Source organism: Populus trichocarpa, chromosome 4, assembly GCF_000002775.5.
Source record: "Populus trichocarpa isolate Nisqually-1 chromosome 4, P.trichocarpa_v4.1, whole genome shotgun sequence".
NCBI lineage: Eukaryota > Viridiplantae > Streptophyta > Magnoliopsida > Malpighiales > Salicaceae > Populus > Populus trichocarpa.
In genome coordinates this window covers 10,992,828-11,064,916 of record NC_037288.2, presented here as the reverse complement: position 1 = coordinate 11,064,916, position 72,089 = coordinate 10,992,828, and the positions used below count along the sequence as shown (strand labels likewise).

General features: G+C 32.6%; 4 protein-coding genes across 11 annotated transcripts; 1 reads left to right on the top strand and 3 right to left on the bottom strand.

The window, feature by feature from the left end:
• Nucleotides 1-16,418: 16,418 nt before the first annotated feature.
• Nucleotides 16,419-29,174, bottom strand: LOC7463068 (PI-PLC X domain-containing protein At5g67130). 8 transcript variants are annotated; one of them, XR_002981322.2, is made up of 11 exons: nucleotides 29,001-29,173; nucleotides 28,791-28,913; nucleotides 26,888-27,025; nucleotides 26,697-26,795; nucleotides 26,296-26,599; nucleotides 25,972-26,195; nucleotides 25,649-25,735; nucleotides 22,349-22,408; nucleotides 21,984-22,163; nucleotides 17,559-17,617; nucleotides 16,419-16,708 (listed from the first exon to the last, which is right to left on the bottom strand). XR_002981322.2 is itself a non-coding variant. In XM_024599223.2 (10 exons), the coding sequence occupies exons 1-10, from the start codon at nucleotides 29,115-29,117 to the stop codon at nucleotides 16,690-16,692; spliced, it is 1,230 nt and encodes a 409-aa protein (XP_024454991.2). In that variant the 5' UTR covers nucleotides 29,118-29,172; the 3' UTR covers nucleotides 16,419-16,689. The 8 variants fall into 8 exon arrangements, 3 of the variants coding, with proteins under 3 accessions (XP_024454991.2, XP_002305392.3, XP_052308307.1); XR_002981320.2 differs by having other exon boundaries at nucleotides 21,984-22,159; XR_002981321.2 differs by lacking the exon at nucleotides 17,559-17,617.
• Nucleotides 29,175-48,003: 18,829 nt separating this feature from the next.
• LOC7463067 (uncharacterized) lies at nucleotides 48,004-48,843 on the bottom strand. Its single transcript, XM_002305355.4, has 3 exons — nucleotides 48,706-48,843; nucleotides 48,448-48,536; nucleotides 48,004-48,366 (listed from the first exon to the last, which is right to left on the bottom strand). The coding sequence occupies exons 1-3, from the start codon at nucleotides 48,727-48,729 to the stop codon at nucleotides 48,219-48,221; spliced, it is 261 nt and encodes an 86-aa protein (XP_002305391.1). The 5' UTR covers nucleotides 48,730-48,843; the 3' UTR covers nucleotides 48,004-48,218.
• A 7,599-nt stretch (nucleotides 48,844-56,442) lies between these two features.
• Nucleotides 56,443-58,595, top strand: LOC7480591 (COBRA-like protein 4). Its single transcript, XM_002306022.4, has 6 exons — nucleotides 56,443-56,621; nucleotides 56,707-56,786; nucleotides 56,893-57,349; nucleotides 57,436-57,583; nucleotides 57,681-57,958; nucleotides 58,048-58,595. Exons 1-6 carry the CDS (start codon nucleotides 56,564-56,566, stop codon nucleotides 58,326-58,328), a joined length of 1,302 nt encoding a protein of 433 aa, XP_002306058.1. The 5' UTR covers nucleotides 56,443-56,563; the 3' UTR covers nucleotides 58,329-58,595.
• On the bottom strand, nucleotides 58,507-62,291 carry LOC7480590 (COBRA-like protein 2). Its single transcript, XM_002305354.4, has 6 exons — nucleotides 61,934-62,291; nucleotides 61,100-61,179; nucleotides 60,036-60,492; nucleotides 59,656-59,815; nucleotides 59,248-59,525; nucleotides 58,507-59,138 (listed from the first exon to the last, which is right to left on the bottom strand). The coding sequence occupies exons 1-6, from the start codon at nucleotides 62,025-62,027 to the stop codon at nucleotides 58,846-58,848; spliced, it is 1,362 nt and encodes a 453-aa protein (XP_002305390.1). The 5' UTR covers nucleotides 62,028-62,291; the 3' UTR covers nucleotides 58,507-58,845.
• Between the last annotated feature and the right edge of the window lie 9,798 nt (nucleotides 62,292-72,089).

The following is a 72,089-nucleotide window of genomic DNA, read 5'->3' as shown; positions in this document are numbered from 1 at the left end:
GCAAAAAACATTTTACTTTAAGGGAATAGGTTGAAAGAGAACTTTTATGTTGTTAAATCCATGATGAAACCCCTCGACCTATGATGCTAGAAAATTAACATGTGTCCAAACTTCTGCATGTTGTACTACCTTGAAAATGCATAGTTAACCGAGTGTAGAACATGTGAGTATGCTTGTTAAAAACCTAAAACTAGCAAGGGAAGGACTCTTGTCGTACATAGAAAACTTAGATACTTTCCAATTACACGTAGACTGCAAATGTTATTTATGTCACCAAAGACTACTAAGTATATGACATGACATGATATCATTCACATGATGCAGTGGATGGAGTGATGATGCACCCTTCTAATGGTAAAACCTCGAAACATTTTAATAGGGTATATCCTCAATTTTCATTGGAATCAAGAAACGTGTGTTTTGGGTTATGTACAGACATATTCAATCCATTCGGGTCATTTACTACTCCTTATTCTAGTTGGCCGGAGATACTCACGATGTACAACTTGCCACTAAAGATGTGTATGAGATTAGAGTTCATGTTTTTATCTATGGTCATACTCAGTCCTAATAGTTCGAGTTGGAATATAAATGATTGTCTTCATCCATTGATTGATGAGTTGAAGCAGTTGTAGTCATCCCTAGGGCTTTGACATATGATGTATCAAGGAAACATAATTTTCAGATGAAGGTAGCTTTGATGGATAATCAATGATTTTATTGCGTATGAAATGGTTTCTGGCTGGAACACGTATGGAAAATTAGCATGTCCATGCTAACAAAGCCTTCACGTTAACAAATGACGGTAAACAATCTTTTTTAGATTTCCACAAAGGGTTCTTACTAACAGATCATAAGTACAAAAAGAACAAAAATGATTTCTTTGTTGACAGAGTTGAAAGAGATGTTGCGCTGCCACTACCATCGGATGAAGAATTGTATGATGTGGTGTCAGAGTACGACGACATTGTGTTTGGTTTTCAATTTGGAAAGTAGAAGTTTCTTGGTTTTGGTTGGACCTATAATTGGGTGAACGAAGTATTTTCTAGGAGCTTCCTTATTGGAAGACCAATATCCCCCCGCCATAACCTTGATGTCATGAATATAGAAAAAAACATGTTTGAAAATATTTTCAATGCGGTTATAGACATGAAAGGGAAGACAAATAAAAACATTAAGGCTAGACTAAATATATTTTTGTTTTGTCACTATAAAAAAATAAAGTTGGTTTATGATAGGTCATGGGTCGCAAAGCTCAAAGCTAGCTTTAACTTAGACAAGAATGCACAACTACGTGTCTACCAATGGCTTAAGAGTCCGTGTTTTCCTAATGGACATGCTTTGAACATATCAAGGTTGGTGAATTTGGAGGATTGTAGATTGTATGGAATAAAAAGTCATGACTGCCATGTGTTAATTTATACAAACACTCATTCCACTAACTTACCGAGATTTAATGTCAAAGGAGATATGAGATGCACTCATGGAGATCAGTCACTTCTTTAGAGATATATGCTCTAACAAGTTGCAAACACAACACATGGAGCATCTACCCATACATCTACTGTTTGAGGCAAAATTTTAAGGCCCGGTCCAATATAGATGGATGTATCCATTCGAGATGTTAAGGATTATTACACATGCATTATAATTAAAACTCTATTGTCTTTTTTTTTTAAATTCAAAGCATTTATTTAATTTCATGCAGGTACTTGTTCAACCTTAAGAGAAAAGTAAAAAAACAAGGCGCATGTTGAGGCTTTGATATACGAGGCCTATATTGTTGAAGAGATCTCAACATTTATCTCGCACTATTTCAAGCCTCACTTGAGAACAAGAATCAAACGCGTTATTCTAAGGCATGATGATGGTAGGGAAGTGCCTTCGAGTGAGAACTTATCAATATTCTTCCATCCTGGACGACTTATACAAAAAAAATACTGTGAGGAGAAGATATTTGATAAAAATAGAATTCAGATAAACACATAGTTATGTGTTATTTAATTGCGATGAACTGAGATCTTTTATTTAATAAGTATAATACTCCACATGTTGTTATTTTTTAACAATTTATCTCTTATACTATTATAAACTGATAGATTGATGAATTCCTCGTAGGCAACATCGTCAATTTTTATTATTAAAAAACTCACTGCCGATTGAATCTCAAATCTTTTGATTACAAGATAAACAATTTTTCACATGGTTCATAATACATGTAAGGACTATTTAATTATTCTTATATCCCAAGATACTTAAGTTCATTACACATTTCTTGTTAACTATGATTGAGATGTAATTCATGTACAAGTTATAAATTGGAAGGGAATGCTATTGTTACTTTGAATTTACTAAGTCTGGGTCCTAAAAGATAGAAAGTGCTATAACAAGTATTTCATCAATGAACATGTGTTTCATACTAAAGAGTATGATGATGGTAGAAAGACATATAACAATGAGGTTTGTGTTAAGAGATCAACTTCTAATTAATTTGAAGCTAACTACTTTAGAAAGTTAGAAGAGATTATTGAATTGCAATATTATAATAAAAAAAATATAGTTTTTTTTTATTCAAATATTGATATTAGTATGATATCACTAATAAAAGAATCAGAATAGATTCTCATCATGTATGATGTTGTGTAAAGTAGCAAAGTAAGAATGTGTTTTTGGAAAATAACATAGTTGAAAACTTATATTAAAAAATAGCACATTTTAAATAGTTGTAGTTGACACCTACAACAATAATAAAGAAAACTTAATTCAACCCTTTTATTTTATATCTTTTAAGTAAAAAAATATCAATAAATGTAAAATAAAAAAAGAGAGAGTAAAGTTGATTACCTTATCACACAACATTTTTTTTACTGTGATATTAAGATATTATGACTCTTGAAAATGTACAATTTTCTCTAATAAATTTTGGATTGTGATATTTTTAAAAAATAAAATAAAATTGGTATTATACTATTTTGGAAACAAACTCTCAAATGAGTTGAAGGCTGGTTCTTCAGATATTATATATATATATATATATATATATATATATATATATATATATATATATATATATATATATATCTTTCATTGAACATCTTGCCAATTAAGTGTTTTTAAATAAACCAATTATGCTCGCTTGTTTTTCAAAATGATATCATGAAGGAAAAATAATAATAAAATAAAAATCATCCCATCTTAGTCAGCAGTAGTGGGTAAGAGTTACTGCTTCTGGTTGACGAAGGCAGTACTGGAGGCAAAGTCGAGTTCACGCGTGCTTGACTGGTTGCCGGTATATATATATATATATATGTATGTTTCATGTGCAGTGTAGACTAGAAAAGCTATATTATTTTACCTTGTTCATTCGTATAAAGTGCATCAGCATCAGCTCATTTATTGGAAGCTTTTACCAGATTTTGCTAGAAATATTCAACTAATTGTCAAACTTGAATCCCTGTATTCAATCAAAGACAAACTGGGCAATGGGTTCTTTTCTTGTTGAATTTATGTATGCCTTGATCAAACATCTAGCTAAAGTTGCTTGTCCCTAACCTTTTATTTTACGGGGGAGTGTTTACAATTATAGTAGCGGTAGCTTTTTAAAAAAAAATTTATTTAGAAATGCATCAAATAATATATATTTTTTATTTAAAGAAATCATTTTTTATATAATATAAGTGTTCAATCCTCTATGCATGATATTCATCTGCACAGGAAAAAAAAAGACCATCAAGATGGAGCGCCTCCTAATTGTGGGGTTTCAAGTTCAAAATCTTACTTCATGTCGACAAGGCATGCAGATTGTTTGCAACTAACATAAAAACCAGTAAGGTTTGACTTAGCTAACTAAAAATAATAATGGGTCGAGTATCTCTCGTGTAATGGATAATACCAGTATATATACATATTCATTTAAAAACTCATAGAAAATTAATACCTTGCCGGTCCATACCTAAACTCAAATTAAATGAAGATAGACAAAAGTCAAAACACAAAAAAGTCGAAGCCCACTGCCTCTATAATTCCCCACAAACCAATATAAAGCTTATAGCGTAACAAATCTCACAAACCTCTAAACTAGAGCACGTCAGAAAAGCCAGATCTGGAAGAAAACAGCCTCAGCAGCTTCCACGAATTAACCAAAAAGAATGCTTCTTAGCCTGAATTAATCAAAGCTTCGAGCTACAACTATTGCATGCAACACTCGAAAACAAACCTAAGAGGGAGTTAACTAGATTAAGTCCAATAGATGTAGGACTCAATGGGAAGATGTTATTGTTAATTAGGAGACCCAATTGATTAGAATTATTAGGTTATAGTTTGAGTACAAATCCATCCATTTATTCTTCCTAATTGTGTCTTCCTCTTATCCATGTGTGCTTGAATGGACAAGACTGTATGTGTGTGATGTGGTCTTGTGTAGTAAATATTGTTGAAATACTTTAGATCCATTTCAAAATCGACCCTCCGTTTCCTGTAAGAAGTCATACATTTAGGCAGTCTTGAACACATCAAGTTAGCTGGTAATCTATAAAAAATGTTGTATCAATTAGCTTGACGTCTTCAAAAACAATTTATCAAAGAACTATCTCAACCAAATAACTTAAACTATTAGGTGAGATTTCAAGATATGATTTATATTATTCTCCAACACATTCCTTCAAGTAAAAGCCCTTTGGACTTGAAACTTGCACAGACTTATATTACCTTGTGCTTAATTTTTATCAAATAAATAAGGATAGTGAGATTCGAACTTGTGACCGCTTGATTATCAAAATTCTGATACCATATCAAAGAACCATCTCAACCCAATAGCTTAAGTTATTAGATGAGATTCCAAGATATAATTTATATTATTCTCCAACACAATCAAATCCAACATTCATTGAGATCTCTTCCAATTTGAGGTTACAATCGTGCAATTTATGGAATATTGTGTAATCTTTAGTTGTAACTAATGACTCAAATGATCCCATTTATGAAAGAAATGAACAATTTCTTTTAATAACCATTATAAACTTGGCTCATGTTTTCAAAGATATGCATAGTGTGTGTTTGAAATTTGACCGAAATATTAAATTATAACCATTATATAATCATTTTTGATTTATTATAGATATATTTTTAACACATTCACGTTAAAATCATTAATTTATTATTTTATTTTTATTTTTATTAAAACTTGCTTTTAAGATTACGAAAAGTTTTTATTTAAAAAATAAAAATTCTAATAAAAAATATCAGAAAGAAAAACGCATTAACAAGGGAAAGAGGTTTGGATCGAAGAGATAACATTTTTATTTTCATATAATTAAATATAGGAAAATTTTAAGAGCACTCCACTACTTCATGACATCAAATATCTTTATTTTGGCAATTGCAGAGCTGGCTGTCACTGATCACATTGCATTGCATGAATTTCCAGCATGGTGTTTATTATTTATTAGTTTAATTATTTGAATATAAGATAGACATTAGACATTAATTATATAACGAGGAAGTGAAAAGAAGAAAGATTGACATTATTATTTTATTTTTTTTCAAGTTAAAGATTATGATCAACTTGAACACAAGACTTTGCCCCAGGTGAGTGCTTCCAGCAAACATTTTGCAAAAGATTCACCTTTGAGCTGGCTCCACTTTCACAAACTCAAAGCCGCCCCCCATGTGTTAAGGTCCCCATGACATTTTGTTTTGATGATCAAGTGCTTGTCTTTGCTGTTGTTTCTTTCGTTCTTTGTTTGCAAGATTTATATAAAAATTCTCCCTCCCTCGCTCTTCTTCCACTTAGCCCACATTAGGTGACCTAATGTTACGAAAAGGGGTGTACCCATGTGATCTGGTGCCATCTTGGCCACCTGAAAGATCAAATTTTAGCTCTTGTGGGACATCAATGGGGCTGCCCTACTGCAAGAAACAACAACGGAAATTTGAGGAATGATGCCCCGATTGCACGTTGCCCCCTCGTGGGCATATCGTAATCTTCCTTCGTACGATTTGGGCTCGAATTGACAAGCACCAGACAGTTAGTGAGCCACAAACTCCATGAATTTTTGTGGGTATCAGAAGAGGGAAAAAACACACGCCCTTTGTTTACTTTGAGCTTCTTCTGGTTGCTTTGTCGAGTCGAAAAATTGGCGCACACAAGTATACATGAATGCAATTTCCTTCAGCACTGTTAGATTTGGTTCTCTACTTTCCCATTTTGGGGTGAAGTAGAGTGATCCAATTTGTTGGTTCCTTCCTCTAGTAACTTAGATATGAAATGCGAAGGTCTGCAGTACTCACTTCAACAAGTTGAGGAGATAAAGTAGTCTTAATTTCGAATCCTGCTCGTACGTATGACTTTGATTATCAAAAAAAAGTAAGCAAATATGCAATTAATATCGAATCCCTTATGTTTATTTTTTTTTATTGTGGCTGTTGCTATTCTCTATCCAATATTTGCACACCTTTAGTTAAGTCAAAAGCATGCTGTTATCCACAAATTAGCAAGCATTTTGAGATATGAACCCTAATGGTTAAAAAAGAAATATACCCTAAAACCATCTGGGTCAACATTATCAGCTTTGTAATTCCTTATCTAAATGCTTAAAGCTTTATGATTGTCTTCTGGCTAAAACCTTAGATAATCTCCACCGGCTTTTCTCTTCATCAACATGGTTTACTTGGATGAAACATGAGAAAACTCTTACTGTATTCTTCTGTCTAAAAAATCGAGAAACACCCTAGATCTAGCTAGTAAAGAAGCTTCTTTTTCAAAGACAATTTAAAATATATGCTAGCTAACAATTTTCCCATCTAAGCTGTAGTTCAGCATGCTTTCACTCAAATGCTAGTAAATTATACATCTAGTTGCCTACAAACATTCTTCATCTGGTCAATGCCAGACTGCACACAGAGTATGTCGGTCAACTTAAATTAAAAAAATACGAGGAAGATAATTTATAAATGAACAATAATTAAACAGAGTTAAGGTTGTTTTCTTTCCCCCCCCCCCCCCCCCCCATATTTTTATAATGCATTATATATAGGCCGTAACATGAACCCCATTAATGAAATGATCGCACGAATTAAGCAACAACGAAGTATATTCCGAGTAATGTTGTACTATTATTGAGTTTAATTATCATGCAGATCTGATATCGCAGAATACCATGCTTAATAATAATACTAATTAAATATCAATATCAGTATGTCTTACCTACAGCTGCATGTGTTAGATGCATCCTAGCTTACCTACTGCTACTCACATGCTTCACAACAAGAGAATCAGGGCTAATAATAAGCTACCAAAAACACTCCAAATTTTGATTAAGTAATTTCAAACCCAGGATTCTATGTTTGACTACTTGCAAATTTCCAGTTCAATTTTCTCTGAAATCGGCAAAGACGGTGATATATTTAAATTGTAGTTTTGTCATAATTTTTGGGGATTGTGTTACCAATTGAGCTATTGTGGTCAAATTGGCATGACCAAGGCATCTCTTTATTTTCTATAGCTAGGGCAGACCATTATTTAGTAGCACCAATGTGGAAAATCTGTCTAGTGAAAGTGATACCCACTTACATCGCTTGATCATATTGAATCTACACTACTTAGACAAATATGCATATAGAAATTCTGTCTAGAAATTGAAATTTGAAAAAATAAAAACTTTTGCTACATATGTATAGTATTATATATCAAGGTTCAAGATCAAAACAACTCAATTATTGAAATTATGGACAAACCCACTCGGTAGTCTGTACACATGCCCTACGATTTTGGTTTAATGTGTTGGATTATACGCAGGTGGCTGCACGCCCATTGCAAGCCACTGTTCAGTGAAAGGGTAATTTATATATTGTTAATCACTGTATGTCTGTATACTAATCCTCGTTTCATCGCGGACTAGGTTGTTTTTTATAATTTTAAAAAATAATGTAAAAAATCTATTAGCATGCAAGTGAGATAGTAGCTCAATTAATAATAATTAAGTGGTAAGAAGTTAACTAGATGAAACTAATATTATTTATTCGAATCCTACCATTTGCATTTCTCAACTTATAAGTAAGTGTGCGATCAACTGAGAACCTTAAGTTGACGGGTTCTTCCTCATAGTTTAGTTCTTGGGAATGGTCACCTACCTGTGGGTCATGTATAGGAGTATGTCCATGATAAAAAAAAAAACATCACTAGCATGTTTTAAAGAAAATAAAATCTTGCGACTCGAGTTATAGACCCTAGTCAGTCCAATAAGATGGTTTAATTTAATTATATGATAAAAAATAAATTATAGTAAATGTATAGAATATAAAGATGAAGAGTTATAATGATGACCTATAGAAAAAGAATACTTGCAAAGGATGAAATAAAAAACTCCGAGTCAATCCTAGTTAAGATCATAAACTCATGACCTAGGTCATGAGACAAGGCCATTTTCGTAGAAAGCAAATAAAAATTAATAAAAAAACTCAATCTATAATAAACACAATCTTGAAGATTGAACTCGAAAAATAAAATCGGTGTAAAAAAAATAAAAAGAAGATCGATGTCAATTTAGGTTAACATCTCATATTCGTGATGAGACTAGGATCACTACATCGAAAAAACTTATAAAGCTCAATTCTCAACATTCCAATGTTGACGAATGAAATTTAATTAAACAAAAAGAATTTAAAAAAAACAATTAAAAATTTAGGACAAAATTTGACATAAAAATAAAATGAAACAAAATTATATAAAATCCCCGAGTCAATCTGAGTTAGTATGGCAAATCCGTGACACGGGTCGTGAGGTCAGGCCATCCTAATAGAAAGCAAAATAAAAATAAATAAATAAAGAAGCTCTATCTCCAATAAACAAGGTTTTGAAGGATGGAATATTTGAAAAAAAATCAATGTACAAAAAGATTAAAAAGAAAAGATTGATGGCAACCGGGTTAACATTTCTTACTTGTGACTTGGGTTATAAGACCGAGATCACTACATTGAAAAAAATTACAATGCTCAATTCTCAACCAATTTAATATTGAATGTTGAAATTGAAAAATAAAATCAATTTAAAAAGAAATGACCCGTAGAAAAAAAAACAATTAAAAGAATGAGAACCACATTTGACATAAAAATAAAATAATATAAAATAATGTAAAAGCCCTGAGCGAATCCTAGATATGATGGAAAATTTATGAACTGAATCATAATACCAGGTTATCCTCATAGAAAGCTAACTGAGAAAAATAAATAAGTTTAATTTTTAATAAACCAATATAGAAGGATACAATTGAAAAAGGAAATTAGTGTAAAATAATATTTTAAAAACGAAGAAACAATGTCAATCTAGGTTAACATTTCATAACCATAACCTAAGCCATGAGACTAGGCTCACCACATTGAAAACAAATTCTGAAGCACAATTCTCAATCAATCCAATATTGAATGATAAAATAAAATAAAAAGGAAAACCAGTTTACAAAAACGAACCAAAGCAAAAAAAAAAAAAGAATAATTAAAAGAATAAGGACTAAATCTAACTGAAAATAAAAATAAATAAAATGATGAGGGATGAAATTGAAAAAAACTTAATTAAAAAAATAATATAAAAAATATAATCAAAAGAATGAGGATCAAATTTGATATAAAAGTCAAATAGGATGAAATAATAAAGGATAAATTGAAAAACAATTGATTAAAAATAGAATAAAAAACAAATAAAGAGCAATTAAAAGAATGAAGATTACAATTGAAAAAAAAACAAAATGGGAGGATAAGTTTTAATTTTGGCTAGGCCAACGTGATTTTCGAGGAGAAGAGAGAGAAAATATAAGTGAAGAAAATTCAATCGTCGACGATAAGTCGCCACTCAATGCTTCAGATGATATGGTGATTGGTAGTTTTTTTTTTCTCTAAGAGGTACCACACACACCGCCCTAAAAGTGTGGGTGTGTGTCACGCATGTACCGTTAACTTTTTTTAATAATATTTATATTTTTTAAAATATCAAATTACCCCTAAATCTACTTGTTAATTGCTAGAAAAATTAGGATGAAATGACAAAAATCTCTTGGACTAATTTATTTTAAAGGTAATTTAGTCATTTTATTTTTCAAATTTAAATGAAATTCTTAAAAAGTTAAATGAATTTTGCTTTTAAAGACTATTTAGTAACTTTTGCTTTTAAAGGCAAGTTAAATGAAAATGTAAGATGACTAAGATGCATTTGGTCAATTTAGCAATGACTAATTTGTCTCGTGGACTATATTAGCCCTCAAATTAGGTTATTTGTTTTTTTAGAAGGGTAAAATAATTATTTCATTGTATGAATCCATAGTAAAATGTGAATGTATACACCATAACAGATCAAGCTGTTTTAATTTTTTCTTTCTTAATTCTTATGATTTCTTTCCATTTTCTATCTAATCCACTCTCATAATTCAAGCACCTTTTCTTTTATAGCCCATTGAACACACAAAGCAATTAGTAGCCACATTAATATGCCACTTAATATTTTTTTTTTTAAGATATCAATTAGTAGTTGACAATGGTTTCTATAGTTTTTTTAATTATGTACTTACTTTCATGTCTTATTGCAGGGAACCATCATCCCACATGCTCATTCCAATATTAAAAGTGTGCGTAAGAAAATTAACCTAAACTATTAAATATTAAAGCATTTTTTAATAACATAAAAGCCTAGATTTCTTGCTTTTTGATTAATTTCTATTATGTAGCACTAATAAATTGTATGTACTTTGTTTAGACATTAAAAAACAAAAAAGAGATCAGTGTTTCATTGTGTGTAACATCTTTAATTTCAGGACCAACTCATAAATCATAAAAAAAAAACATGGTGAATTGTTTTTGGCCAAATTCATACAAGGTTTACTGAAATTTCTACAAAAGTTTCAGCAAAGTCTCTCATATACTGGAAGGTCTTAAGTTATTGACAAATAACTTGTACACATCTATTATTCATTGCTTAATCACATCCCAATCATTCTAAGTCTCAAACATCATATTATTCAAGAGTACAAACACAATATTCCAAATATTCATATTTTAAAGTCAGACATAAATTAAATCTTAGGTAAACGAAACAAACATACATTACGATTACAAGTACATAATAATACAGTTTCGTTCAGACATTTGATTTAAAGAATGCTATGACACAAAAACTAAATGATCTAAAATATTACTCCTGTAGTGAATATGATGGACCTGCAACAACATAATATTTGGAAATAATTATATTAAAAGCAATAATATCGTAGAGAAGTGAGATCAAATGATATATATTCAATGTTATGCACTATCATAGATCCTTATAATTCCCATTTCAATCTCCTTCTAATATTTCTAAATTTATCCTTCTAGGAATCACGAAACATTTTCATTTCATTAATACTATCAATTATTCTCCACTGAGAATAGCAATTATACCACTTCCCAAAACCTAGGGAGGGTAATGCCGACACTAATGAATCTCATTGGTGTCATTAGTCGCCCTTATCGGGACCGACTAATCAATTTTATGGTAATGCCAACATCAATGCAGCTGAATGATGTCATTAACTATTTCCAACCCAAAATAGTTAATCAATTTTCCATAATACCTTGTAATATTTTTGGGAATGCTGATGTCAAGGATTCTTGATATCATTAGCTTTCACATCAGGAATAGTTAATCAAGTTTTCTGGGTTTGCTGATATCGATGTCATCCGTCGATATCATTAACTATTCTTAGCCCAAATAGTTATTCAGGTTAAGTATTCCACATTCTCTAAAATGGTCATGTCGATGTTAGCAAATCTTACTAACATCATCGGGATCCCATATTTGGGACTGACTAATCAAATCCAAGAAACGGTTATTCATGAAATTTATTACTATAGTTCATCATTCTTAATCGAATCCATAAATCAAATTTGATTTCATTCCTCATTCATTTCATCTTATCTTTTCTCCTTTTGGCTTCATACACAAGTATGAAATCCAAGAACTGAACATATTACTAAAATTACCATTATTTAAGGAAGATATAAGTATAGAATACCTATATGTTGTACAAGCTCGGCTCGTGCTCCGCTCCCTTGCTGCTATTGTGCCCGTCTTGCGGTTTCTCATGAATCCACAAGCATACTACATTATTCCTTATTCAAATCATATTTCACAAACTAACAATAATAATAACAACAATGTTTATTCCCCCCTTTTACAATTGTTTCCTTACATTTGTGTTTCCATTACATCTCTTAAGATTATGGTTCATTATCAAATCATAACTAATATCACAATTCAATTTCGAATATGGTATGGTTTATTCCTTTAAAACATCAAGACATGACGCTACACATTTTTCAAAGGGAATGAAACCTGATTATATCCCTAACATGACTAAATTTTCCTTTTTTTCCAATTTGCTGAATCTGCCAACATAGGTGGCAGCTCGATCTCTCCTTAGATATTTATCTATATATGGAGTTCTAAAGCTCCAATTTAAGTGAGGTAAGACTCGTTGGAAAGCTAACATCCCTGACTATAAAATCTATGAGAAACCTTCCCCGGATTTTATCATTGTTTGGCCAAAAATCCTCTTTCGAACCAAGGTACTGAATCTGCTCAGTTTCATTGATGGTTTTTAGATGAACTTTCAATTATCCTCATTTCCATTTCTTCTCTCAAGACAACTATTTCTACATTCTACAACTCCTCCTAAGATATGTCCTAGGCTATACATAAGGTTAATACCCTCATTTTCTCCTCACGTAACACACATATTTGACTCATGAAGTTCCCTACTATCAAGCTATCGTGCTTTCCCTCATTAGTAAACTTCTTAACACACCTAATTCATGCATCATTAACATATGACATCCCAAAAATCTTCCTCCCTCTTCTCAATTTGGTCTTGGCCGAAACTTGGCCTAAGGGGACCAAGGTTCCCCTTTTTTTTCCCATGCAATTGTTGGTCTCCTTTACTCATTGTTCACATCATAACAACATCTCACAAAGATTTATCAAGCAAAAATTCAGAATTTCTTTTCCTCCCATTCAACCCTCACATGGTCGGCCACTCATGTCCCTTGCTCATTGATTTCTCTTTGGTATTTTTGCATAACTTCATATTCAAGGAAACTTATAATACTTCAATTAACCTAATTTCAACAAATTCTGCAATTCCCTTAAATTTCACTCAAGAACCCTAATTTTGAAATTGGTTCATAATTCCTAATAAAATTTTAAATTTGTTTTCATAATTAGATTTAGGGCCCTTACTTGGAGGAAATTTGGATTTCAACTCAAATTTGGTTGAAGATTTTTGGCTCCTCCCTTCTTGCATGCAGTTGGCCCTCTCCTTCTCTTTCCCTCATAATTTTTTCACTTGTTTCCTTGTTAACTCTTTTATCAAAGGATGTTCTCTCTACTTAGTAATCTAGAGTTTGTATAGCTCTAACAATTTTGGTGTTTCTCCTCCTCCTTCTTGTCTTGGTGCAGCCGGCCACATGGAGGAGAAAATGGGGTATTTATAGTCTCATTCTTTCTTAATTACACTTTGGCCCATTCTTCCCTTTTCCTTATAATTTGAGTTACTTCTTTTCATCTTTTAAAATCCCCCGCTTAGCAATTGAATTTATTTGATTTTCTCCACACTTTAACTCCCACCTTTTATTATTATTATTATTATTATTTTGTAAAAGTTTATTCTTGGGATTTACATTGTAGACATGGACTTAAAATATCATGGGCTGGAACAATTTTTTGACACCTTTCTCCTTCTTAGCAAAATTGATAAAGGTTGCACTTAGAGGTATTTTTGTATTTTCCATGAGATTCACTAGACATTGATGAGTTAATTGGGGGTAGATTGGTCTACATACTTTTTTATAGTATAATGACTTTTGTACCCTTGTAAGAAAAATGATATATGTCTCTCACTTGGGGGTACTTTTTGGCATTTCAAATTTAATCGTAAAAGTGAATTATCGAACATACCCTAGAAGCTAAAAAACGAAATGGGTGTGCAAGGGCATTTGTGTATTTTTCTTTTGGTTTTTCAGTAATAATCAAATTAAGAGAGGGGCTAATGTGTCTTTTACCAGATATATAATATGATTTAAATAATTAATAGGGAGGCGTGTGGGAGCCCAAACAAATTTATGGTAGCGTGTGTGGAGCATTTACATGGCCTAATGATGGCTTCAAAGGCAACAATAGAACCCTTTTGCCAATACCTACATTACTAGATAGCGCAAGTTGCTTCATCGCATCCGGTCCACCGTCAACGCCAAATTTCTTTTTTCTCATTTTCTCTCTTATCCTAGGGAAACGCAATGACCATAAAAAAATCAATGCAATCCTTCAATTAATTTTTTTTTCAAATTTAGTCCCTAGTCTTTTGTTTAGTATTCATTTTATTTGAAATAATTTATAAAATTAGAATTTGTTTTCAATTTCATCCCCCATGAATTTTTTTCATCTATCAAATTTGGGGTCCCCATTCTTTTAATTTCTATTGATTTTATTTAAAATGGTTTATCAAATTATTATTTTTTTCAATTTCATCCTCCTTAAGTTTTTTTTTCCTATCGAATTTGATCCTTAATTTTTTATTGCTATTTTTCACCTTTAAAATGTTTTACATTTGATTTGTATTTTGTGATTTCATCTTTGAATATTAAATTTATTGGGATTTGAGCTTCTTGATTGAGCTCGAGTCTAGTGCTTAAAGGGTTGCGGGTTTAAGAGTTTAAGATATTAAACAAAGATTAGAAGGTTCACTCAGGTTTCCTTGGTGTTTTTCTCTCTTTTTTTAATCATTTTTTTTCATCCTCCAATATCTTTTTCTTTCTTTCAATAGGATGTTTTAGATGTTTTGAAAGTAATATGAGTTTCCTCATGATTATTTTTTTTTACTTTACTAGATCTAACTTTTTTAAAAGGGATTTTTTAAATTATATTAAATTAATTTATTTCATTATTCAACACTAAATTGACCTAGTATTGCCTCATTTATTTTTTTCTTTGTTAGATCCTCCTTTTTAAAAGAAATTTTATTTTAATTAAATTAATTTATCTCATCATTCAACATTAAATTTTTTGAGTATTGAGCTTCTTCGTTGAGCCCGACTATTGAATTTAATGGGTTTTGGGTTTTAGAGATTAACCTGAGTTTAGAAGGTTCATCCGATTTTTTATTTTTTTTTTTGCTTTTTTGAGTTCATTTTTTTTTCGGTTTCATCCTCAAATATTTTCTTTCTTGTTTTCGCTTTTTATGAGACTTTCCATTCATTTTGAAAAAAACATCAGTTACCCAGAGCTTTTTTTTGTCTTTTTTAATTTAAATTTTTTTATAAGGATTTTTTTCATTGGAGTTAAATTAAATTAATGGATTAAATATAAGCATCAGATGCTCGTGTTATTTTTATTTTTTTTATTTGCTTTTCGAGTCGTTTTTCTCACAACATGAACAATCATGATGTCTTTTAATTAACTGAATCATAGATTTTTATTGTTTTATACAACATGAATATATGCTCGTGTAATTATTATTTTTTTATTTGCTTTCCGAGACGTTTTTCTCATAACATGAACAATCATGATGTCTTTTAATTATTTGAATCATAGATTTTTCTTATTTTATACAACATGAATATGTTTTTTTATTGTTGTTAAAAATAACACAGCCTTGCCCAATAGCTAGTATTTTAATTTAGAGGATGTTTGGAAATGTGGTAGCGGTTACTTTTCAAAGTGCATCGAAATAATATTTTTTTTATTTTTAAAAATTATTTTTGATATCAGCATATTAAAATGATCCAAAAACATAAAAAAAATAATTTTTAAAAAATAAAATTTACCCAACCTCTATTTGGAACTCAATACCAAACGGGGGCTTAGTCTTTCTTGCCCACCCAACAATTTGAATCCTTATTGGATTTGAAAAATGAGGCCCATATGCTAATATTATAATGAACTCTCTACTTGCTGGTCCAGATTAGTAGTTGAGTCCGAGGCAGTGAATTTCTTAGACTTGTACTATGATTCTTTGATATGGTTAAGGTAGATGTTCTTAGCCTCCATCATTGTAGCTATTCAATGTTTTAACATTTTCAGAATAATATTTGATTAATTTTATTACAAAAAACAATTCTTCTTAATACTTAACCTATGCTATTCATATTGGAATGTGGATGTCTTGTCATTTCTATTAGGGAGTGCAAGCTCCTAAAGTTGATACAGACTACATGTAACATTCCCATTTTCATGATCAAACAAAACAAATATACTACCAAATTTGTGGGTGATTTTTTTCCATTATTAAAGGTTTACAGAAATTTCGGCAGAGTCTCCCCTATACCAGGAGGTCCCAAGTTATCGACTATCATCCTGTACACATCTTATACTCATATCTAATCATATCGCAACCATAACAAGTCCAACTCAACAATATATTCAAAAACATAGATATGACATATTATCTACCCAATTTCTTTCACGTTTAACATACATAATTTAACAAATAAGAGAAGCATACAAACATTTGAATTCCAAATACAAAATAATACAATCAAGTATTCCAAATACAAAATTACAAGGATGACACAATTATGTTCTGAGTTACATGGTCATTTAAGAACAAAATACATGGGAAATTTTTACATTCCTAATTCATACAAAAGAAAACTAGGGGACCTAAATACTACTCACATGAGTAGGAAGTACCTGCAATTTATAATTTTTAGAATGAATAAAATACGTATACAATAAAATAGAAAAGGGAAATTTACATAATACATGCATATATATTTAATCATATACTAATCCATGCACAATAATGGCTCTTGAATTATTAATTTGCCTTCTATGATTATGTCCCTATTTATTCTTCTGAGGATCACCCATTATTTTTCATTTCATAAACATCCTAAATTTAATCAGGAGCCCATTATTGTGCCACCTTTTTCCCAATCTAGGAAGATGATTGCCGATACTAATGACTTACATTAGTATCTGTAGTCGCCCATTCTAGAATCAACTAATCAAGTTCGTGGGAATGCCGACACCAACATAACCCGTTCATGTCATTAACTATTTTAGAACCGAAATAGTTAATCAGTGTTCCATATTACCTTGGAATATCCTCGGGTATGCTGATGTCAAGAATTCTGGACATCATTAGCTTTCACCTCAAGAAAGCTAATCAAGTTCCATAAGTTTGCCGATATTGACGTCAATCGATGATAACATTAACTATTTTTAACCCGAATAGTTAATCAAGTCCAATGTTTCTCCTCTATATTGGTCATGTCGATGTTAGCCAACTTGGCTAATATCATTAGCCTCCTGTATTTGGGACCAACTAATCAAATCCAAGGGATGATTATCCATGAAAACTCATTATTTTCATCCATTCTCTCCGAAGGAACTCATAAATCAAATCTGGTTTTCTGGTTCTCACTCATGTCATTTCATCTTTTCTCTTTTCGGTCTCATTTAGAGGCACAAGATTTATAATCCAAACAAATAACTATAATCGCATTAACTAAAGAAGATATAGGTGTAGAATACATACATGCTATAGAAGCTCGGCTTGCGTTCTCTTATTGTTGTTGTACTCCTCTTGCGATTCCTCTTGAATCCACAAGTACCCATCATTATTTCATTCTCAATCACATTTCGCAACATAGTAATAGAAATGGTGACAATGTTCATTTCTCTTTTACCATTATTTTTACATTTACCCTCCCATTATTATCCTTAAGGATTTCGGTTCATTAACAATCATAACAAACATCACTAATTCAATTTCAAATATGGTTTATTTCTTTTTTTGGATGTCAGGACATGATGCTACACATTTTACAGGGGGGAACAAATTCTATTCTTAACATAGCTAAATTTCATCATTTTGTTAACTTGGCTGAATCTGCCAATAGGGATGATAGCTCGACCTCCCTTCAGATGTTTACCTATGTCTGGAGCTCTAAAGCTCCAAATTAAACGAGGTTAAACTCGATGGAAATCTAACATCTCAGAATACAACTTCTATAAAGGGCGATACTCTAGATTATGCCTTTATCTATGTCAATTTCTGGGTTCAAGTTAATTAACATAATAGCCCGGATTTTCTCCCGGTTTGGGTGTTCAACACACAAACCATCATTTTTCATGCATTTCTTTTCTGTTCTTCATCCACTATTACCCACAGAATTTCATCTTTTTCTCATGTTAACAATCACACATAAGGACATAGTTAATTTAGGGATTAGGCTTCACAAGAATATGCGGAACAAGGTTGTTCATATGTTTTCAAATATCAGCATATCATAATTTTATGAAATTCAACACTGTCTCTCAACATGCATGCTTATTTAGTATCAACATATTTCTCCTCCCTATTTGTTCATATTTGGCTGAAGGTCTGCAGACCTTCCCCTAGTTTCTTTGTCCTTTAGTTGGGTTAAGAATATCACTTAGCCTTTCTCTACCTCTCTCTCACACTCATCCTCACCTTAACTTACCAGAGATTTTCTCAAGAACTTAACCTAGGATTGTTGTTTTCTTGCATGCAACTTACCCATAATATTTGAAATTACTCTAGAAAGGTCTTAGGTTTATCCTAGTTGTGTTTTCTGCTCCTTGGAACCCCTTCTCCCTCAATGTTTAAGTTCTTCTTCTCTTCCCTTGTTGTTGTCGGCTCCTTCTTGGCTTTCTTCTTCTCTTTCTTTTGCTTTTGATGTCTAAATCTTCCCTTACCCTTCTAGTTTCCTCTCATATGGTGGATTGCATGTGGTTCTCCTTGTTTATTCTTAAGAGAAAATGAAGAGGCAGTAAGTGACTCTTCTTCTCCCTTTTTCTTTTTTTTCTGTCATTAGCTCTCCTCCTTTAAGGGATGACAATTTTCTTCTCACCCTCTTTTTTTTTTGTTTCTATCCCTCATTTATTCATACCTTTTAAGTTTGGTCCTCCCCTCTTTGTTTCTTCCCTTTTAGGTCTCCAAATCTCTTTTTTTCTTTTTGTGTGGGCTATCGACTCTCTTCTTCTTCTTTATTTAATTGCACTATTATTATTATAATACTCACCATAATGATATATATATATATATATATATATATATATATATATATATATGTGTGTGTGTGTGTGTGTGTGTTTCTCTTGGTTTTACATTCTCCTCCCCTAACAAAAATTTCATCCTCGAAATTTAAGGAACGTACTTGTTTTTGGGAATAGATGGGGGTATTTTTCTTTAATCTCTGATTCTCTCTCCCACGTCTCTTCTTTTATTTGGGAGTTCCTCCACAGTACTCTTACTAATGGCTCTTTTTTATTTATTAACACTTTTTTGCTTTGATCCACGATCTTAATTGGTTTCACATGACCTTAGAAGGTCTTCAAGTGTCAGGTTTACCTTAGTCCCTAAAGCTTGTTGCAAGCTTGGCCATAACCTCAAGATGAACCTTGGGTCCCGGTCCGACACGATTGATATAGGCACTCCATGAAGCCTAATCACTTCCTTTACATATAACTTGGCTACTTGTCCACAAGATTTGTCATTTTTTTAGGTAAGAACAAGGTTGAATTTGTTAATCGATCAACAACCACCCATATAGCATCATTACCCTTTTTGCTCCTTGGCAATCCGATTACAAAGTCCATGGTTATGTTCTCCCATTTCCATTCCGAAATTAGCAGCAGTTATAACTCCTATGCGGGCCTCTGATGCTTTATCTTCACTTGCTGGCATATCCCACTTCTTGACACATATTCTGCTATCTCCCTTTTTATGTTCAGCCACCAGTAATATTCCTTTAAATCTCGGTACATCTTGGTGCTTCTAGGGTGAGTTGTAAATCGAGATTCATAAGCTTAATTCATAAGCTTCATTCAAGATTTCTTCCTTCAGTAACTTATTTTTAAACAAGTAGACTCGTTTGCCCATTGCCACCAATCCTTCCGAAAAAATTTGAAAAGGTATCTCTATGCCCCGATTTATCTATTCCTTGATTTTTCCTACTCCCTTATCCGCCAGCTGAGCTTCCAGGACTTTATCCCGAAGCATCGATTAAATTTTTACTTGAGCTAGTATTGACCCTTCTGGACCTACACTTAGCCGCAAACCCATCTTTTTCAACTCTATTAAACTCTTATGTTCTTTATTCCCTGAATCATCAACCACCACTTTCCCCCTCCTGCTCAAAGCATTTGCTACCACATTGGCCTTACCCGAATGATAATCAATCATACAATCGTAATCCTTTATCAATTCCACCCATCTCCTTTTCCGAATATTTAACTCTTTTTATGACATTAAATATTTCAAACTCTTATGATCAGTAAAAATCTGAACTTGCATCCCATATAGGTAATGTCTCTATAGTCGTAGGGCAAATACTACTGCTGCAAGTTTAAAGTCATGGACTGGGTAGTTCACTTCATTTGGCTTCAACTGTCTAGAGGCATAGGCGATCACTTTCCCATGCTACATTAACACACATCCTAGACCCCTCTTCGAAGCATTACTGTATACCACGAACCCCTCTGTTCCCAAAGCAAGGGTCAAGATCGGGGCGGAGGTGAGTCTCTCTTTCAACTCCTGAAAACTCTCCACACATTCTTTTGACCAAATAAACTTTACTTCCTTACAGGTTAACTTGGTCAAAGGTGATGCTATTGTAGAAAAACCTTCGATAAATCTCCTATAATACCCTGCGAGCCCCAAGAAACTCCAAATCTCCATCACATTTATAAATCTCTTCCATTTCAAAACAACCTCTACTTTTCCTGGATCCATAAATATTCCTCCCACAGAGATAACATGCCCCAAAATATTACTTCCTTGAGCCAAAAGTCACATTTATCCCGCTTTGCATATAGTATATTCTCCCTCAATGTTTTCAACACATTCCTCAAGTGTTGCTCGTGTTCTAAATAAGAACTAGAATATACCAATATATCATCAATAAACACCACCACACATTTATCTAGATAAAGCTAAAACACCTGATTCATCAAGTCCATAAATATTGTTGGGGTGTTTGTCAACCCAAAAGGCATCACTAAAAATTCATAATGCCCGTATCGAGTTCTAAAAGTAGTTTTATGTATGTCCTGTTCTTTGATTCTTAACTAATGGTACCCCGGCCTCAAATCTATCTTAGAAAACACCCTCGCACCCTTCAACTGATCAAACAAGTCGTCTATTTATGGTAATGGGTATTTGTTCTTTATCATCACTTTATTCAACTGACGATAGTCTATACACAGCTAAAATGTGCCATAAATAATACCAGAGCTCCCTAAGGCAAGTTGTTTGGCCATATGAATCCTTTGTCCAACAATTCCTAAAGTTGGATCTTCAGTTCAGCTAGTTCTATGGGGGTCATCCTATAAGGAGATTATGCTATAGGGTTGACCCCTAGAAAGGTTTTAATGGAAACTTCAATCTCCCTAATTAGGAGTAGCCCAAGTAACTCCTCTGAAAACACATCTGGAAATTCTCTTACAATGGGAATATCCGCTAATTCTATGCTTCCCTTCTTTAATTCTCTTACATTAGACAACCATGCAAGACACCCTTTCCTAATCAATTTCCCGACCGTCATGACCGAAATTATAGAATTTGGTACTACCCTTCTCTCTCCCCTAAATACTACCTTTTTTTCACCGTCCCCCTGGATAACCATAGTTTTAGTAAAGCAATCTACTTGTGCTTTATGTCTACTCAGTCAATTCATACCTAGAATCAAATCATAGTCATATAATTTTAATGGCACAAGGTCCACCCTCAATTTTGTCCTCTCGATATATAATACCACACCTTTATATACATCGTCAATGTCTATGTTTTCTATTAATGGCGTACTAATTGTCATTACTACACTTAGTCTACTTAGTGGCACATTTAAATTATTCACAATTCAATAAACTAAAAAAAATTGACTAGCTTCAGGATCAATTAAAGTATCAACTTGTATTGAGCCTAGTTGCAATGTACATGCTACAACATTTGGCATCACCCTCATATCTTCGTGAGTCATGTGAAATATCTTGCCTTCGAGTCCTCTCTTCTTAGAACCAGGGTCGGCCCCTATTAGCACTTGCTCTCGACTGAGTAGGTTGTACGGGTCGATTCACTGTCACTGATTGTTGTTGGCTTTGTGTGGTAGCCCCCTGTCTAAAACTCATTATTTTCTTCAAATCTCTCCAAAGGAACTTATAAATCAAATTTGGTTTTCCGGTTCTCATTCATGTCATTTCATCTTTTCTCTTTTCGTTCTCATTCATAGGCATAAGATTTATAATCCAAACAAATAACTAGAATCGTATTAACTAAGAAAGATATAGGTGTAGAATACCTACCTGCTGTAGAAGCTCGACTTGCGTTCCCTTGTTGTTGTTGTACTCCTCCTGCGATTCCTCCTGAATCCACAAGTACCCATCATTATTCCATTCTCAATCACATTTCACAACATAGTAATAGAAATGGTGACAACATTCGTTTCTCTTTTACCATTATTTTTACATTTACCCTCCGATTATTATCCTTTAGGATTTTGGTTCATTAGCAGTCATAACAAACATCACTAATTAAATTTAAAATAAGGTTTATTTTTTAAAAAAAAGTCAGGACATGATGCTGCATATTTTACAAGGGAGGAATAAATTATATTCTTAACGTGACTAAATTTCACCATTTTGTTAAATTGGTCGAATCTGCCAGTAGGGGTGACAACTCAACCTCCCTTCAGATGTTTACCTATATCTAGAGCTCTAGAGCTCTAAATTAAGCTAGGTCGAACTCGTTGGATAGCTAACATCTCAGACTACAACTTCTATGGGGTGATACTTTAAATTATACCTTTATCTATGTCGATTCTTGAGCGCAAGTTAGTTAACATAACAACCAAGATTTTCTCCCGATTTGGGTGTTCAGCATACAAACCATCATTTTTTAGGCATTTCTTTTCCTTCCTTCGTCCACTATTACCTACAGAATTCATCCTTTTCTCATGTTAACAATCACACATAAGGACATAGTTCATTTAGGGATTAGGCTTCACAAGAATATGCGTAACAAGGTTGTTCAGATGTTTTCAAAAATCAGCATATCATAATTTTATGAAATTCAACATTGTCTCTCAACATGCATGCTTAATTAGTATCAACATATTTCTCCTCCCTCTTTGTTCATATTTGGCCGAAGATCTGCAAACCTTCCTCTAGTTTTATTTTCCTCTAGTTGGGTCAAGAATATCACATAGCCTTTGATTACCTCTCCTTAACACTCATCCTTACCTTAACTTACCTGGATATTTTCTCAAAAATTTACCCTAGGGCTGTTGTATTCTTACATGCAACTTAACTACAATGTTTGAAATTGCTCTATGAAGGTCTTAGGTTTGTCCTAGTTGTGTTTTCTGCTCCTTGGAACCCCTTCTCCCTCAAATGTTTCGATTGTTCTTCTTCTCTTTCCTTTCTGTTGTCAACTCCTTCTTGGCTTTCTTCTTCTTTTATCTTGTCTTTTGATGTCTAAATCTTCCCTCACCCTTCTATTTCCTCTCATATGGTTCTCCTTGTTTGTTCTTGAAAGAAAATGAAGAGGCAGTGAGTGACTCTTCTTCTCTATTTTTCTTTCTTTTATATCGTTAGCTCTCCTCCTTAAACGGATAACAGTTTTCTTCTCTCCCCCCCCCCCCTTTTGTTTTGTTTCTATCACTCATTTATTCATACCTTTTAAGTCTGGTCCTCCACTCTTTGTTTCTTCCCTTTTAGGTTTCCAAATCTCTTTTTTCTTTTTGTGTGGGTTGCCGACTCTCTTCTTGTTCTTTATTTAATTGCACTATTATTATAGGAATGATTATTATACTCACCATAATGATATATATATATATATAAGTGTGTTTCTTGGGGTTTTACACTTCCAGTAGAAGAAAATGCATAATATTGTTAGTGAATTTTTCACGAATTAGGATCATACGAGATGACATGCCCGCGCGCTGCCGCGGGCTTATAAAACAAATGTATTTGATAGTGTTATAATTGTGAACCAGCGCTAAATAAGTAATAGAAATTAAAGGTATGATGGAGCAAATATTTCATGACGAAAAAAAATGTTGTGTTGGTGATCCAAAACTTAGAGACTGAACAAAATGATTTGTAGTAATTTACAGTATTTTGTGAGGAAAGATACAGTGCTTTCGCCACATGATTTAGCTTTTCAGTTAATAAAAAGAAAAAAAAATTACAAAGCTAAATTCTCTACCAACTTAATATTAAAAAAAAAACCAACAAAGATAATTTTGGAAGGAAAAAAACCCATGAGAAAAAACATTGTAGCAATTGACAATGTTTTGTGAGGAAAACTATAACGCTTTTCCCAATAAAATAAAATAAAAAACCATTTAGAGAAATATTGTAGCAATCCACAGTGTTTTGTGAGAAAAACTACAACGCTTTTCTCATATGATTTAGTTTTATTGTAATTATAATTCTTAACCAACTCAATATTTAAAAAAAATCGACAAAGATAATTTTGAAAAAAATCATAAAAAAATCACATGGAAAAACACTGCAACAATTCACAGTGTTTTAAAGAAAAAAAATTATAAAGCTAAATTTTTAATCAGCTCAATATTAAAAAAAAATCGACAGAGACAATTTAAGAAAAAAAAATAACAAAACAAACACCAAAAAAAGGAAGAAAATCATGTTGGAAACACTGTAGCAATTCACAGTGTTTTGTGATGCAAGCTACAGTGCTTCCCCACCCCACATGATTTAGCCTTATTTGTAATGACTTATAATTGTAATTCACAAACAACTTAATATTAAAAAAAATAAAATTGAAAAGGATAATTTGAAAAAAATTATAAAAAATACCATGTGGGAAAAAACACTGTAGCAATGAACAGTAATTTTCAAAAAAAGTTACAGTGTTTTCCTCACATATTGTAACTGTAATTTTTAACCAGCTCAATATTAAAAAATAAAATAAAAAAAAGATAATTTTAGAGGAAAAAAAACCATGCTGAGAAACACTGTAGCAATCAACAATGTTTTAAAGAAAAAAAATTACAAAACCAAATTCTCAATCAGCTCAATATTATAAAAAAATCGACAAATATAATTTTGAAAAATAAAGAAATAAAATAGAAAACTAAGTGGAAAAACATCACAGCAATCCACAGTATTTTAAAGAAAAAAATTACAAAGCAAAAATTTTAACCAGGTTCATATTTAAAAGATAAAATCAACAAAAAAAATTTTGAAAAAAAAAATGAAAAAATAAGAAAGTTGAAAAAAAAATTTTGAAAAAAAAAGAAAAAAAAAAAAAGGAAAAGCTAAAAAAAAAAAAGGAGAAGAATCATTGTGGATTACTGTTGTAATCCACAATGTTTTGTGTGTAGAGAAACAATAAATCCCCCTACACGGTTTAGTATATTAGTTAATTATTGTGCAAAAACTCGATATGAGTAGGAGATTTGATGCGCTAATTTGACCATGCCCCATTTTTCATAAGACACGGAACAATAAGAATAAGTTGATGTAATTACAAGAATATAAAATCAACAAAAAAAATTGTATTTGATTAGTAATGGCAAGCATAACATTATTTTGATACGGTGAATGTGAATAAACTTAATCCCAATTATAACTTACCACACATGCATGGATATCATCACACCCACATAATAGCTTCCCATTTAGCAGGTCCACGGCTTGAAATGATCCTCCTCCTTCACTTCTCTGCAGCAAAAAAAAAAAACATGCCACTTTTTTTTTATTACTCTAGATTTCTTCTATTTTATTCCTAATGATCTAATCAACAGAAATATTGAATGAACATAATTGTAGGGGAATTTTTTTTATTATTATTCTTCCTCTTGTTACTAAGAAGAGGTTGGATCTTGAGACTTCTGGGTAAATGAGAGGAAATGTAATTGTAGGAGAATTTGAAGATAATTTGCAAGTGATATATATACCTTGTAATAATCTACAGCAACAAAATTTGCCCATCTATTGGCAGCAGCACCATTACAGGTATGAAGCATATTTATGAGATTCCTTGAGTTATCTTCACAAGAGAGTTTCTTCATAGGAATACATCTAAAGTAATTTACCAACACCAATGATCTACTCTTGTCATTAAGAGGAGGTGACTCCTTTCTATTAGTGCAACTTCCTGCTTTCATGCCAATATTCCCATCTGCCAAAAACAATTGTATGCATATTGTATAACAAATTCTACAAGGTTATAAAAAAGTAAAAAATTGGAAGAATTATTAACATTTTTTTATATTTCTTACATTGATTTTCAACCATGTAATTCCATTGGTAAGCAATGCCTTCACTTGCTTCCTTGGATTGAATTGAAGTGAAAACAAGTAGCCTTTGGTTGTTCTGGACCATGTCATTAACTAATGGCCAATCTTGACCATCTTTAGGCATGTTTGTCACAGGAAACCAATATTTCATCAAGCCAGCATCAGTGAAGACCTTGGTCAATCCATTTGGGGCTCGAACATAATCTTCTAAGATTATCGTAACAATTTCTGCTGGATGTGCAGATAAGAAAGCTTCGATTTCCCTTAGAGTGTCAATAGCTGGACCCTACTAGTGGCAAACACAAACATTTTCACACTATATAGAAAATAAAAGGAAAACAAATCTCACATAACTTAATTAGTAGGGAATAAAATGTCCATACAAATGCAGTATAGTCATGACATTGTCCTTTAAATGAATGGCATAACCATACATCTCCACGAAAATCATAGGTATCAAGCATCAAGGCTCGAGCTCCATTCTGTAGTCAAATAATTAATGGCACTTGTTAATTGACAAAAAAAGATGTTCTAACATGGAAAAAGGACATTTAAACAGGAAAGAAACATTTACATTTAGCTGATCCATGACGCTGTCTTCTTGATTGGTAAATGTGATTCGAGGAACTCTAGTGTGAGATGGGTATCCATCAATAGCATAGGCATTGTGAGTCGCCAAAAATGCATATTTGTTGAAAGGCAAAGAATTGTTCTATTAATAAGAAAGAGGGAAAAGAAACACAAATTATTTTGTGTATTAGTCGTTAGGAAACCAAATTGTTGCTTTATTTTATATATATATATATATATATATATATATATAATCATCATTCAGCCTCAGTTAATAACCTAGCACAGACAACATCCAAGGTTATTGTCTGTGTTTAAACTAATATTAAAAGATATAATCGAAAAAAAATCAATTTAAAAAATTTATCAAAGTAAAAAAATATAAAAATCAAAATGATGAAGATCAAATTCAATAGAAAAAAAACTGAAAGAGAAAGAAATCATGAAAAAAAATCAATTTTAAAAATTATCTAAAATGAAACAAAAGGCAATAAAAAAAATAAGGACTATATCTAATAAATGAAGAAAATAGAGGGAGGATGAAATTGAAAAGAAATTTTAATTTTATAAATTATTTCAAATTAAATAAATAGTAATAAAATGAACATGGATCAAAGTTGAAGGAAACACAAATAGTAGGGTAGTTATAAAACATTAGAAGGCCATCGCGGAATTTAAGGAGCTGAGAGAAAAGAAAGGGAAAAAAAATATCATCGGCCCAAACTAAAGGTCTAATAGACATGTGTCACCTTGGGATGGAAAGGTCATTGAGACAATTCAAATACTACCCTAGAAATCATTGTTTGGTAGTTAGACGACCTCTCACGCACTGCCTAAAGAGCAGGGACACTCCCTACTCTTGATTGCGCATAATGCACATGTAAGTCATTTTTAAAAAATATTTTATATTTATTAAAATACTAAATTGTCTCTTAGTCAACCTAATTACAACAAAAAACCATGATGAAAATACAAAAAAACCTTCGAACACCGGTTAAAGAAATTTTAATTCCAATGATAATTTAATCATTTACCTATACTTAAAAAGTTGTGAAGGCCATAAAAACCCTACATGTCAATTCAATGAATTTTTGTTTTCAAGAGTAATTTAATTATAAAATAATAAAAAATTATATTACCCCTATTGTAGGTAAACAAAATTTTATTAAGAAGGAATTTCATTCTTCAAACCACTTTGTAAATAATTCTAGAGCTACGATATTCATTGCTCGATAAAAACATCTACCTTTTAGTTTCTCTTAATTTAATGTGTTTTAGTTTATCAGTAAAAGTTGAAGTAGGAATGGATGTTACAAACAAGTGGTCCAATTTGAACCGGATTGTACAATATCGGGTTTGAACACAAAAAAAAATATGAATTTGATGTAATAACATTTGCCCAATGCAAAGTCCACAACCTTTTGTTTTAAAATCAAGACGTTTAAATGGGCCAGGGCCTAGTCAGGCCCTCCCATTCCAATCTCAGCCGTACTCAAACCATCCTAATTCGTACAAATTACGGGGTTGCAGTGTGAAATCGTTTTAATCATTGATTATTTATTTTTTTTTATTTTAAATTAATTTTTTTTATATTTTTAAATTGTTTTAATGTATTGATATAAAAATTAATTTTTTAAATAAAAAATATTATTTTAATTTATTTTCAAGTAAAAATTAATTTGAAAAACAACAATACACCGTTCATTTGCGAAAGATGACCTTCCTAGAAATTGCATGAAAAAAAACTCTTTCTTGATAGACAACATTTCCACAACAATACAGCATTTCGGCATGGAAAAAAAACTACTAAATATACCGATAAGCCCAGGCGTGTTTGAGCAAAACAAACACATGAACAAGATGCCTACTTGCAAAAGAAAAATTAAGCAAGAGAGTTAGAGAATCACCAGAAGCTTGAATTGGTCTGTGATGGTTGATCTAACACATCTAGTGCCTGGAAACCCTAGCGGGCAAGCGAGGCAATAGAGTCCAGCTTCACAATCTTGATTCGATGAACATTCATCATGTAGCTAAACATTAAAACAAAAGTTAAATTAAAAACCGAGAAAAAAGAAAGCAGACGGAGAAAAAAGATCAAGCTGTAGGCTGTAGCCAACCCTGCATTCTCCATTTGAGCAAGCTGCAGCAACACCAACAAGCGCCGCCACTGAAGCTGTGATGATCAAAAGCAAGTTTTGAGAAAAAACCATGTTGGGAAACGAAAGGATATTCATTGGGAGAATAAAGGAACGTAAAGAGGCAAGTCGGCAAGATATATATATATATATATATATATATATATATATATATATATATATATATATATATATATAGGACTATAAATGTGTCTGGCTTTTGTTTCTCTGTTTTTCTTGGAAAAGTAGTGGTGAGCTTTCCTTGTTTTTTTTTGGCCGAGAAAGCAAAGGAAGCTTCACAAAACTCTGGTCGGAACTAGACAGTAGTACTCTCGGAAAGCAACACATGAGGAGGAGTTGGCCATCTATTCAATGACAATGATGTTGAAATATGGCCACAAGCTAGGTGCCTACCACGGTAACTTGAAAGTCACCTTATTTGCTTCTAAATAAAATCCAGATTATTGTATTTTTAGTGTTCGAAACTTTTTCTTTTTTTTTTTATTTAATCATATAAATTTTCCTCCTTTTTTTAATTCTTTTAAAATGGTTTTGTTAATTCTTTTATTAGTTGGATGTTATGTGACGGTTAAGTACTATACACTTGGTACCATACGATAGCTCATACAAAAAATCAGAAAATAAATAAAAATAAATAAATGTTTTAGAATAGAAAAGGGAAGAGTCCCAGGGGCGGTTGCTTGTAAATAAATTTTTATCCTCTCCAACAAACATAGCAAGATAATCTCCTCCCGCTCCATAATTAAAATCAAATAGAAAAAAAAAAAAACCCAAAATCTTTGATGGAAGATCATTGTCAAGATTCCTAATTCCAATTTCTTGTGATTCCAATTTATTTTAGGGTTCAATATTGATCAAAACAACAACAACAAATCAAATTCCTAAGAAAAAAAACAAACACCTTCATGGCTTGAAATCCGATTGTTACGTAGGAATAAGTACCCCTTGTGTCATCATAAGCACACCCTCCAACATCTCCGCTCGAAATCAAAGACTCAAAAATCCCCTCCGCTGATTCTGCCCCTCCATCATGAACGCCTCAGCAGGAAGGTCACGTATATAAGGCGTGAGCACGGGTCAGACAGTGTGCATGTTAAATTTGAAGGATATATTAGGGGCCATTATCAAACATTTTACAAAGAGTACTAGAGATCCAAGACGGAATATGTCTCCATCATCTCGTATGAGCAAATTTTCTACACTCTCACAAGTCGAAGAATAAAAAACAAAAAAAAAAAAAGAAAAAAAAAAAGAGAGATAACTTAAACAACAACATCGATTGAAGATGAATGTTAGTTTTAGAGAATAATATAAATCATATCATAGAATTTTATTTAACAGCTTAAACTTTTAAGTTGAGATAGTTCTTTAACATGATATCAGAGTCTTGATGACCAAACAGTCACGAGTTCGAATCTTACTATCCTCATTTATTTGATAAAAATTAAGCACAAGATAATGAGGATCTGTGCAAGTTTCAAGCTCAAAGAGCTTTCACTTAAGGGGGTGTGTTAGAGAATAATATAAATCATATCAGAAAACTTTACCTAATAGCTTAAATTTTTAGGTTGAGATGATTCTTCGACAATTAGCATAAACTATTGGGAGAAAAACATACTTTATCCTAAAAATATTATCGAAATAATTTTTACAAGATAGGTATGGTCTCGAATAGCATATACGTACAGAAATAGATATATTATGCTAACCTTTAGGCCATATTTGTTTGGTGATGAACAAAATTTCACAAAATTGCATGAGCAAAATTAGTGATAACTCTTGGGTTATTTTTGGCTTGGTTACAGAATAGTTTTCAATTTCATTTCATGATGCCCTCCAAAGATATTGTTCAAGATGCCCTCTCAAGATATTGTGAGCCAGTTGAGTTTTTCTATTTAGTTTTCTTGTAAAATAGGAATTGATGTTAAACCAACTATTTTTTATTTAGAATTTTTTTAATATAACTAGGTAATTACTATGTTGTAACACTATAAAAGGCCTTCTTGAGGCAAGAAATAAACACAGCAATAATAAGATTTAATCCCTATATTAAGCTGCATGTTTCTATATTTATTTTATGTTCTTAATTTTTCTTTTTTGTTATTATTATTTTTTATTCTCGATATTTAAATTCAACATGATATCAGAGCAGGTTTGATAATCTGTTTTTACTCTTAGTTTTTAAACTTCTAGAAAACTAGCATATAACAATAGAAACGCCGACAAAAAAATATTTTGTTGGTAATTTTTTATGTAAATAGTAATGGAATATGTTCCATTGGTAAATGTCATATGGAATTTACAAAGAAATAGGAAAAAAATTTAAAAATTTCACTGGCAATTTCATCAAAAATTTGACGAGTCAGTATTATCCAACGAAATTGTTGATAGACATTTTGTTGGTAGATTTAAATGAATTAAACTCCAATAGCTCTCTCTTCCCCCTTCTTCTTCTTTCTACAAAAAAAAAACATTAATTTTTGGATAATTTTAATTACCTTACTAATTTTTATTTGCATCATTAATATAAATCTTGGTTTTTTACATGTTGTTTTAGGATATATAAATAACACTAGCATGGTTGCGAAATATGGAGAAAATAGTTACACTCATCCTCCTTTAATTATGGTTGGAGGTTGAAGCAACTAATGGACCTCATAGAAATCAGGTTTATGGCGTATACATATAGCATCAGTCCAAGATATAAGGGTAGGCCATAATGTTTCAATGTTAGGCATATAACATTCTAGCCCAAGCCATACATCACCTATCATTGAGGAAATGGTCTAAGACAGGGTTCAGGAACAATTGGTTGTTAAATTGCCTAATATAAAAGCAGAAATGAGGGTAAAACTAAAAGAAGAAATAAGAGCATGTATCAAACAAGAAATTAATAGAAAAAGAAAGCAATTACGTGTATATTTGGCTTTATATTTTCCTCCTTCTCCTAAAGCTTCTGGTTCATGATCTTTTTCTCACCCTCCACCTTGTTAGGAATTTTAATCTATTTTTTTTTAAATATGTATGGAATTCAATTTAACATAATTATTGTTTGTATGAAATTCTGTTTACACTACCAGAAATTCGCTTAATACCAACGGAATTGCCAATGGAATAATTCTGTCGGTAATTTAGGGTCGCCATTACCGACAGAATTTACTCCGTTGGTAATTTCATCGGTAGATACCAACGGCCAAAATATGTTGGTATATACCGACGAAATTACGGACGGAATGTTGAGAATTTTTAAAAAAAAAGGGTGGTTCGCTGACGTGGAGGTTATTGCGGGTATTTTTTACCAACGGAATCACCGAGGGATTCAAAACGCCAGCTCCGTACGGTGACGTGACCGATTCACCGATGAAAATGCCGACGCAATCACCGAAGGATTCAAAACGTCAGCTCCATACGGTGACGTGATCGATTCACCGATGCAAATGCTGACGGAATCACCGATGGATTCAAAATGGCAGCACCGTACGGTGACGTGCCCTGTTTGCCGACAGAGTAGCCGACAGAATCACAGACGGAATAGTCCGTCGGTGAAGCCGTCGGTAAAAGTTAATATATCCCCTCTCACTCGACCCTATCCTCCCTTATTTCTCCTTCTTTTTCCTCATCTCAACTCTCCCCAACTGTAAACAACCAGCACCCAAAAAAAAAAATTCTCCCTCTTCTCAGCACAACAAGTCATATATCTTGAAGTCTTCTTATCACAACATTCGTGTTCTTATTTACCGACGGATTTTTATCAGTTTTTGTAAGTAATTCTATCTTTTTAAATGTTAACATTTAAATATCATGGTTTTTATTGTTTTTTTAGTATTTGTATTTTGTTAGTAGATGTACATGTTTTATTGTTATTTCTCAAACAAACTTGTAGTATATGAATGTATAATTTTATACTTGTTATGGTTGGTTTTAGATTTTGTAAGATTGTATTTGTTTGTAAATTGTTGAAACTTTATTGAATTACCGAATTACATGTGTTGTTTTGAAATAATTAATAGCTTGTTTAATGGGTTCGTTTTAATTTTTATCATCAATGGTATTGCGGAGTTGTAATTTCCGTAAATTGATATATATGTATTAATTTGTATGGACGTTGATAATTGATAATGAATATTTAATATTTATGAGAAGTTGTAATTGGTTTGTTGGATAATCTCGAGGTAAACCAATATTTTTGCAAATTTATTTACCTAACATAGTTAATTAATACATGTTGTCATCATAATTTTATAGAGATTCGATAGAAGTCATGGATGATCGTTCATGGATGTATCGAGATTCACCCCAAGGATTGCGGAGGATGGATTATTATAATGGGGTTCAGGGTTTTAGTAATTTCGCAACATCTATTCCCATAAATTTTACTGGAGGCGGTATTAGGTGTCCATGCAGGAAGTGTCAAAATAAAAAGTATCTGCATCCAGATGTTGTAACGATGCATCTTCTACACAAAGGGTTTATGAAGAATTACCAGTATTGGTATGCACACGGAGAAGTATTTGTTAGTAAGAGGAGAATGGGAGAAAGGGTGGTTGGGTCAACTTCCAGTGCTAACAACGTGCATGAAGCGGCAAATGACAACACTAATCCTTACAAGAATATAGTATGGATGCAATGAGAATGAATCAAGGTAATGTCAATCAATGTCCAATTGTAGAAGAAGAACCTAATGTAGATGCAGCTAGGTTTTTTGATTTGTTGAAAGATTCTAACGAATCATTATGGGATGGCTACACGAACCACAGTAAATTATCGGTTGTAGCACAGGTGTTCACCATCAAGTCAGATCACGGATTGAGTGAGGCTGGGTATGACAAGATTATTGAATGGGCGAGAAGCATTTTACCTGAAGGAAACAGGCTGAAAGAGAACTTCTATACTGCGAAGTCCATGATGAAACCCCTCGGTTTAGGATACTAGAAAATTAACATGTGCACTAACTTCTGCATGTTATACTACCTTGAAAATGCTGAGATGACCGAGTGCATGACATGCGGGCATTCCCGTTACAAACCCAGAACTGGTAGGGGAAAGACTCTAGTGGCATATAAAAAACTTAGATACTTCCCAATCACATCTAGACTACAGAGGTTATTCATGTCACCAAGGACTGCTGAGCACATGACATGGCACCAATCACATGATGCGGTTGATGGAGTGATGGTGCATCCTTCTGACGGCAAAGCGTGGAAACACTTTAACAGTGTGCATCCTCACTTTTCAGCTGAATCAAGGAACGTGCGTCTTGGGTTGTGTATAGACAAATTCAACCCATTCAGGTCATTTGCTGCTCCTTATTCTTGTTGGTCGGTCATACTGATGGTTCATAACTTGCCACCGGGGATATGTATGAGGCCGGAGTTCATGTTTTTATCTATGGTCATACCAGGTCCGAGCAGCATGGTCCGGAATATAGATGTTTATCTTCAATCGTTGATTGATGAGTTGGCGCAGTTGTGGTCCTCCGGAGCTTTGACTTATGATATATCGAGGAAACAAAATTTCCTTATGAGGGCGGCTTTGATGTGGACTATCAATGATTTTCCAGCTTATGGAATGCTTTGGAGCACGCATGGGAAACTAGCATGTCCATACTGCATGGAAAACAACAAGGCATTCACGCTAACAAACGGAGCTAAAGCTTCTTTTTTTTACTGTCACCGTCGTTTCTTGCCACATAATCACAGGTATAGAAAGAACAGAAAAGATTTCTTTGTTGGCAGAGTTGAAAAGGATGTTGCACCCCCGCGTCTTTCTGGTGAAGAATTGCATGATGTTGTATCAGAGCACGGTGACATTGTCTTTGGTCTCCAATCAGGTAAGCAGAAGTTCCCTGGTTTTGGTTTGACCCATAATTGGGTAAAGCAAAGTATCTTTTGGGAGCTTCCTTATTGGAAGACCAATCTTCTTCGCCATAACCTTGACATCATGCACATTGAAAAGAACGTGTTTGAGAACATTTTCAATATCGTCATGGATGTGAAGGGGAAGACAAAGGACAACATCAAGGCTAGATTGGATGTAGCTTTGTTCTGTAACCGTAAAAATATGGAGTTGGTTTGTGATGAGTCACGGGTCGCAAAACCAAGAGCAAGCTTCGTGTTAGAGAAAAACGCACAACTATTAGTCTACAAATGGCTTAAGAGTCTGTTTTTTCTGGATGGACATGCCTCGAACATATCAAGGTTGGTTAATATGGAGGAATGCATATTGTATTGAATGAAGAGTCATGACTGCCATGTGTTTATGCAAACACTTATCCCATTAGCTTTTCGTGATTTTTTGCCAAATAGGATATGGGATACACTAACGGAAATCAGTCATTTCTTTAGAGATTTATGCTCCAGCAAATTGAATGTTGATCACATTGAGAAGCTTGAAACGAATATCGTCGAGACACTATGCAAACTTGAGATGATATTCCCTCCATCATTTTTTAACTCAATGGAGCATCTCCTCATACATCTACCGTTCGAGGCAAAAGTTGGAGGACCGATCCAGTATAGATGGATGTACCTATTTGAACGGTTAGATATTACAGTTGTAATGTAATTCATATATAAAAGTATTTTATTTGTTTTTCTTAATTGAAAATATTTGATTAATTCAATGCAGGTACTTGTTCAATCTCAAGAAAAAGGTTAAGAACAAGGCATATGTTGAGGCTTCGATATGTGAGGCCTATATTGTTGAGGAGATCTCAACATTTATCTCGTACTATTTTGAACCTCATCTGAGAACGAGAATCAATCGCGTTCCACGGCATAATGATGGCGGTGAAGTGTCTTCCAGTGGGAACTTGTCAATATTCTCCAATCCTGGACGACCCAGACATAAAAATGTCGTAAGAGGAAGATATTTGTCAAAAATAGAGTTCAAACAAGCACACAATTATGTTTTATTTAACTGTGATGAGCTGAGACCTTTTATTTAGTAAGTGTATATATGTGTAATAGTAATTAAACTTTATCAATAATATATTATTAATTATATATTGTAATATAATACACTCATTACCACTTGCAGGGAACATCGATAATATTTGTTGTTCAATAACTCACAGCTGACCGAATCCCAGATCTTTCAATTAAAAGATGAACAATTTGTCACATGGTTCAGAACACATGTAAGCACTATCACAAACTCATTCTCACTTGCAAAATTATTGTATGCATGTCATTACGTGATTCTCGTTACTGCTCATTGATGTACATTATATACAAGGTTTATCAAATGAGAAAAAGTGATGTTAAGTCATTGTCTTCACTAAGCCTGAGCCCTGAAAGAAAAGTTAAGTGCTAGAATGGGTATTTTGTCAATGGATATGTTTTCCATAATGAAGAATACGGGCATGGAAGAAAGACATACAACAGCGGTGTTTGTATTAAGGGATCGACTAGTAGTGAGTTAGAAGTTGACTACTATAGTAGATTAGAAAAGGTCGTCGAACTGTAATATCATAGCGAGCAGAATAAAGTGTTTTTATTCAAATGCTATTGGTATGAAACGACTGACAGAGGAATCAGAGTTGATCCGCACTATGGTCTGGTCGAAATCAACTCAAAAGCTAGACTCCGCAACGTAAATGATGTCTTTGTTTTCGCAAAGTAATGTCAACAAGTTTATTACACATACACCCCTTCTTTTAGAAAGGATCGATCAAGAGTGGATTGGTTGTCCGTTTTAAAAACGAAACCCAGGGGTCGTGTCGAGCTTGTTCAAGATGAGAACGAAGACACAACTGTGCGAGATCAAGTCTTTCAAGTTAGTTAGTTGGTTGAACCATATCGAGTTGCTCCTTCGATTGACTTGGAAGAAAATTCAAATTTTCATGTTTTCGATGATAGTTTTGTTGATATTGACGCAGAGTAGTTGAATGTTGTTTTGAGCTCTAGCGGACAAGCAAATGTCGATGAAGATGATGATATCCATATTTAAGATTGTGATGAAGGTGATGACTATTCAATTGATGACGAAGAAGAAGAAAATTCAGACTAACTATCAAAATGAAACGCTGTGTAAAACATTTTTTTCATGTAATATATATTATGGATGATATATTTTGTAACATGAAATATTTATTTTATAAGTTTATGTATTGTTTAAGCATTGTTGTTATTGTTTTGTGCGATGTACAGTTTATCATTTAAGTTTTTACAGGAAGGTAAATAGGCAATACAAAGATAATCTTTCATGTACAATGCCACAATTACCGACGTCCATACCAACGGAATAAGGTCCGTCGGCATTTCACAGAGAGTTCAAAAATAATTACTTTAAATGCCACAATTACCGACGGTATAAGATCCGTCCGCATTTCACAGAGAGTTCAAAAATAATTACTTTAAATGCCACAATTACCGACGTTCGTACCTACAGAATTATTTCGTCGGTGAGTTGTCGGCGGGTCAATATTACCGACCAAATCACCGACGAACTATGTGAATTCCAAAGTGCAGTGTATTAAATGCATCTCTGACAGCGTCATTTTGCCAACGGAATTACCGACGGACCGCGAAAAATATGGAAGGTAATTAAAATCATTGGTGTGAAATTCAACATTTACCGATGGATTTTCGAAGCGTCACCGACGGAATAAACTAAAATATTTTTTTTTTAATTCCGTCGGTGAATCCGTTGGTAAAACTGCCCTATAAATCCCAACGACCGACCCTTCAGTTCATTTTTTCATTCCTCCGTTCTTCATTTCTCCTTCTTTGATTTTTTTTCCTCTCATTTCCTTCAAGATTTCTGCAAAGGTTACTAGTTTTATTTTTTAATCTTCATCAAATTAAAAGGTATGTGTTTTCTCTATTTCATTTTACTTTAGCAATTTTTATTTTAGCTATTTTTATTTTTGTTATGTTTTTTGTTTTGGTGTATTTTTATAATGTAGATAAAGTCTTGAAATAAACACATTATTAAGGTAAGCATATTTCACAGTGTAGAGATGGCGTGCCTTCGCAGTGGAATCAATTCACTCGCAAGTATGAGGCACAGTGGAAGGATGACCTTTCAATGTAAGTTTGTTAAGGTTTTAGTTTTTTCTTTTAAATTATAACATAATTTATGAACAACTAATCAATATTTCATGAATTTAATTTATTTTTAGGTTCACAAATATTGAGGTCGCCTGAGTAATATCATCGACGTTTAAATCATCGATGGAGATTCTATTATTTCAATGGAGTCAGGTATCCAGACATCCTGAATGGATACCTCAAATTGATGCATGGTTTAACAGATTTGAGGTTGGTGTTAATTTCTAATTTCCAGTTTATTTCTAATTTCCAGCTTATTTCTAATAATTTATTAATATAATTGTAAATAAATTATTATTTTTATTTATCTAATTATTTATACACAGTACAAATTCGCCTGGGACAGGGTGCATGACAAAGTTGTGAGGAGGGTGTGGGAAAATCACGCGGCAACTAGATAACATCGAAAACAATACAAGATTTTTTTAGAAAAAAAATTATGTTTCAACTTCTAATTTCTCGCTATGGAAGTAGGTTGCGTGATTTTTGGTATGAATCACAAAAAAAGACAAAAAAAACTACAAGAGATAAGGGTCTCCAAGGCTGGAACGACGTGGTAGTTTGGAGGGATTTCAAACAGATATACATCCCGGAAGATATATGGCCGCACTATCTTGAGCACGTGACGTTTGAGCGGTTCACACGACGCTCACAGTCCGATGCTGGCAACCGGAATCGGCCAATTCATGGATCGGTGACAACGCATACCAGCGGCTCCGTTCTGTTTGCTGCACATGCGAAACGGATGGTAAGATTAATTTAAATGAAATATATTGTTAAATTAATTTGTTGTTAATTAATCTTTTTTCACTATAGGCTACGCCTCTTGGACGTGAGCCGAGCCCGATGAAGCTGTTTGTGGAAACGCACCTGCAGAGTCAAGACCGCCAAAAAAGGGCGCAACAGTTCGTTGACAACCGTGCTCAACACTTCGTGGTATGTTTGTTCAACCATTTTATTTTGTAAGTTATTATTTTTATTGAATTGAATATGATGATTACTTTTTTTATTTTCAGGAGACCTATAATAGTCGGTTGAGGGAGAGATATGGGGACGATCCTTTGACCCATCCGGAATTCGATCCAGATTTGTGGATGGAGGTTGGATCGTCTGGTGGACCCGATAAAAATCGGGTTTACGGGCTCTCCAACACTACGGCTGAGAACTTGTGGGCGGCCCGTAGTGTTTCAACCGTTGGGAGCTCCCAATCAGTATCAAGCACCCAATCTAAGGAGTTTGTGGTCTTCCAACAACACACGGCTCAGCTCACCGAAAAATACGACCACCTATTAGCGGAGCATGCACAAGTCAAAGCGGAGCATGCACAACAAAAAGCGGAGGATGCACAATGGTATGCACAACAAAAAGCGGAGCATGAACAGCTTCGTGAATTTGTCATGAACATGGCATCACAGAGTGGTGATACATGTGCGCCTCCTCCTTTTTGGCCATATAACAACCAGCCTCCTCATCCTCCTCTAGCTCCACCATTATGTTAATTTGTAATGAATATTATTTAACTTTAATAGTTAATTTAATCTTTTTAAAAAAAAACACATTAAGTTTGTAATGAATATTATTTAACTTTATTTCTTTTGTTTTTGATGTTTAATAAAAATTTTATTTGCATAATTGGTTTTTATTACCATTAATTTATATAATTTTATATAATGTATTCTAAATAATTTTTTAAAAACATATTTAAAAATAATCACAGAGGGTTTTACCAACGGAGAATATCGGTCGGCATTTGACAGTAGCTGCCACAGTCACCGACGAATTTACAGACGGATATATTTGGTCGGTATTATGCACTCACCGACGAATTTACCGACGGACTTAATCCGTCGGTATTTCACAGTACCTGCCACAATGATCGACGAATGTACAGACGGATATCTTACCGACAATTTTACCAACGGTATGCATCCGTCGGTATGTCACACTATCACCGACGGGATAAATCCATCGGTATATATCAAGCAGGAAACTTTTTTTTTGGCGCGCAATTTTCGTCTATAAAACCATCGGCAAATCTTTTTTTTATTTTTCCGACAGATATAGCGACAGACTCTGGTATTACCGACGAAAGGAAAGCCAACGGACGTAGTCCGTCAGTAAGGACGTCGGTAAATAAATTACCGATGAAATCTTAATCACATACCGACGGAATATTGTCGTCGGTAAAACTATGAAATCTTGTAGTGTTATAATACATCAAATTTGTTGTTGTTTTTGTTGTTGTGAGTTTAGGGTTAATAAAAAAAAATGCATTTGGGATAATAACAAATAAACAATACTAAAAACAAGTGTGAAACACCGACAAAATTATTGACATAATCATATTTCCATTAGCGATTTTATCAGCAATGTTCTCTCCCATTTCATCAAAAAGTTACAAAAGGTTTAGGCATTTTCGATGGGATCTACAACAGAATAGTCTGTCAGAAATTAATGTGTACCATCGACAATTCCATCGCTCCTATTTCATTAGAATGTTGCTAAAGGTTTAGATATTTTTGATGGAATCGGTAATGGAATAGTCCATCAAAAATTAAGGTGCATTTTTATCGATGATTCTATCAGCAATGCTCGCTTCCATTTCATCAAAATTTATAAAAGGTTTAGGAATTTTTTATGGAATTGATGACAAAGTAGTCTACCATAAATTAAGGTACATTTTCAATGGAATTGGTGACAAAATAGCTCGTCAAAAATTAAGGATGTCAATGGACTTCCTAATGGAAGTTGGGCGATCAAATTTGATTTTTTGGTATGAATATTACATGAAAGAGGAAGTTGTTGATGGAAATATCAACAAAAAACAAATCTCTCATGAATAAGTTGTTGACAATATATTTCTTTCAGCAATGTCATTGACTTTGTAATTGTTGATGAAAGTTTTTCCTAAACACCAATGAAATATTTTGTTGGTATTTTTCAATTTTGTAGTGGTGTTAATAGTTTAAGAAAAAAAGTTTCTCCTCTTTTCTTTTCCCTCAAATATTTTTTTTTTTATTTTCTCAAGAACCAAACAACAATAGAAAAATTGTTAGAATCCAAAATCTCGATGGCATCTCCACACTCTATTATCTTTAATGATCAAAAACCTAAACTTTCATCAACCACCAATAAATTGCCCTCCTGTTCTCCAAGTTTTTTGGAGGTTTAATTTAGGTGATGTGGTTTAAAGCTATTTTGTTTGGTTGCCTATACTTACAAATTTCTATTTGGTGAGAGGTTTAAGATGATATATTTTTTTGGTGGTGGGCATGCGCCATAATAGAGGTAGTTTCCTTATTCTTCCTCGAATCATTATGGATCCTTTCATGATTTCAATTATTGAGCTCCTCACGATATTCGTAGGCCTCCTAGCCATGGTAAATAGGGTGGTTGGCATATGCTTACTTGAAGATTAAAGGTGCCCGTGTTCTCTAGTTCTCAATTTTGAACTCACTCATAGTAATCTTTTTCTGACATTGGTTTCTCTATAACTCCAAATCTCTTGTGATGAGTCAAAGTGTGAGACTCCCTCTTTTGTATGTTTTAGTGATAATTAGTGATTTATCAGGATTACAGGGGTTACCTTGACAATGATGAACCCTAAAATTTGTATTTCACATATTTAACATTGGGCACCCATTTCTGATGATGATTTCCTTTAATTCATGCATAGTATTTTGGTGAGATGAGGAAATTTATACCTACCCAAGTCTTGGGACAATGTTGTTAGATTTAAAAATCATAGTCGAGAAAAATCTTTATACACTAGTGGTAGATTGTTGTATTGGTATTCTAGTATATAGAAGGGATATTCTAGATGCATCCCCTTTATTTGATGTATGAGACCATAACTACAACTTTGGTTTATGGTATTTGCAAGATGGATTTGTCTGAGAATAACCTGTTGAATATTGCTTTTATTGATGTTGGACATGTAAAAATGTAAGTATACATTGCTCAAGAAAGATAAACTTAAGATCTTGGCTCATTCATTTGATCATTCCTTGGGTGGTAGAGATTTTGATAAAGCTATGTTCCAACAATTTACCTTTAAGTTCAAAAAAGAGTCTCATATCCATTTTACTCTAGAAGATGGTTTCATTTTTGTAAGCTTTGAAGGTGCAAGATATAATCTGAAAGATGTGATCCTGAACCAGTTAGTTGATAGGGTGTTGGCTTGTTTCCAACCAACCAAATTCTTCATTGATGTGCATGATGATGTTGCTGGAGAATAACTTGAGCAGACTTGTTTCTTGGATTTCAAAGGATATTATCATAGAGAAAGGAGCCATGAAGAGCTTGGTATTAGTGGTTCCATTAACTACCAGAAGTTTGAACAAACAAGGATGTCATGGTGATTTCTTCGTTTCTGCTTGTTTCGGTACTACCATGAAGAGATTGGTACCAAATTATGTTGCAATTTTTAGGATGATGATATGTTACCTTGATTCGATAATTTCCCCCTGGATTATTGATATTCAGTTTATCATTGTTTCTTTGGCAATTGACCTTTGGACTGTCGTTGTCTAGATTGCCATTGTTTATATTTTCCTTTGTAAGATGAGCACAAATCCTACTGTAATTTATTGCAGTTTAACGATCTCAAGTTTTAGTACTTGCGTTGATCTCTAGATTATTATTTATGTCTTTGTTTCTACCGTGTGTGGTTATTGCTTGAGTTATTACTGCCACACAACTTGATTTACCATATGTTGCTTATATCTCTTCTCAACGACAAAAGAAGTAAAATCATCTATGACTAGTCTTGTCAAGTTTAGCGCAAGTCACATATACGCACCAACTTGAAGGGAATCTTGTCATTAGTTAAGTTTTTTATTTAGTTTCTGATGCAATCCAAGTTATATGATGATTGTTGAAGTTGTGCAAATTTAAACCCTTGAAATTAATGATTTAGAGTATAAAATTAAAGCTTAATTACTTAATTAAGACAAACTATTTAAGTTTAAATTAAAACAAACCAAGTAAAGATGCACTATATATACTTTAAATGATAAGTAAGTAAAAGGAGGATTTTGTTTATGATCTAAACTAACTAAAATAACTTAGAAAGCTAAGAAAACAAAATAAATCAATTCTAAAAAGTAAGAGGAAAATTGGTAGAGTGTAAAAAAAGAAAGAAAATGTTTTTTATAAGAAATATTCCCCAAGGATAATTAAACATGAATCATAGAATTTCGATATGTTTTCTAATTGGATTTGTTATCTTAAATAAATCAACCATGAAAAAACAAGCTTTTATACTTCTCTTACTTTTTAGTTAACCTAGCACTCGTGCATCAATTAACCCTTATCACATAATAATCTCCATTAAGCATGCAAGATTTAAATACATGACAATATTGAGATCGAGATAAGTGCAATTGATTCATGATAATTAAACATGCATGGAGAGTTGATGTAATCAAAATTTATATTTTTCAAGTAACAAACAATCAAACATAGGTTAAAAAATTAGATACTTATGCTACTTAATTTAATTAGTCATGAATCTATCATAAACTAATCACATGAAATAGATTTAAAACTAAAAATATATGTGGCGCATCATATAGAATTTTAGTCATTAATCATTAAATTTAATCATAGAAAAACATAAGATATTCATATATCACAATCAAATATAGATTAATTTTAAGCACAAATTCTCATGATAATTTAAAATTCAAGAGTATTAACCTCTTAAAACGGAAAACTAAGCATGTCATAAATTTAAAAAAAAAAGAAAAAGATAAAAAATAATAGAACCATCATTCTCTTCTCCTATATTCTGAACATGATCCCCTCTTTTTTAGAGGTTGGAATCGATTATATGTGTGTGAGGAGGTGAAGAAGTTTTCTGGTTAATAACAAATTCCTAACCATATTACTTTAAGGTTTTCTTATACAAATTTGATTCTAATAACATGTGCATTGACTTTGACCTTCTAAAAAGAGGTTTATTGGTCATGTGGGACCTTTTCCACACCATTAATGAGATGTCATGTTATTATCCCAACATATAAAGATTAGGCTGCACTCATGCTAGTTTGCTGGCAATTCCATATCCAATTTCAAATATGTCATTATCGTTCATCTAAAGGATTTATTGGGCCTAACATATATGGATAAAAAGCTTGAAATATCTATTTTCAGACCAACTTGAAACGTAGTGAAATTTCATCTGTAGCTTCATTATGGTCTAAAAAGTACATAAAGATTTAGTTTGGCAGATTTGCTATGACTAATCCTAATCCCACTAGGATTCTGTTTTCAAGTTAGATTCAAATGCAATTAGAATTTGCACTTCTTATTTCCAGTAACTTATCCCAATGTGCCCTTTGTAGTTCTTTTCTTGAAATTGTGTAAAAAATGCTTCTTGTAACTCCTTTTTACCCTTTATGTCTACATAGCACTTTTAATCACAAAACAAGTTAGATAAGTTATTGCATGTTATATAACATAAATAAAAGACTAAGAATAAAATACTAAAAAGATAAAATAATATGACTGTATCAAATTCCCCAACACTTAGATTTTGCACATCCTCGAGTAAGGAAAAGAAAAGTCATAGACAATAGACTCCAAAAAATAAGACTCAAAACTTGGAAAGAAAAAAAAACTAATAACTCAAAATAAAAGAAAACAAATTGAAAATAAAACCAAGTCAAAACCACCTAATCATTTAATTTTACTTTCAATATCCCAACAACATCAAAGAGTACAAGAATTATGGGCAAGAAACAATTTGAAGAGTTTAAAGCATAAAACTTCATAAATTTATTCACAATGCAACTTTCAAACCTTTTTTAACCTATGGAACTTAAATGAAATGCATGCCATACATAAATAGTAATTCCTTCCATTTGTATACACTCTTACACTCAAGTTTTTTATGGTGTATTTGTTTATATCCAAAGTCATTCAATGTTATAATTTATCATATGTTTGCTCTTCGATCTTATTTGCACTGTTAAGTATTACATGCAACACATGAATCAAATGATATTTATTCAAGGTTGTAATGAGGTTTTGATTAAGGTACGGTAAAATAAAGACAAAGAAAAGGTTAATAATGAAAGAATCTAGTAGAGCATAAAAAAAATGAACTCAACATCATATAATCATCACAACACATGAATTCATTATCATAAAAGCATAATTACTTAGATTTTTCAATTTCAAATTCCCACATTATATTCTCATCAAAATCATAAAGGAGATATTTTCATTTATTTCTTCTATCACCATCATGTTTTGGTTTTTTCTTTTTTCTTTCTTTCCTTTTTCTTTTTTATTTGGCCAAAACTGATCATACTCAAATTCAACACCAAACTCCATCAGATAACCACTTTTTCTCAAAATTTCCAACCATAAACCCATATAAGCATCACGCATATGTTCTACTAGTCTTTAGCGAGAGAATAGGAAACAAAATGAAAATTTAAGGCTCATAAAATATAGGTAAATAAAAGAAAAGATAAATAAGTTCAAAAGGGTCGGTAATGGATAACATGCTAAAAAGTTGGCTTTTTAGGTTCAAAATGGTTAAATTCCTACAAGCCCTTGTCATGTTCATGCATACATGTAATATAAATGTAGTCTCGATAAGATATTAAGCAAGTTCTCAAAATACATAATATTTGAATGAACAAATTCATCACATAATCATGTTGAAGGCTCAAAAGCTCAGAAAATATAAAATCATATACTAAGTCAACATGATATACTTTCAAAGCCCATCCCTAAACCAATTAAGCATCAAATATTATAAGTAAGTTCATTCATTAAGTTTATACATTTATCAAATTAACTAGTTCGAACTTATAATACATATATTCTCATCAACGATGAGAAGACCAAAAGATAAAATTAAACACTTAGGGTTTGAAATAAAAATCCAATAGAACTTTTTATTATTATTATTAAAAACAAGTACTCATACCCAAAGTAAAGTAAATCACACATGCAAAGGAAAAACAGCCAAGCATGGTTTTTGTATATTGGGTTGCATCCTAATAAGCATCTTTGTTTATTGTCTTTGGCTTAACTTCATGCCCATTTCTAAGGAGTGATCAAATTAACTTTCATCACAATACCTTTCTTAAAACCTTTATAAAAAGGTTTCAAGCCTTACCCATTCACTTTGATCACTTTGTTTGTTTTTAAAATTTGAGTTTGTGTTGCACCATGATTAAAGATATTAGTAATAACAAACATCCAATCTAATGAGAATGCAACTTACTAGGAAAAAGCTTCAAATATTAACGAAAGAGAATAAATTTTCTACCCAAACATGAAATTTCCATCCTTTTCCAACAATTTGCATAGGGGTAATGTTATTTTTTAAAAGTCCTTGATAAATATTGGATAGAACTTACATGTTCAATAAAAGAACAAATTTCCCATACACTCGTAGGATAAGACATGTAAAACCCCGGTTAAAAGATTACAGTGTTAATGAAGTGTTGGAAATTTAACCCGATTATAAAAGTAAAGATAAAAAAAAAGTTATGTGTGTGTGTGTGTGTGTGTACTAAATATAGAAATGAAGTTTTATATAATAAAACTTTAAGGTATTGTAAGTTTTAAAAATAGGTGAAGATAGGATACCTAGTTAAACAAACAAATAACAATACTAAAGAACAATGGCAATGTCATAAATATGAACTATAAGGGACATATAAATAGAAAATTTGGCTTCCTAAGAAAACCAAGTTGGCCAGCTAAACCATAAAGAAAAAGAGAGGAGATTTGATCATAATCTTTGGAAAAGCTTTGCTAAAAACACCAAAGAGAGTTAGATTAAAGGATCAAAGAGAGTTGGGAAGAGATCTAAGTAAGAAAAAATGAAGGATTTAAAGGGTTTACTTAGCTAGAGAGGGTGATTTTGAAGAAAAAGAAGAAATGAAATAGAAGTGATTAAAACTTATTTTTCCTTGTTTTTATTATCTCAATTTATTGTACCTAAATGGTAAGAAACCATAATTTGAGCTTGTTTGAATTATTAATGAGAGTTGATGTGTTTTGCATGTGGAATTGTTATATAAGTTTTGTGTTTGAATGAATGAAAGTTTAGATGGATTTTTTTATGTTATATTGAGGTTAGCAAGCATAAAAAATCATTGAGTAATGTGTTAATTGAAAGAATTGAAAAGAAAACCATAATGAAGATTAAAGGGGTTGAGATTGTTTGATTTATTTGCTATGTTAATCATATAGAATATCAATTGTAGCTCATTATGAATTATAGATAACTGAGATAGGAGTACCACTTCATATGTATGCATTATGTCATAACAGCCGAATGACGCAAATGAAGCGTTTATAAAGGTATAGTCCGAACAACGTGACATCCTCCTCAATATATGAGTTGTCGATATAAATAATAATAAATTAGGGATAAAAGAAAGGGAAAGACCGAAAAGTTCAAATGAACCAAGTCTAAAAGAAGCCAAACTAAGCTGAAGGTGGGCTTGGTAGAGTTTGGTTTGACTCGGTCAAACCGAACCTTAAGTTAGGCTTGGTCCTATCCAAAAAGAGTTAAACATAATGGGCTCAGCTTGACCAAAGTCAAATCAAACCCCATGTTTGGTCAAACTGAGTTCAAATGGGTCAAATTGAACCTAAAAAAAAATCAAATCAAGCCTGAATGGGTTAAACCACGCCCAAAATAAACTCGGTTGGGTTCAATTTGACTAGGTCAAGCCGAGCTTCTGTTGGACTTGGTTTGACAAACCCAAAAGGGTCAAACCAAGTTCATAGACTTAACATAAACTTGTTCTACACTTTTTCTTCTTCTTTTGAACCCTATCATCATCGTATATCCATAATAAAAACTCAAGATTCAAGATATTATTAAATAGATGTTTGGAATTTTGATAACATTGGCCTCGTCAATGAAAGGAAGATTTCTTGAATAAAAATTGTTGTTTAAATTTCATTATTGAAAACTCTAGCAAATGAAGCAAATTCCAAAACCACTATGTATCATAACATTTATAACAACCACAAATTCAATTTCACACGCTGTATAAAAAAAAAAAGTAAGTTGCGAGCTATGATTATCATATAACCAATAATCCAAGCTAGCTTCAGGGGGATTAAGATTTAAGCTGATCTTGATTCATTTATTTTCAGTAAAGAAGTGGTTGATGGTGGGCATGATTTCAGGTGGGCGAGTTCTCAAGAATCTGCGCAGGCCATGCTCAGCATACCTCTCTCCTTCCTCATTGTTTCCTAGCACTCCCATGCTACGTTTTGCTTTGTTGATTCTGTTAATCAATTCCAGCAAAGGAAAAACGATCAACAAAGTGAAAATAGAATATTTCTGTGAGTGTAAGAATTTAGTGTACCTGACATCAGGGTTCAGGAAGACGTTCCTTGTAAGCTGAAAGATGCACAAACTTGTTACACAGGTCATTGCAGCCAATAGCGGGTAGACCTGGCAGCACAAAACACTCAAGCCCATGAGATGCAAGAAGATCAAATATCATGCAAAGAGAAACTAGCCCAGATGGTACTGCTGCTTTAGCCCATTTTAGCCCATGATCTTTACAGAATTATAAAATAGTTGAAGCCCCTTGAAAATGGTGGTGATGATGCTTGCTTACCTCTGGCTTCATCCAACGCCCCATTGGAAGGCTTTTGCTCCTATATGCAAAGCTGCTGATGTTTTAATGTTCTCCTTGGACTTCAAGAAATAAGCCAACTGCTGTATTGAATCGTTATACTCACAGGCAGAGGTGCTATTATTTTGTTTATATATATAGTGCCATGTCATAACTTTAGCCAGCTCCAGCTGAGGAGAATGACTTGACCAGCAATGTAAGGTATATTCTGGACTGCAGATTTCAGTGGGCTGAGAATTAACGATGACTTTTACACGATGAAACCAGGGGCACTAGCCTCTTGTTTTGCTAAATTTGGAACTTTCCATGACCCGATGGATCTGTTGACGAGTTTGAGCTTCTTTGTCTTTTTAATCTGTGTTCCCATTTCGGAAATTATTTATGGATTGGAATTCTTGCCTAAAATTTACATTTTGGATTTTATTTCTTCTAATCTAAATGCTATTATTGCCTGTTTCATGGTGAACTTGTTTTCTCCAAAGAAGTAAAGGGAATCCAGGCACAAAGACATGCAAGTCATTCTTAGCATAGTTATTAAACCCGGCTCGGAAGTTGATCCGGCCAAGGGGCCGGGTCCTGGGTTTCATGGGTCAACCCGGAAAAATTAAAAAAAATTAAAATTTTAATACTTTATATGAAAAAATTAAGAAAATCCATGTAAATATAGGTTATACATATTGTAAATAACGAAATTTAAAACAATATTTTAAAAATATTTTTATTCCACATTAAAAAGATATTATGTTAAGTTTTTAAGTTAAAGTATTTAAATCAAAAAAAAATTTTATCTCACATTGTAAAAAACATAGTTTTTTTCTTGGGAAAATAAAGTATATATGCCAATGGGTTTCAAATCTCATATTTGAAAAAAAAAAATCGAGTCTCGCCCGGGTCTCGGGTTGACCCGGGTTTGACTAGGTCGTTGCACTGACCGGTCTTTTAACAAACCCGGACCGGTCCAGCCCCCGGATCAGTCGGGTCCCGAGTCGACCCGCCGGGCCGGTCCAGGTTTAATAACTATGATTTTTAGTTATATCATTTTTTTTTATGAGAATTATATAAGTTATATCTTGAATTTTTAATTGTTTAAGTAAATTAATTTTAAAATATAGTATCAAAATTTTATTACCTAAACTGCAATAATTTGAATATCATGGTATCTATTTTATTTGAAAAAAATAAGTATGAATTAGTGCAGTTTCAAAGTTTTTTTATTAAATTATTTCTTTATCTAGTCAATTCTGTATCGTTGAATTTTTTTCTCTTTAGTAACGAGGAATTTTGAGGTTGCACTTTCTCGATACAGGTTCAATAAAGTACAAACATACTCCTAATCAATTCGACACAGCTGTCAATTAAGATTGGAATCCATATGCTCGGAAGAAGGGAGAAGGGGATTCCTTTTATCAAGGATGGAAGATAGGAGCGAATCTTGGTCTAATTAGACACAACGACACCATGATTATACAACTCGGTGGATTAGCTTGTTTATTCAGTGACTGGAAGCTTTTCAAGTTTGATTTTATTTTGAATTATTTTTTATATTCATCTAATTAAATTTAAAATAAATTGTCTTATAACATATTAATTTTATAAAACCTGTGTATATTAAAACTAATAATTAAAAAAATTAAAACAACATCATTTTAAATAAAAATAATATATATGAGTTGACTACATGATTCGTGATTGACTAAACAACCTAATAACTCGAGTTTAAATTATGTCATATTCCATGTCAGGTCTTGTCACAAGAATAAGTGGGGGCTAAAATCCCCAAAATTTTATTTTGTTCATGTAGTATTATATATATTTTTCAATTATGCCCCATAAAGTTATAAATTAGCATCTTATAAATACTTATTAATTAAAATGTTTTTAACAATAATAAATGGTTTCTCATTTGATTTAGTTTAAGAAATTGGATTTACCTACTTATCCATTTAATGTACATTAAAATCGTTTATATTAGAAAACAAATGTATAGCAAAATGATTTTCCTTTTTTACTTAAATAAGATGCACAAAATTTTAAAACTAGAAATTTAAGCTAATAATTAACAAAACTTAATTGTCGTGGCAATATGAATTTACTATGAATTAAAACAGTAAAATTACAGCTTTATCCTTAACCAAGAAAATCAATAAACTGATCTTGGAGAGTAAATGAGTTTTTTCACATGATCCATTAGTTATTCTTGAATTAATTTGGGGCAGCGTGGTCTTTTTCATATTTTTATGCATAGTAAAATGACTTAAATACTTGTAAAAGAAAAAAAAAAACACCTGACTACCTTATAAGGGCTTTTTTGGAATTCTAACTTTTAAAACACAATGAAATTACCATATTATCCTTAGATTTAATATTTTTAAAACAAGACTCAATGGGATTTTTTATACTTTCACATTGGTTTTTTGTTATTATCAGGTGAGTTTAGAGGTAATTTGATATTATAATCAATATAAAAAACAAAAGAAAAAAGTAGCTTAAGCTCCAACGTGTTAGCCGCCCCACTATATTCAAGTGACATAATGGCGATTTAAGGTGGCCAAAAAGACCTTCCTTGGTAATTTTTTTATTGGTCTCAGCAGTGCCTACCTCTTTGAGTGGTGCATGTATTGTAATACTCGACAGTTTGGCATTGATTGATTTTTTTCTTCTCTCTCTCTCCCTCCTTGAATTGTGTGTTGCCTCTAAAAAACTTCACAATAACCCTTCAGTTTGTTTTTCCTTCAGATTTAGCCCATATTTTTTTAGTTATAATTTTTTTATTTGTATAAATTATTTCAATTTGAAATTTGTTTTTAATTTCATTCTCCTTAAATTTTTTTCATCTCTTAAATTTGGTTCACATTCTTTTCATTGTTATTTTTTTAATAAAGATGATTTTTAAAATTGATTTTTTTATGATTTCATCCTTAATTTGTTTTTTCTATCAGGATTGGTCCTCATTCTTTTAATTATTATTTTTTTCTTTGAAAACTTTTTTAAATTGATTATTTTTTTTATTTTATCATTCAACATTAATTTGGTTGGGAAATAGGCCTATTGATTGGGCATGGGTCAGGATTTCACAAATCATGAATATGGGTGATGAACTCATGTTTAGAAGATTTATCCGGGTTTACTTCATTTTTCATATTATTAAATTAGGATTGCCTTTTTTAATATTATTAAATTAATTGAGCTTATTAAACCTAGTTGACATAATGATTGGATTCTTAATATTTTTCTTCTTCTTTAGAAACTCTAGTGTCACCTTAAATTCGTTTTGTTTTTACATTCGAAAAAAATTAAGCTCAACCCGCGGTGTAGCGCCAACCACCAATGTAGGTTTACTTGAGTCACTTTTGTTGGGTCTTTTTCTTAAATTGATTTTTTTTTAATCTTTGGCCTTCAATATTTGGTTCATTAGAATTAGACTTTCTAATTTGTTTCAGTATGGGTTCCATAAGGTTATTATCGTCTCATGCCCTGACTTGCAGGTTTTGAAAGTTAACCATGATTAGCCTGAATCAATCCTGTGTCGTTGTCTAAATACTTTTAAAAAAATATATATCAACAAATATGTAACCATTTAAATATTGTAAAAGTGTTTCGTTAAGTGTGCATCAAATTTTTTACTTCCTAACATCTTTATATTTTTTTAAGGTTGCAAAAAAATGATTTGACATGTGACAAAGCATGGATCAAAATACTAGTATATACTATTGAAATCATTTGCATTTGTAACTCAAATAAAGCCTTTATTAGTAACTAGAAAACTATCTAAAATAATAATTAATTTGTTAAATACATGTTATTTAAAAATCTTTCTTATTTAGTAAAACTTATAACTCAATAAATTAATTATATAAAATATAGCAATAAATATATTAATTTTTTTATTTTTTATAAAGACATTAGATGCACATATACACACAAGCATACTATTAATATGAGCCAATTTATTTTGACCCCTTTCATTTATTTAATTTTTTGTTTTTTTGGAACATGAACGATACAATACATCATCTAGCAAAACCATAAGTTATGGTTATGTAACTAACTTTCTGAAATCTAAATCTTGCCCACATAATCGAATGTTTACTATAAGAAATTCAATGTTGAACCTGAACCGTATCAATAGAAAAAAAAACCTTTGGAAGGATGAAATTGGGTAAAAAAAAAAAACAAAGCTCGAATCAACTCGAGATGGCTAAGTAATAAGGAGTGATTCAGGTCAACCCACTAAATCCGCGATCCAAATCCTAAAATTAGAATAACTCAAATGAAAAGAAATCAAAGAAAACCTCAAAGATATTTTTTAAAAAAAATTAATGTCAAATGATGAAATCGAAAAAGAAAATAAGTAAAAAAAAAAGATGTTAACTGATGTTAACTTTTAAAACTCATGGCCTGAGTCATCAAACCAGAAGCACCATACATAGAAAAAACATGAAACTCAATCCCCAACAAATCAAACGTTGAATGATGAAATAGAAATAAAAACCAATTAAAAAAAGGACCAAAAACAAAAATAGCAATTCAAAGAGAAAGGATAAAAATAAAAAAAAAATTACAAAGCAAAAAAAAATATTCAATTGAAAGGTGAAATCGAAAAGAAAAACAACTTTAACAAAAGGATAAAAAAATCAAAAGAACAATGACCAAATTAAAAAAAAAAGATAATATACCATAAATTTAGATTAAAGGATGAAATTGAAAACCAATAAAAATTGTACAAAATCATTAAGATAAAAAATAGAAATAAAAAAAATAAGGATAAAAGTTGAAAAAACAACACATGACAAATTAGAATTGAAGGATGAAATGAAAGAAAATCAAAACTTAACAAAAGAGCCAAGAAAAAAAATTAGAAATAAGAAAACAGAGATCAAATCTAAATAAAAAACAAATTGAGAGGTTGCTTTAAAACTTTTGGGGGTCAAGCGCAGAAACTAAGGAGGAGAGAGAAAAGAAAGGATAAAAAAAAATAGGACACTGACACCAAACAAGACATCTCCTAGCAACACGTGTCAGCTAGTGATAGAGAGGTCGTCGAGACAATTTGGATACCGCCCCGGAAGCTAGTGTTTGACCGCCAAGAGACGCATACGCGCCGCCCAAAGATCACATCACCAGTCTTCTCCTCGGTTTAAATTTTATAAAAAGAAGACCAATGAGTGAAGTGTAAAACAAGAAAAAAAAAGGGACCAAAATGAAATTGGACTCCTTGCTCTCAAGTAATTAGGGGGAAATGACAAGATTTTAACTATAAATAGTAAAAGAAAAGGGGGTAAGAAGGAGGAAAAAAACTCTAGCCGTCATGAAAAAATTGAGACGGAGTGAAAGAGATAGGAGAAAGTGTGATGAGAAATGAAGAAAAAAAATGAGAGAATAACATTATTCATCTTCTCTTACCTTTCTCCCATGAAAAAAAAAACATAAATAAACCATAGCCAACATATCCTCTCACCACACCAGTATCACCACCATGCTAGCAACACAATGTTACTAGTAGCCACCATTATCAGTGGCAAATTATAAAATAGTAGCGATGTCGACCACTAAACAACCACTCTCCATCAAAACTTCTCTTATTGATTTCTCTTTCTTAAACCTCTATTTCTGATAAGGCCATCATCATTTTCTCCCTTTGATGAGTATTACACAATCATATAAGTCATGTAACCCTTATATGAGTAGATTTGATTGAAAAAGAAACAATAGAGAGAGAAACACAAAAACCAAAACTTCATCGTCTCCAATCTCCCTCCACATATGATAGTGGTTGACATCACTGATATCAATCAACAGAGGATGGAGTGGCATATCTTGCGAGCCAGTACAATAGCAATGTTGACTACCAAACGATCCTATTCAATGTATGGCTATCAGGCGTCGTCATTGTTGCCATTATCCCAACCACTATCTTAGCCATCTTAGTCCATTTTTTACCACCTTATAAGGTTCATTTTGAACCCTAAACATTTTTTTGAATAATTATTTTAGTTTATTATTGACTTTGATGTGTTTTACGATGAGAGTTTTAGGATTAAATAATTTTTTATTATTGGATTGGTAGTTGTGCTTAGATGATGTCGGATGGACCTCTTAAATTTGAATCTTGCTTTCTTGTGTTTGCATTCATTGTCATCTTTAGCATTACAATGTCTTCTTCTCCATGCATGAGTATTTACGCATTTAATACCAGGAGCATATGTTAGCACTATCTTTTGGTTTAAATAACATGGAAACAATACCTCCATTCATGCATGTATGTTTAGAATGGGCTTGTATTTTGGTTATAAATGAAAGAAGAAGGGAAAATTAACAAGATTGAAAAAAAATAAGGACTAAATCAAAGAAATTTTAAAAATTGAGAGACTAAATTGAAAGAATAAGGGAAAAGTGTTGGCACTTATTTCACACATGTTGCGGCGTGAGGAAGGCTCGCCCCTTTTGAGCAGTGCGTGGGACTTCTTATGTTCTCCATTTAGTGTTTTCTTGGATCATTGAGGCGCCTTCTTCCCTATAAGACAACACGCGTGGTAGTAGGTGATCCGATGTGACTCTAACAACCCATTTTTCTTTCTTTTCTCTCTCTCCTTGTCTCGGTTTCCATTACTGGCTTATTCATAATTTCTCCGCTTAGGCCTCAATTTTTTTCTATTCTTCAATTCCAGTCTTTGACTATCGATCTTTAGAAAAATAATGAATCCAAACAATATTATCTCGTAAAATTGAATACTAACTCTAAGTCAAGATATGTTTTAGATACCATGATAACCATATAAGAGGTAGATTAAAATAAATTGTCAACTCTAAATTTCATTAAACACATAATGTAATAACTAAATTAAAAATAAATAAATTGTTAACATAAAAAAACAAACAAAACCAAAACGCAAAAAAAAATCACAAAATACTATAGATTACTATTGTAATTATAATCTCAAACTCTTTAGTTTTTGTTATTATAAAATATAAAATTATAATACCACTGTGGTTCATGACAAGGAAAGAAAATTTTACTTGTTAGCTTTACAAAATCGCAGTCTTTAACTAACTCATTTGTATGAATCTCCACGTATAGGAAATTTCCCTTTCATGTGGCAGCCTTCAAATTCATAATATGTGGCGGTTGCGCTAAGCTGCATGCGTAGGGTAAGGTATTAATTTAATGAACCTATGTGGGGGAATATATAATATATTAATATTATGCTTTCGTACAATTAGTCTCCTGCTATGAATATAAAAGTATGGCACGCCCTACTTTGTTGTAATTGTAAAGCCTCCTTCAAGACATTGATTATTGTATTCTCAATCATATCAGATGGGTATTTTGCATTTTCACACCACATTTTGTCTATATCCTTCTGATAAGATATTGTATTCTAAATCTTGTAAGATGGGGATTGAACATTTTCCTGATATGATCCAATTCATGATTTTTATCCCGAGGAGGAAAGAAAGAGAAAGATAGTTGAAGAGTATTTTTCATTCACAGCTATGCATGCATGAAATTAGAAGTGCTAAGCAAATCAGTCACTGTCTTGAAACAAAGAATGCATAGGAATTTTGATGTTTGCATGTTGTCAGAACTATACCTGTCGCATCAACATAGAATCAGAAATGTTAACATGTTATTCTCAACAAAAAAAAAAAAAAAAACCATGAAAATGTTCCCAGTTTTTAACGACCAGTAGCTCAGTCTCTATATATCTCGAACACATAGCTTATTATTCTTTCCCAGTAGCCACTAAGAAGTTGTAGCTTGAAACAATTAGAGAAGACTGATTTTAAAGAAGATTTTGTGTAGAAGAGTCAGTAATATAACAACTACATTGTAGCCCTGATGAAAATGAGATTTCTCTTCTTTATTGTCTTGTTTCTTGTGCTCTTTTCTTGTTCAGGTAAAGTTTAAGCTTCTTCATTTGTGCTTGGATTTAACTTCCTTCTGCTTACTGATATTCTAGCTCTCTTATGTTGTCATTGCAGGTGCATATGATCCTTTGGATCCAACTGGAAATGTAACAATAAAATGGGATATTATGTCTTGGACGACAGATGGCTATATTGTAAGTATTAGATCAATCAGATATTATGGCTAAATTTATCATTCTATACAACACATTGCTAAAATTGAGCTGTGATGATGGTTCCGCTGCCAAAAAAACTTCCCAGGCAATTGTAACATTGTTCAACTTCCAAACGTTCCGGCACTTCATGAAACCTGGATGGACCATAGGCTGGACATGGGCAAAGAAAGAAATCATATGGTCCATCAATGGTGCTCAAGCGGTTGAACAAGGCGACTGCTCCAAGTTCAAAGCAAACATACCTCATTCCTGCAAGAGAAGCCCTGCAGTTGTGGACTTGCTTCCCGGTGCTCCTTTCAACCAGCAATTCGGTAATTGTTGCAAAGGCGGAGTAGTGGCAGCATGGGGCAAAGATCCTTCAGCTGCTGTCTCTCAATTTCAGATTACTGTTGGATTATCCGGTACTTCAAATAAAACAGTGAAACTTCCAAAGAGCTTCACCTTGTTAGGTCCAGGACCAGGATACACTTGTGGCCCTCCAAAGATGGTGCCTTCCACCAAGTTTCTTACTCCTGATGGTCTGCGAAGAACTCAGGCCCTGTGTAAGTTTTCCTTTTCCCACTACAGTATAGCAGTCTTTTGAAATGCAGGCAGCAGGCTGCTCACCTCTATCCTTGTTTTTATGCAGTGACTTGGAATGTTACCTGCACTTACTCACAATTCATGGCAAGAAAAAACCCAAGTTGCTGTGTATCTCTTTCATCTTTCTACAATCAGATACTCACTCCCTGCCCAACTTGTGCGTGCGGTTGCCAAAACAATGACACTTGTGTCAAGTAAGCCACCATTTCCATTACCTCAGACTCTAATGTCTCCCAGATTAGTGATTTTTACTGGAGAAACGAAGTCATGAAATGTATTATGTTGACGCAGTGGCGATTCCAGAATTCTTCAATTGCCGGTAGGAAACACAACCCGGAAAGATAATAGCTCTCTTCTGCAATGCACACACCATATGTGCCCGGTTCGAGTGCACTGGCATGTGAAGGTGAACTATAAGGAGTACTGGCGTGTCAAGATTGCGATCACAAATTTCAACTACATGAAGAACTACTCGACTTGGACCCTCGTTGTACAGCATCCGAATCTCAACAACGTAACGCAAGTTTTTAGCTTCGAGTACAAACCTCTCATTGCCTATGACTCGATAAGTGAGTATCAGGAAATCTTACAATTCTATCACGATGAGATTGCGTCAGAAACAAACTTTGATTTAACATTCCTTCTATGTGATATGCAGATGACACAGGGATGTTCTATGGCATGAAGGACTACAATGACGTATTAATGGAAGCAGGGCCACTTGGAAATCTTCAATCTGAGGTGCTTCTTCAGAAGGACCAGAACACTTTCACCTTCAAGCAGGGATGGGCATTTCCACGGAAAGTCTACTTCAATGGCGATGAGTGCATGGTACCCCCGCCAGATACATACCCATTTCTGCCCAATTCTGCTCATGGATCCCCACACTTCTCCATGTTGATTTCTACGTTGATTTTCCTGTTCGTGTATATCTGGTAATTTATGGCGTTTGAGGCAGAGGAAATAATAGAGCATCAGAAGTTCTGAGCCCAGATACATTTTGACAGATAACTGGAGCATAGTTACGCAACAAAATTGCTCTGTGTCATGAAAAATGGAGCAAGTGGTGGTCTATGATAAGTAGGATAACCAAAAAACAAGAAAAATCTACCTCTAGTTTGTGCAAATGTTTTCTTTTTTATTGCTTTTTATTTATGTTGTAATGGTACTCGAGCCATTGAAATTCTACCAACAAGATTGATAATATTACAGGGACTACATGCAAGCACAACAGCTAGAAGTGACAAAATAGCAGTGAATTCATCCACCAATGTATTAGCACCAACCGTTGTGCACTGAAACAAAACACACCATTTTGAAGCCAGTGAAATGCCGAATATCATCCCATATAGCCATAAACTTTTCACCTTGCTTCCAATATGTAATCAGGTCAAGCAGATCCAGTCGAAAAAATTTGTTAGGTTGGTTACCGCATCGTTTAGTGAACCTCGACAGTCTACGCGTATCCATATAAGAAAGCCAAAACAGAAAAGAAGGCTATCATTAGCATAAGCGGTGAAGTAAGCTGGCGTGAACTTGCATTAGGCAACCATGGATACGCATCTGGAGGAGGCATAACGCAATTGTCACCATTGAAATAGATTCTCCGAGGGAAGGCCCAGCCTTTATCAAAGGTAAAAGTTGACTTGTCCTTTCGAAAAAGTAGCTCTGACTGAACATTACCAGAACGACCGGCTTGCATAAGCAAGTCATTGTAGAACTTTACTCCCCACAACATGGCAGTATCATCTGTCCGAAAAGTATAACATGATGAGAATCCCCATTTTACATTCTATTGAGGAAAAAGATACAAATTTATAAAGTAAATAAAACCAACCACAGGGGACATGTAACTTACTAATAGCTGAATAAGGAGATAATGACTGGTAGTTAAAACTGAAACTCTGGGTCAGATTGTCAAAGTTGGGGTGTTGCACAACTAAGTTCCATTGCGTATAGTTCATGTTATAATTGAAATTTGTAATTGTGACCTTAACGCGCCAGTATTGCTTGTAGTTAAGCTTAACATGCCAGTGAACTCTGATCGGGCACATGTGACTTGTGCATTGGACAAGAGGCATAGGGTTGTTATTCCCTAGACTCGAAACAACCGAAGCTAAATGTGGTGCATTTGGACTGCAAACAAAAAAATTTCAAGGAATAGTAAATTTTGCATATTCAGCACATACAAAATGGATATATGTATATATTCTGGAGACCCAAAGCTACAAGAAAGAAAAATGATGTTTCCAATAAGAGAACTTACTCAACACAACCCCCCGAATCCGAATTGTTTCTTTGGCAGCCACAGGTGCATTTTGGACAAGGAACTATAGTGTCGTTGTAGAATGATGAGAGGGAGACACAGCAACTAGGAGTCTTCTGAGCCAGGAATTGTGAATATGTGCAAGTAACGTTCCATGTCACTGCAATAAAAAAAGTTCAGATGTTCATTATGCTATTGCCATGGATGCAGATTTAGATCGATTAAAAGGGCAAGCATTGTTTTGAGATTTTCTCCCATCTGCACTTTAAATTTCAGTTAAAGGGATTCATCATAGATGATAGCTATGTTCTAAAGCGAATTGTTGATTATGCAAAACAAATGCATAGATGCTGCTCTCTACTCTTCTGTATTTTACTTACTCAAAGCTTGAGTGATTCTCCTTTTATCTGTAGACATAAATCTAGTAGGCTTAACAATTTTTGCACGAGCACAAGTATAACCAGGTCCTGGTGCCTTCAGAGTGAAGTTTTTTGGTAATCTCACTGTTTTGTTACTGGTTCCAGCTGAACCCACGCTAAGCTGGAAGGAGCTTGCTGCATTGGCTGGATCTTGCGCCCATGAGCTGATAACTCCCCCCTTGCAGCAATTTGCAGTCTGCTGGTTATAAGGAGTTCCTGGCAATAAATCTACAACCGTCGGACTCTTTTTACAACAATGTGGAACGTTTCCTTTGAATTTTGAACAATCTCCTTGGTCGGTTGCTTGGCCTCCCAGCATGCTCCATATTACCTCCTTCTTTGCCCATGTCCATCCCAGTGACCATCCTGGTGCTTGAATGTGACGATACTGCTGGAAGTTGTAAATCGTGACAACAGCCTATCATGCATGAAGGTGTTAGCAAATCACAGATGTGGGAGTCTCAAGAGAAACTACGAGTTTAATGGATGCTAACAAACCATGAATGTGAGAAAAACGCAAAAGAGAAACTGCTAAACAGTTCAGTAGATTATGATATGCTGATCAAGTACACCCTTCTTTAATGAGATAAAGGCCTTAGAATCCAGTGAGGAACAGGTAGCCCAAATTATTGAAGAAACATCGGACTGGAAAACTTCAATCATGCACCACTAGAACTTGTAACAACTCTAAAAGTTGATAAGCTCAAGGAACTCTTATGAACTCAAGTAAAATGAAAACTGAATACAGAGTAGGTGGAGGATTGATTGTAACTTCCAAGCAACAAGACAAAAAAGAAAAACCACTTCAGCGACTAAACATAGCTAATAATCTAAAGCAAAACACTGCCAATAATCTAAGGCAAGCAACGAAACATAGAGCATATCAAACATAAATAACAAATTTACTGTACATTGTTCTTCTGGGAGAATCAAAATTGTAATCCATGTTCAAAATATAAGCTTCCTATCATTAGTTGATTATGTAAGCTTCCTATCAAATTTACTGTACATTGATTAGTACTTACGACATAGCCATCAGCAGTCCAGCTTATGATGTCCCATTTGATTGTAATATTCCCAGTAGGGTCAAGAGGATCATAGGCTTCTGAAAAATTAATAAACAGCAACTTGCATTAGAAAGACAACGACCTAAAAAGTAGGATTAAAAAATTAGAAATTTAAAGTTATAGGTAGAAGGAGTAAGAGCTCAAAAATCAAACATATTGGCCAACAATTAAAATGGCAATTGCACTAAATTTAACAAAAAACTTTAAACCAAAAATAGGAAGGAAAAAAAAAGATCATATAAGCATGCATCACTTATCGCTCTAGCACTAGTGTGTGATCGGAAAATACTAACAAAAAAACATCGATGTTTGTTTCACGCCAAAATCATTTTTGAAAGGCATCTCAACGTAGTTCCAAACACAAAAACAAACTGTTCCGTAAGCCTCCAATTTTTCACTTTCTAATTGTACTTTCTTAGTTACTAATCATGCTTGAATGATGAAACCACAATCCCAGATGGTTTTACGTTAGCCACAACCCATAGTAGAAAGCTATGAATAGACATAGAAAAAGCTCAGGAGTTTAACGAAAACCCATTAACAAAAACACCTAAAATACACCAAAACAACATGATTCTTCAATGTTTTATATAATGAAACCACCCCATTTCCTCATTCATCAAATTCAAGAAACAAACTTTCCCAAATACCACTCTAATTAATGAACCAAACCCCCAACAATTTCCATTTTGTGAAAAAAAAAATTGAAAGAACTACACCCCATCAATAACTCAAAGAGTCCAGCTTCTGAAAGACAGAGAAAAAAAAAACATAGAGAGAAATTTTGCCAACCTGTTGAAGTAAAACTAGCGCACCAAAGCACAAAAAGCAGCAGGACAGTGAATTTTGAGAACAAACTCATCATGGGAGAGACAAGAAAGCCCATTTCTTGACACACAGATTATGTTGTGTGTTTTGATTACTTGTTTCTTTGTTTAGTTCAAAGACCAAAAAAACTAAAAAGAGTAAAGAACACGGTGACGACTAACTGGCTGGCACTTGTTAATGCTGTTAGCTCAGTTTAGGGTCTAAAAAGCGGACTTTTAAGACCTCTTTAATGCTTCAATGACACGTTTTGGTGAAGAAAATGCAAACTCAAATTGCTTTCATTGTTAAAAAACCATTAACTTTTGCTTCTCTTTGGGTTGGATTTGTCTAAAATTCCTTTTCGGATACATAGATTTTATGAGTTTAGTTGACTGATTTTAATAATGGGATGGATGACAGTTGTTTATTATGGTGTTAGAAAATGACATTGTTAAAAAACCATAAAACCATAGGCTAGTTGAATTTTGTGGTGGGCCCAATGCATGACCCTGGTTTGTCTGTCGTTTTAGTTAAGTGACAAGTCTTGTTAGTTTAGCTTAGCTTTTGAAGAAATCAGTGACTTTTGTGTGTCATCCTCCACTTGTACCCTGCCATTACTGTTACTGTTTGTGACTAAGATAATTAACTATTAATTAACTATTAACTAGAAATCTAAAATGCGTGGTAATTTTACTGTAGGTATAAAACACTGTGGGCGTTCATTTTTGCAATTTCATTTCGGTCCTCAAGGGTTTCTTTTGTGCAATTTAATCCTAATTGAAAGCCAATTACTTTTGATTTCTTAGTCAATGGTGAAATTGAAAGATCGGGATAAAAAAAGCATCAAACATGGATCGCGTGTTAAAAGTTTTGGGAAAGATACATGTTGGTCCTTTAACTTTAAAAATTACACAAATCTTTAAATTTTGGTACATCAATTTTTCTCTAATTCAATTTTGATATAAAAGTTTATTTTTGTTACTTTTTAATCCCTGGTTGAGAGAGGAAAGAGAGGTCACTGGATTTTAAAGATAGAGAGAGAAAAGTCATTGACACTGATTTAAGCCACTAAAACAGTCAATATTTGTGTCAAATGGTTTGATTTGATGAGGGGAGTTCATATTAGATGTTTTTTACCTTGAAAGTTCATGAAAAAACATATTTGAACTCGGGTAAATTTTTAGTTTAGGGTTTATTTTGGTTTAGTGGCATGTTTTTGGTTTTTATAGGCCATGTATAAGTTTATCACGGATCCTAAAATGTTTTTGTATGTGTTTTGGATCAAAATGGGTTGAAAAATAGATTTTGAGTCCAAAAAACCTTAAGCCTCAATTATTGGGCAACCATAATAAATCAAACGACGTGTTGTTAGTTTTTTTTCAAAAAATATTAAAGCGGCGTGACTTTCCAAGCCTAGTAGCACTTGGACTTTGCTTTTTTCTTTTTTCTTTTCTATTTTTTAATTAATGCTTTTTCATATTGTTTTTTCTCAAAAACAAATTTATTTATATGTAGATTAATATCCTTTCACTTTTTCATTTTGTTTAGAGATCTCTTTTAAATGATAAATATTTTTTTTGTTATGCATTTAAATTTTGAAAAGATTTTCCGATTCATCTATATTTTTTTATATCTTTTGTATAGATAAATTTTATTTTTTAAAATAAAAATATTTCTTTTCAGATAATATTTTTAATATGTGTAGCCTGGAATAGTATTTTTTTTCCTTTTATTTTATTCAATCAATTTAATTTGTGTTTCTATTTCTATTATCATTTGATTGAATAAAGGAAAGAATTTTAATAAATAAAGTAAGAAAACACAACCGGGTAAATGTTTCATCTTACAAAATTAAATATTTTTGTTCTAAATTATATTTTTTCTAATTCTTTTTCAAAATTAATAATTTTTTATATTCTTTCTCAATTTTTTTATTTATATGTAAATTAATATCTCTTCTCTCTTTCATTTTATTTAGAGAGTCTCTTTTAAATTACTAATATTTTTTTAGTTATGTATTTAAATTTTGAAGAATTTTTCTGATTCATTTATAATTTTTTTTATCTTTTGTATAGATGAACTTTACTTCTGAAAATAAAAAAAAATATATTTTCAGATAATATTTCTAATATGTGTAGCTTTAAATAGAATTTTTTTCTTTTATTTTATTCAATCAATTTAATTTGTGTTTCTATTTCTATTATCATTTGATTGAATAAAAGAAAGAATTTTAATAAATAAAGTAAGAAAACACAACCTGGTAAATGTTTCATCTTACAAAATTAAATATTTTTGTTCTAAATTATATTAATTTTAATTTTAAGATAAGATATGAGCAGTTGAATATGATTAGTGAAAAGAAGTTAGTTACAATCTGTCACCATCAGTTATACAAAAGAAGAATAGCCAAAGTACATGACAGAAAGGTTAGACCAAGAGAATTTAAGAAATGAGATCTTGTGCTAAGAAAGAATTTACCATTACCAGGTGAAGACCATAGTCAATGAGCACCAAACTATGAAGGTCCATATGTGGTAAAAAAAGCGTTCTTAGGAGGAGCATTATTGTTTACCAAGATGGATGAAGAAGACTTACCTATGCTTATCAATTCTGATTCTGTAAAAAGGTACTATATTCAATGTATAAATTTTCATCCAATTAATAAAAATGAAGTTTTGGATATGAATTCTCTATGTATTATCCCTTTCTTTTCCCTCATTTACTCAAAAAAAAAAAGGAGTGCACATTTTCATCCTTACATTATCTCATGGGCTCAACTCAATATAATATTCCTAATTAGTGAATTTTGAAAAAGAATGTTTTTTCTATGGTGAATTTTGAAAAGTTGAACTTGATTTTTTATTATAGAAAATGATTTAATATTTGATATCGCAGCAATCTAGCAACTATTACATTGAGAAGATCAAATAAACTTTTAACAAAAAAAAAAAGGAGAATTTACCCTCATACCATGTCTTACTAACCATGTTTAAGTTGCATGTATAATAACATGTAGTAAGTTTATTAGTAATGGACTTCCAAAACACAATCCTTTGTAAGTCTCAATCCATTAGATGAGGTCAAAGTTTGTTGGTCTAAAACCATTTGCACTTAAAATGACAGAAGACTATTTCTCTCGAGTCTAAAAATAACTATACCCTTTGTTGTCTCCATTTGAGCCCCAGATGAGTTTTTCTTTATAAAAACCTTGATTAGGATCACACCCCATACTGAAAAAAAAAGATAAAAGTTCAAAGGATAAAAGGATCGTGAGAATCCTGAAAGTAGTAAGCCCAAGAAACCTAAATGTTGTGGAGCATTCACAAATAAAAGTGAAAAGTCAAAGCAAAATGAGAATGCCCTAACGAAGACCATACAAAAAGAAAAGGAAGAAAGGGTTCGAGTTAAGGGAATACGACAGTATAAGAAAAAGAATTAAAAGACATGAGAAATCCAGCAATCAATAGTGATTCTAAGTCTTTAAAATCTTGAAATACTCTTTAAATCTATAAAGTCCTTAAAATCTTGAAACACTCTTTGAGCTTATAAAGTCCTTTCTTTCCACAACCAAGTTATGTGCCATTAAAAATCATTTTTTAATTAAGCAAGCAAGCAAAGTGTATATGACCAATAAATTATGCTAATGAATCATAAAGAACTTTTTCATCAGAGTTGTGACATTGTGAGCAAACTACTCATTATTATTCATGCTAATAAAACATGTTTTTTACTTCACAAAATCTCGAGTCTCTACTCTAAATTTCTGTTTTGAAACCCACAAAAAAAGGGATCACCTCTTCATCACTAGTCCTCAAGAAGTTGTAAGAAAAAACACTCTAAACATATATCAAAACAATTTTTATTTTCGAGGAACAAGATTTCAAAAATCATTTTGAATAAAGTTTCCAATGTGAAAATCGCACCAAAGGAAAATGGAAGATTTTGTCTGAATTGCTAACAAAGTATACTAAGGGGCATGATCAAGATATGAGGTGTTTTTTGTAGTTAAAAGTAATCTATGAAAAAAAATGCTTTAAGTAATGAAACAAGGGAGTAATTTCATTTATAAAAAGGGATTTGACTCTTGTCAAGTAGTGATGACAAATGAGATAACAAGTGAAATAGAAAATATCTAATAAATAAGTGGGTCATAATAGGTTAGGTTTGAGCAAGACTGCAAATAACTCGGAACATGACCTATGCAGGCTAAATTCGAGCAGGCTAGTAGTCAAGCGATTAAGAGAACACATCTCAAAAAGATGCAAACCTCATCAAACAAGAGAAATGACAAAGACAAAAAGGGACCTATGCTTCAAACCAGGTAGGGATGCATGCAAATCATCTAACCAAATCATTGCATAGTATGTAAAAAAGAATTTTATAAGGAAAAACCTCAATGGAATCCAAGAAGGCTTTGATGGACCCAAATCAATAAAGAGAATGAGATCGCTTGCGTAAGTCACTCATGAGAATGAGACCGTTTGGGTAGGTCACCCATTAAAATGAGACAATTTCCACTTTTCTTCATCTTAGGTAGGTCGCTCATAAGAATGAGACCACGAGCAGGTCACCCATTATAATAATATGATTATATGATTTCTAAGGGTGTCGAATCCCTCAACTAAAACTTAAAGGTGTCGGATCCCTTTCATTTCAAACATCATTTTTTTTCTTTACAAGCTTATTATACAAAGCTTTTTATAAGACTTTGCATTGTAAGCATTGTAAAGAGAGGTCAATTGTTATAACTCAATTTTGGACCCTTATTTTTGTATATATATTAGAAAAATCTAAATATACATCTTTTCAATAAATTTATCTATTTAGTTATTTTTATTTTATTTTTGTATGTCAAGAAATCTCTAAAATCACAAAGATGTATAAAAAAAAATAGGTGTAGTTGGGGTTCCAATTGGACCAATATTTGAACACCATGAGCAAAAATAAAGTTTGAAAATTTTTAAGTCATAATTGAGGTCTGAAGTAAAGAGAAATGGGCATAAACTAGTTTAATTTGGCTAAAATTGAAAGAAATTGAAGTTCAATGATGAATTTGAAACAAGTAGCCAAGTTAAAAAATCAATTAAGGACTTAATTGAAGAAAAAATGAAATTGGAAGTCAATTTGGCTTAAAAATAAAGAATTAAAGAAACAAAGACTGAAATGAAAGCCTTGAAGAAATCAGAGGGCCTAAAGTAACTCGTTCAGGGGCAAAATTTAAAGAAATTAAGAAAAAAAGATGAAAATTGGCTGAAAACAAGAAATTGAAAGACCAAGGATCAAGGAGCAAAAAGCACTGAAATGAAGGGGCTATGATGAAGCTTGGCCTAATTGAATTAAAAAAAAACTAATTTTACCGGAAGAGCAAAAACAACATCGTTTCACTTTAAGTGAAATGATGCATTTTGCTTCAAAGGAGAAGAACACGCTAATGAAGCTTCAAGAAAAACAATGTTGTATTATTCATAAAGATTTGTAGGTTTTTAGGAAAAAAGAAAAGGGTAGGAACAACTGCTTTTCATGTAAATTTAGGTCTTAATCTCAATCATGATTTAGTCTCTTGATGGCAAAGAAATGATGAAAGCGTGTCATCTAACATGTCGGCTACAATCTTAGTGCTGAAGATCATGGTTTAGTTCCCAAAATCATCTACAAATTCTAAATCAAACATAGCTCTTTGGTTAGCCAATCAAACTTTTCCATTCTTTTGTGGGATTTGATTATTAATTTTTAATCCCTTCTCCACAAATCAAGCAGTTTTGGTGACCAACAATTAAGTTGATTTCTAAGAATCAACCCTCATTACGTCGATGATTTATTTCTTGCGGAGGGGTATTATTTGCCTATAAAAAGAGCAACAATAGGAACTGAAAAAGAAGTGGGGGGAGGAAGTAAAAAGAGTAGAAAATAAACATGAAAAAGAGAGAATACATAAGTGAGAGAGATACGCAAACACAAGGAGGAAGAGACCAAGCATTGGGCATTGGGGTAAAAGGCAATTGCATTGCATATTCAAGCACATTCAGTTCATCCTAAGAGTAATAGCGTCGCAGAATCAGGTTTCAACCTTTGTATACTAATGTGAACCATATTTTATGCAACATATCATTGTGTTAAGCTTGTTTGAATCATTGAGTTCTCATTTATCCTTGTTGTATGAGTATATATATGAAAATTAGACTTTATAAATCAATGATTATTGTTACCTTTTTTTTTTTTTTACTTGTGTGTAATCCTTTACTCCAATCATGAATCATAATTTATAAAAGTTTGCTCCCCACCTAGGAATTGTTGCAGTGGCAACTATGATTCATAGAGTATAGGAACATGAAATTTACAATTTGTCTAGAAAGTAAAAAGGTATGAAGTCATGAACATTGAGTCTGCAATTTTTAATATAAAGTTATTTTCCTCTTTCTCGTGTTATTGATATATGTTGAAACTAGACCCTGCCTTTTCTTGCAACCTAACAAGTTTCCCCCAAATCAGTTGCATAACCAGTAAAAAAAAAAGAAGCAAAAGGGAGGTTGGGCAAGCCTCCATTTTAATTAATGGTGGTCTACAAAACAAAAACAAAAAGGGGTAATTAAGATAATGTTTTTTTAGGCTAAGCTTTCAAGATTTAAAGAGAGGCTTGATTGGGCTTTGTCAAGCCCACTTCCTTGGTAGGTTTCATATTTTGAATTTTAGGCTTTAAGGTGTAAACGAGCTGATTCTTTTTTATATATATAAATTTTTATTCTAAATTTTTAAATTATGTGTCTCATGTTTTTGGGACTAAAGTTAATTTTTTTGTTAAAACAAAAAAAAGTAGTGGTTTATTTTATGTCTCCTGTTTTTGGGGACCAACATTAAAATCCTTTTATATAATAAAAATATATTAGGATAATTAATGGCACAAATATAGAACAATGGATACATAGTTAGGTAACTTTTCACAAGAAAGGATGCGGCGAGGATGATATCGTTCTTCCCTCATGCATAAATAATCTTTCACTTGAATTTTTAAAACTAATGTTATTTGTGAGGATCCCTAGTTTTCTTTTAAGATACTAAGTGGCGACTCCCTAACTTTTCACGATATATTTCAGATCCCGCCGTGATGTCCACCGAGGTGCGACAATATATATATATATATATATATATATATATATATATATAGAGAGAGAGAGAGAGAGAGAGAGAGAGAGAGAGAGAGAGATGTTTTGGATAGAGAGTCGTATGCCTTCTCTTTCATTTAAAGAGATATCATATCATTATGAGCTTGTTTGGCTCTTTATTTTTCTAGCCTTTATCCTTATCTCTTATGCCTTTTGATTTTATAAGGACCATCAACATGTTTGATATAATATTTATGATGAGCTTTTGGCCTCTAAGTATGAAAAACTACATACTCAATGTTTGACAAAAGCAAACTACATCAAAGAGAAGCTTTGACCTATCTTTATTTTTATAGTTATCATTGAGTAGGTCTTTGCTTCTCATCCCATTCATCATTACTTGTTCATAATCCTTATCAACGAACATATTAGTGAATATCTACAATCATCATTTAGTGAATATCTACAATCATCTGGTGAAGAATATGGGTGACCTTATAAAACACTACAATCTTAACTTTCGTATATTTCTTACTTCCCTTCAGCATATTAAAAAGAAATTCTTTGATCCTAGTCAGTAATTTCTAACCCAACTCCTCATCAACTATGTGCATCAAGGGTGTTGCTTGTATATTATATGTCTAAACCTTTGCTTTCACTACATTGCAATTTAGTTATGTGAGCTCAAATAACAGTTGGTCTATTACTTATTAACTCAATTGTAGCATGATTTATAGGTTTTTTTAACCTAACAAATCTCATAAAGGATTAAAGCAAGAATATAGACTTAAAAACTTTGTAATAAAATCTAAAATCACTTCATCAGCAACCATGTTTCCATTATGATCTGTAACATTAAACATTCGTGAATCAACCATAATTAGAAGATATGTAAGCTTTGGTTATTATAAGGTTTAGAGCGGTAAGGACTTGTACAACTTCTAAAAGCATTCTGTGTTTGTTAATACTTTCAACCCTTGTAATAGTAGTTTTTTTACAAGCTTCATTATTAATCACAACATGGAGTGGATTCGATCCTTTAAATAGCTTATCATATTTATCATTCATATCATTTGAAAAGCTCACATTATCCTCTATTATAATTCTTTTATGCTTTTGTTATGTACTAATACTAAACCAATGGACTTTTATGGGTTCTCTTAATAAATAATGACTTACCTCTTGTGTACACACATAAAGGCATAGAGCTATTGCTATGAATAACATATTCTAAGACTTCTACATTGAAATAAAGACTCCTTTATAAAAGTTGTTTCAAATATTGAGGAAAGTTGAAATAATAAAGAGTCCATGATTATAATCCAAACAAATTATGTGAATTCTACCCTTAATTTAGGAGGTTATCCCATCCAAAAAGTCTAGAATTTAAAGAGAAATTACAAAAATTGAGATAACAATTTTTGAAAAACAAATGTCAATTCGAATCACGAATATGCCAGTACATCAATGTGTATGTTGGAAGAATCAAGACTGATGCATCATATATCACAATACCTTAATGCAAGGTTGTTAAAATCGCGTTTTGACTCGTAAAATCGTATGATTTTACGAGTCAAAACATGCTTTACGTGTTGAATCGTTTGAAAAAATTGAAAATGGGTGAAATCAGGTTGAAATCGGGTGAAATCATTAAAATCGGATGAAATCGCGCAAAATCGCGATTTCAGGACTGATTTTACAATTGTAACAAAATGCATGCACTGAAACAAAATATCACCCCCATGGTCCAGCTGTCAGGCGCCTATTGGCTGTGGAAATGCACAGTCACGCCACGCGTTCTTCACTCTTCAATCTTCAGTCACAAAAGATGAAAAAAGTCTTCAGTGTTCAGTCTTCACTCCTTCTCTTTCACCGAACAAATCCCTAATCCCCTTCTCTAATTAACCAACCGGGCACCGACAACCACAAAAGCGGCGGCGAAGATCTCCACAAAAGCGGTCACGGTCACGGTCCGGTCTTCACTCCTTCTCTTTCCTCACTCCAGAGTCCAGTCATCAGTGCTCACGGTCGCGACTTCCTTTTCATCAACAGCGACGACGATCTCCTCAACAGCTCACGACTTCGGGCTTCCTCTTCAATCTTCATCAACAGCGGCACGCCGACAACGATCTCCTTTCTTTCCCATCATCAACAGCTGACGGCTTCCTCTTCATCAACAGCAGCAGGTGACATCGGGCCTCTTCACCGGCAGCCATTCAACCTTCATCATCAACGACTCTTCACCGTAAGTTGATTTTGCCTTCATCATCATCACTGCAGTAGTTGATTTTGCCCTGTAAATCATAATTGTATATTCCCCTGTAATAGATTTTGATTTTGCCCTGTGACCCTATAATTATTAATTACAGTTTTGATTTTGCCCGGTCCTGTAATTTGTATATTTATAATGTTGAATTGAATTGAATGGAACTGATCGGGTGAAATTGGACTGAAAATTGTTGAATTGGATTGAATTGAATGTCATTTCAGTATATATCTTGACTAAATTAATTGGACTGAATTGAATTGAATTAATCGGGTGAAAATTGGACTGAAAACTGTTGAATTGGACTGAATTGAATGTCATTTCAGTATTATAGGACTGAATTAATTGGACTGAATTGAATTGAATTAATGGGGTGAAAATTGGACTGAAAATTGTTGAATTGGACTGAATTGAATGTCACTTCAGTATTATAGGACTGAATTAATTGGACTAAATTGAATTGAATTAATGATTTTAGGATTCCATTTCAGTATTATAGTTTTTTGAATTGTTATGTATAACAAAAAGTTAATTACAATCATAAAATGTTAATGTATTTTAAAATTCCTTACGATTTTACGATTTTACGATCCGTTTTTACGATCCGAGTTTGTATTGCATATTTCGTGCCGTGTTAAAATCGCGATTTTAACAACCTTGCTTTAATGATTTATTGTATCAAATCCTTTAAATTTTACACATAAATTGCTAATCATTTAATCTTTGAAAAAATCTAGTTCTCTATTTTCTACCCAAATTGGTAGTTATCAAGGTC

Coding starts and splice junctions, on each gene's coding strand:
- LOC7463068 (XM_024599223.2), bottom strand. CDS start 29,117: ATGAATATCCTTTCGTTTCCCAACATGGTTTTTTCTCAAAACTTGCTT. Junction 26,600..26,696: donor GTCATGACTATACTGCATTT/GTATGGACATTT, acceptor TGCCACTAGTAG/GGTCCAGCTATTGACACTCT. Junction 26,196..26,295: donor TTACATGGTTGAAAATCAAT/GTAAGAAATATA, acceptor TGTTTTTGGCAG/ATGGGAATATTGGCATGAAA.
- LOC7463067 (XM_002305355.4), bottom strand. CDS start 48,729: ATGGGGCGTTGGATGAAGCCAGAG. Junction 48,537..48,705: donor GGCGTTGGATGAAGCCAGAG/GTAAGCAAGCAT, acceptor TTGTGCTGCCAG/GTCTACCCGCTATTGGCTGC. Junction 48,367..48,447: donor TTCCTGAACCCTGATGTCAG/GTACACTAAATT, acceptor ATTGATTAACAG/AATCAACAAAGCAAAACGTA.
- LOC7480591 (XM_002306022.4), top strand. CDS start 56,564: ATGAAAATGAGATTTCTCTTCTTTATTGTCTTGTTTCTTGTGCTCTTT. Junction 57,350..57,435: donor GCGAAGAACTCAGGCCCTGT/GTAAGTTTTCCT, acceptor GTTTTTATGCAG/TGACTTGGAATGTTACCTGC. Junction 57,584..57,680: donor AACAATGACACTTGTGTCAA/GTAAGCCACCAT, acceptor ATGTTGACGCAG/TGGCGATTCCAGAATTCTTC.
- LOC7480590 (XM_002305354.4), bottom strand. CDS start 62,027: ATGGGCTTTCTTGTCTCTCCCATGATGAGTTTGTTCTCAAAATTCACT. Junction 61,180..61,933: donor CGCTAGTTTTACTTCAACAG/GTTGGCAAAATT, acceptor TTAATTTTTCAG/AAGCCTATGATCCTCTTGAC. Junction 59,139..59,247: donor ATCTCCTTATTCAGCTATTA/GTAAGTTACATG, acceptor CTTTTCGGACAG/ATGATACTGCCATGTTGTGG.